We start from the raw sequence: 72,089 nt of genomic DNA, 5'->3' as shown, positions 1-72,089 counted from the left end.
TTAGTAGCCATCTGCTTCATTCAGATGAATACAGACAACATTTTCTTTCTTGTATTTCCTTTTAGACATTACAACTACCTCTTCAGAATCTTCCAAAGCCTTATAAATATTTAGTATATTTGGATAATGGCATGCAATTTGTGGATAGAAAATATATTGCAAAAAGTTAATATATGCCAGTAAATATATCTGCTAATTTCCAATGTGCTTATTTTGAATATCACAGGACTTTGAGCATTTCCAAAAAAATCACTTTTTAAAAGTCTTATTGTATTTTAGCAATCAAATCAAATCGGCTTTTCCTATATGATTAAATTTGAACCTTATAGATTTCTGCTGGAGAAAGCAGCTAGGGAGCATACATTTTTTTAACCAACGAAATGGTTTTCACAGAAGGAAGGTCTTCAGTTTCCATTTTCTAGCTAAAAAAAAGATATTTCTAGTGTAAAATAGTACCTCCAACATAAAAATTTGCAAGTAATCCTGGAAATGATTAAATGTCATTTTTATTCTCATTCCAGTCAAAATACATAATATGGAGATTTTAAACAGGTGAAAGGTTTCATTAAAGTGAATCTGTTACTTATATCCATGCAACCTCCTAAGAGATTCTTCATATAAAATAGAAGGTGGATTGATTGACAGGAAATTAAGCTGGCCTTAGTGTGGTCATTTTATTTTGAACTAGTAAATTCAGATCCATCAATTCTGACTGGGTATCCTAATCATATCAGATATTCTTCAGTTTGAATTTATTGATCTCCAGGAATAAATACTGCTCCACTCTCCAAACCTCCTCTCTGTCACCCAGGTTCGGTGGGAGGGTGTCTGGATCAGTCCCATGTTGGCCCCTCAGTCATCAGTCTTGATCAGTTTTTCTAATTGTAGATTCTGAGCTACAGTAATAACTAACATATGAATGTAGGTCATAAACAACAGGGTAAAATATAAAGCACATGGTAAAATATACTTGTAAAAAATAAAGCAGGGGCTAAAAGATGGTTAAGTAGTTATGAGCTCATAACCATTAATAACCCTGAGTTCAGGAGATCTAAGACTTATGTGAATTCAGGCAAATATTCATATTCATAAAATAAAAAGAATCTTTTTTTTTGTTCTTTTGAGACAGGGTTTCTCTGTGCAGTTTTGTAGGCCAAGCTGGCTTCGAACTCACAGAGATCTGTCTTCCTCTGCTTCCCAAGTGCTGGGCCTTAAAGCCACCACATGGCACAAATCTATCTTTTAAAATAGTTTTAAAAAAAGAAAAGGAGACACTGGAGAGATAACTCCATGGTTAAGAGAGATAGCTTCTCTTGCCAAGGACCTGGGTTCTGTTATTAGCACCTACAGGGTAGCTTACAACCACCTGTAACTTTAGTTTCTTCTGACTTCTTTGGGCTACTGAATGCACTTGGTACATATGCACAGACCTAGGCATGCACATACACATGCAACTATTTTTTTTAACCAAGAGAAAATTAAAGTAGGTTAAAGGGAGGAAGAGAGCACAGAAGGTGTTATGTGTTCCACGTTACGGAGATAGGTTCATAGAGATTCTGAGGAGGGTATAGGGAGATGGCAACAGCATAGACTTGAAAGGAATCAAGTAGATCAAAGTAAAAATATGATCTAAGCAGTGGTTATTGGGCAAAGCGAACACCGAGAGTGAAACCCTGAGTATGTGGTCCTATATCCATTTCTATGGAACAAGAGATTGGGAAAGAAGAATGGGTAGGTAACCATGACAGTCACACAACTGATAAATAATGTTGATAAACAAACTGTATTTAATCCATGGTTTGAAGTGAGGTACAGGAAGATAGGACTACTTACCTATATTTATGAATCTTTCTAGAAAATCCAGAAACAGGTCTACAGGAAATGAATAGGAGGTGGCAAAGCCCAAGAAGCAAGATGGAGCTTGGGAGGGTATAGGTTGTATAGAGCCATTAAAGCTGTTTGAAAGTCTTTATCGTTTAATATAAGAGTGGGCTTTGGGCAGAAGGCTGTATTATTTAATTATATTTTTCAAAGACACTCTGACTCCTCTACAGAGACTATACTATAAAGGCAGCAAGGACACAATCAGGAGAACTATTTACATGGCGCTGCAATTTTACAGACCAGAGAAGGAAGTTATTGTGGCCTGTTTTAAGGTGGTATTGGAGGAATATTTGACTCACTTCGGACAAGTACCTATATATGGTAGGTGTAATAAGAGACCGTGCGAAAATATAGCAGCTTCCTCTGGTATTATCTGTCAGATCAGGAGCTGGGAGAAAGAAGGCCAAGTACCAGTGGGAAACATTATGGTTTGGTTAGTGTCAAAAAAAGGATTTTCCAAAACTCGTGTTTAGAAACCTTAGTCCCTGATACAGCAGTGTACAGGTGTGAGATTTTTGGGGAGAGATTAGGTCATGAAGACTATTGATCATTTCATTAATGATTAATCCACTATTGAGTTAATAATTTGATTGGTTGTTGATAAGAGTGGGAATTCAATTAAAGAAAGTAGTTCCATGGAAGTAGTAGACCCTACTGACTCTATCTTGTCCTAGTTCTCTCCCTTTCCAATCTCCTATGAGGTAGGCAGATTTTGCCTCTCACCATGATTTCCTGTCTCATTTTCTGCATAGTAACATGGGGTATGGGACCATGGAATGGACTATCTGAAACCATGACACACAAAAAAATCTTTCCCGTCCAATCTAATTTTTTTTGTCAGAGATGTAAGGATGACAGCAGAGGAGAAGCAGACTAATTTTACAGAAGAAAGTAAAAGAAATGTTGGACAACCAGAGCTATATATAACCACTATCATTATCTTTGTGTGTATGAGACTCTTGGAATCCAATGTTTGTGAATCAAGTGACATTTAGGATGTTGGGGTGCATGCTTCAAAAATCTTGTTCCAGGCTTCATCCTGCTTTCTTTTTAAGACTATGTCCTCTCATCTAATTTCCCTTCTTTTCTTAAATTTATTTTTAGAATATCATATGTAAGTACTGTATTTACATAATTTCCCCCTCCCTCTCCTCTCTCAAATTCCTCTGGTGCCCCTCCTGGTCCTCAAATTGTTAACTTCTTATTCTTTTACTCTAACTGTTACATATATGTATATAAACATATTACATATACACATATAAGCACATGCATAATGTGTACATATACATATGTATACATATGTAACAACAATTAATAAGAAATTCCATAAATTTGCAAGTGAGAAATGAAGAGTATATGAGAAAGTTAAGAGGGAGGAAAGGGATGGGAGAAATGATATAATTATAGCCTCAAAAGTAAAAAGATAATTATGTAAAATCTACATTAGAATCAGGTTATAGATTCACGTGACAACATTTCTTTTACTTATATAGAGCACTGTCGGGTTCTAGGAACTGAAGTTAAAGGCAGTTATTGGAGGTATATTAATTAAGCTGAAAAAACTTGTGAATTGCCAATTAAAGATTAATAAATTGTATTTGAAGAATGAGATGGGAAAGTTTGCTGTACATGAACATAGCCTCATATAGTCTAGGACCTGGAGATAAATTTGGAATGGACACTGGTATGCTAATTTAAAGCTGCCTTTAAAGTCCTGAAACATACAGGAGCTCTGGGAGCATGTGTAGAGAAAAGTGCAACCTGTGGATTAGAGGGGGCTACTGAGGTCCCACACTCAGCTGCAGAACTATTGGCAGTGGAAGGCTACTTGGGGACAGAGACAACACATTTGAGGATGGTAGTAACAGACAGGCTGCCAAAGTCCAGTGGATCATCGCACACAGTTGTCCAAATGGGCACCACTAATTGACATCTATGTGTTAAAATTAAGTAAATGAAATTTCAGAAGATGACCTGAATTTGGGAGAGACATTGCCATATTCCAGGTACGAATTTTCAAGATGCATTGCATACTTATATGAAAATTTCAAACCATAAACAAAAATATAAAATAATACATTAAAAACGAAAGAAACTATAATTAAAATGAGAAATTGTGCCTGGTGTAGAGAAGTTCTTTGAAGTTCCTAAGTTGTCAATGAAGTAAGGAATTCATTGGTTAGGATCAATCAAGTTAGGCAGAAGATGATGTTAAGAAATACAGAGTCTAAGAGGTTCAGTGTGGCTGGATTTATGTTTTTAGACATGGATTGGGGGAGTGACAGCCTACAATTCCACTACCAGAGATTCTGGGAAACAGAACTTTCAATCGATGACTGATGGAAGCAGAGGCAGACACCCACAGCTTAACACTGAGCTGAACTCAAGGAACCCAGTGTCAGAGAGGACAGATGAGCATAAGGGTCAGACTTGTTTAACCCACAGAAACAGCTGACCTGAACAAGAGGGAGCTCTTGAACCCCAGACTGATGGCTGGGAATCCAGCATGGGGCTGATCCAGATCACTTGAATGTGGGTGTCAGTGAGGAAGCCTAGGCAACATATGGGGCCTTGGGTAGTAGATTAGTATTTATCCCTGACATACAAATGGACTTTGGGTGCCCTTCCCAAAATGGAAGATGCTATCTTAGCCTGAACTCTTGGGGAGGGCCTAGGCCCTGTCCTGGATGAAATGACAGACTATGGATACTCCCCATGGAGGGTCTCACCCTCCCTGGGGAAAGGAGTGTGGATTGGGGGAGGGGGATGGGTGTTTGGTGGGAGGATGTAGAAGGGGAGGAGGGAGAGGGAGCTGGGATTGACAGTGAAGCAACCTTGTTTATAATTTATATTTAAAAATAAAAAGACTTAAAAAAGAAATGCAGAGTTAATGGTGCATAAAGTTTCAGGGAAATATGGAACAGTATGAGGGCTAAAAACAATTTATTCTATTTGGTATCAGGTCTTTAACAAGATGGTGTCATTGGCATGCTAAAGATGAGACAGGTTCAATAAAATCAGGAACAAATTTGTCCAGAAGTAAAGTTGGGATACAGATAACTCTTTCTAGAAATTTGAGGAAGACCAATTTGTGGTAAAGAGGCAAAGGCAAGTTATTAATATAAGATGTGGGTATTGTATATCAGTCCCAGAGCGTCAAAGGCATGGAAAGGCAGTGACAGAAGCTAAGTATTCAGCAAAGCCTTTGCTGAAGTCCAGGAACATGGGAGACAAGGTAGGCTTCATAGGAGAAAGCATCTTCCTTTGAGGCAGAAACAATGAAAACATGTATGTGTAGAATGGACAGGAGAGAGAAGATGCCTGTGCTCAGAACTAACGATTTCATGGTTTTGTTGATATTATGTGCACTACACTTCCATGATGGTAATAAAAGTACATTATCTTGTCCCATAACCCTTCCGAGTTACCATGCATATCTCTCTTGGTGTCCTCTCTGCTTCCCAGACTCCCTGGCGGTGGGATTATAGGCTGGAAATCCCCTGCTCTATGTCTAAAATCTATATATGAATGAGTACATACCATGTTTGTTTTTTTGTGACTAGGTTACCTCACTAGGATAGTTTCTTCTAATGCCATCCATTTGCCTGCAAATTTCAAGATTCCATTTTTTTCCCGCTGAGTAGTACCTCATTGTGTAGATGTATCACATTTTCTCTATCCACTCTTCAGTTGAGGGGCATCTAGGTTGCTTCCAGGTTCTGGCTATTTCAAATAATAGCTGCTATGAACATAGTTGAGTAGATGTCCTTATTGCATGAGTGACCATCTTTTGGGTACATGTCTAAGAGTGGAACTGCTGGATCTTGTGGTAGGCTGATTTCCATTTTCCTGAGGAATCTCCACACCGATCTCCACAGTGGCTGCACATGTTGGCATTCCTACTAACAGTGGAAGAGTATTCCCCTTTCTCCACATCCTCTTCAGAATAAACTGTCATTGGTGTTTTTGATTTTAGCCATTTTGACAGGTGTGAAATGGTTTCTCAGAGTGGTTTTGGTTTGCATTTCCCTGATTGCTAGGGATGTTGAGCACTTTCTTCAGTGTCTCTCAGCCATTATAGTCTTCTCTATTGAGAGTTCTCTATTTAGTTCTGTTGCCCACTTTTTAATTGGAACCTTTGACGTTTTGGAGACTTGCTTTTTGAGTTCTTTGAAAATTTAAGAGATCAGCCCTCTGTCAGATGTAGGGTTAGTGAATATCTTTTCCCATTCTGTGGGCTACCTTTTTGTCTTCTTGACTGTGTCCTTTGCCTTCCAGAAGCTTCTCAGTTTCAGGAGGTCCCATTTATTAATTGTTGATCTCAGTTTCTGTGCTACTGGTGTTATGTTCAGGAAGCAGTCTCCTGTACCAATTCGTTCAAGGGTACCTCCCACTTTCTGTTCTAACAGGTTCAGTGGGGCTGAATTTATGTTGAGGTCTTTAATCCATTTGGACTTAAGTTTTGTGCATAGCAATAGACATGGATCTATCTGTAGTCTTCTATATGCCAGTGTCCAGTTATGCCAGCACCATTTATTGAAGATGCCTTCTTTTTTCCATTGTATAATTTTAACTTCTTTGTTGAAAATCAGGTGTTTGTAGGTGTGTGGGTTAATATCAGGGTATCCAACTGGATTCTGTTGGTCTACATGTGTATTTTTGTGCCAAAACCAAGCTGTTTTCAGGAATGTAGCTCTGTAATAGAGCTTGTAGTCAGGGATGCTGATGCCTTCAGTCATTGCTTTGCTGAACAGGTCTGTTTTGGCTATTCCTATGTCTTTTGTTTTTCCATATAAAGTTGAGAACTGTTCTTTCAAGACCTGTGAAGAATTGTTCTGGAATTTTGATAGGGTTTGCAATGAGTCTGTATATTGCATTTGGCAAGATTGCCATTTTTACTACATTGATACTACCTATCCAAGAGTATGGGAGATCTCCTAATTGAATTGGGAGTAGGGGTGGCGGGGTGGGGGGAGGGCAGAATGAGATGGTAGAAAGATAGAGGAAAAATGGGAGGGGAGGGGAGAGGCAGATATGGAGGAGCAGGAAGGTTGAGCCAGGGTAAGAATAGGGGAGAGAAGGATGAGAGATGCCATAATAGAGGGAGCCATTATAAGTTGGAGGAGAGATCTGGCACTAGTGAGATCTTTACAGATCTACAAGAATAACACCAACTGGCATTATTGCTACCTTAAATGTCCTCCCATGATAATGAGATTATTGTTTACCTTATATGCCCTCCTAGAACCCTCATGCAATGGCTGACAGAAACAGAGGCAGACACCCACAGCTAAAACCCCGAATTGAACTCCTGGAGCCCAGTTGCAAAGAGGAGTGATGAGCAAAGGAATCAAGATCAGGCTGACGAAACCCACAGAGGCATCTGACCTAAGCAAGGGGGACCCCAGATTGATGAATGAGAGGCCAGCATGGGGCTGATCCAGACACCCACCTCTGCAACCTGGGTGTCAGAGAAGAAGCCTTGGCAATCTATGGGACTTTGGAGAGTAGAACAGTATTTATTCCTGGCTTGCATATAGACTCTGGGAGCCCATTCTACATGGAGGGATGCTCTCTCAGCCTGGACACATGGGGGAAGACCTAGGTCCTGCTTGGGATGATATGACAGACTCTGAAAATCCCTCATGTAAGCCCTTACCCTCCCTGGGGAGCAGAAGGCATGTGGAGTGGGGTGGGTGGATGGGAGGATTAGGGGGCCTGGGAAGAGGGGAGGCAGATAGGGAACTGAGAGTAACATGTGTAAGAAGATAAATTTAAAAAAAGGAGGAAAAAAGCATATTATCTCAAAAAATTAATTGAATTTTCTGCTCTTTATCTCAACCACCCCAAGATAACTACGGATCATTTCGGAAAGTTTACCCAGGTGACTTTAGCTTCGTGGTGTTAACAGGTGAAGACAGTCAGAAAGTTGGTATAATGAACAGAAGAATAGAAACATGGTTATTCTGCACTGGTGCAGAAGGATAGGTTGTAAACAAGTATAGCCAGAATATCTTTATTTCACTTTGAAACATTACATTGAGAAGAAAATTTTATTTTTGAGCAAGGGCACTAGTATTGAATTCACTAGGAAATTGCATTTTAGTAAAGTAGGTCACAGTAATTTCCTGTTTTACTGAGAAACACATGAAACATTCGCAAGACTGCTATCTGTTTCCAGAAACTTCTAGCTGATCACAGGCCAGAAGTCAAACCAAACTTACTTCTTTCCCTATTTGAAGCATCCAGACATATAAGAGCAATGGGCATTCTTATTGTCGTAGTAGGCAGTGTGTATCTTCTTCATTGAGCAGAATTTTAGCAGCTGTTTTACTAAGTGATAACGCACTGCTATTTTGCTATTGATTTATTGTGCCCATGAAAACTCACTTCAGAATGCCTGGTGAAAGGCAGAAACCGTATTGTCCAAACTTGACTATGCCTTCCTGTTTCTTTTTTAGTAAAAGGAAGTACACAGCTAAGTTGCATAGTGAAAAAAAATAAGAGAAAGGGATGAACTGTATGTAGGCCAAATAGGATTATCCTCTTAACAATGCTAATGTGAATTACTTTTAATAGGATTAAATCCCCTGGGTTTAGAGTAATAGAGAGAATCATCTCAGTTATTTCAACAGAATGTGCCTAAGTGCTGTAGAAAGGTTCTAAATAATATTAGCAATCTATAGGTAAAGTGGTCCCTGGACATAATTAATACTCATCATTCAAAACTGGAAATAATGTTCATATTTAATATTTAATTTAATTATTTTTGTCAAACCATTTTTTTGAGAAAGAAGAGCAAACTGGCTGACATATTTATACGCAGCACTATCCTTTGCACATTCAGTGTGATATTCCAAAAAAAAAGTTGTTCATGAATTATTTTTCTAGTAGGGCCCCTAAAAATGGGTTAAATCCCTTTGGCCATTAGTAAAATAAAAATTTGTGACACAATAAAAGTTGAGGTATAAAACATCAGAGAAAAATAAAGAATTTGATAAATGGTGTTAGAAAAATTGATTGTTTATAGAAATCTTATTACCCTATCTTAGCTATACCTTGAATTTACCAACAAATCAAATTTTGTAATGCAAATACTAGAAAAATGCAGGTCAGTATTGATAGAATCTTGGGGAGAAGAATGTTTTAATTATATTTCTTCTGCCTTTCAAGTCAGAAACCATAAAGAAAAGATGAAACATTTTGTGAATATGAACTAAACATTTCTGCTGCCGCATGTCATAAAGAATGTGAATGAAATATTTCAGACTAAGAACACTGGCATGTTTTACAAGAACTTTTATCTTGTTCTATAAATAGCTCTCAAAAAATAGCTAGACCAACATTCCCCTTGGCAAATCGCTGTAATAAGAAAATAGGTCAATATCATGAGTAGGCAATTTATTTAAAATTGCAAATTGCTAAGAAAGAAGACACATTATTCACTTTTTAAACCGCAAAAGTGCAACAACTCATGTCAAGAGGAGATGTCAAAATGAGGGAAGCCAGACATACTCGTAAGTACTGGTGACACCAGTGTGGAGGACACGGTGCTATGTAGTCTACGACCTTCTTTAATGGACATTTAGTGATCCAAGTTCAGAGGCTGTCCCACCTACAGAGATTCAGAGGTAAATTCAGTAGCAAGAAAGCCTTTACTGTGTGGCCCACAACCAGTGATTGGCTAGTGTGGGGATAAAAGTATCCAGTCTAGCACAACAATCTTTCCAGCCTCTGAGCCCCTGGGAGTAAGCTAACCATCACTGCTGGGTCATATTAGAGATTCATTGCTGCTTCTGCCCAATTCTCCCTTCCTTACTAACTGGTCCCAAGAGCAGTCCTTGGGCATTCAGTATATTAACCCTGAATTCTGAGTTTTCTGCTTAGGGGCAATCAGTCTGCTGGTCTTAATTTCTAGACTTTTAAAGAGAAAATTGCTTATGGGCATCAATAGACTTAAATATAACTTGCCGTTTCATTGGATATTTCATTTCTATAAAGATAGCCATGAACAGCAGAAAAATGCATCTCTATAAATGTTCATTAGCAGAATTCCTGATAATGCGATAACTATTATAAATAATGCATTTAGAATCTGTTATGTATTGGCAAATTGTTTCAACTAGGTAGTTATCATAAGGCCACACAAATAGAATTTTGAAAATGATACTGTGACAAGGTATTTATAAAAATTTAAAATATTCATAATATGACATATAAAAATGGCAGATATCTAGGAAATTTGCTCAGCACAATGTTTTGTTTTAATACATACATCATTGAAAACAAGAAGGGGAATATTAATTACTTATTATTGTTTTTATCTGGAAATTGAACTTAAAAATCAATGTTCATAGCAATATTATTTATAATAGCCAGATCTTGGAAACAAATTATATGCCCCTCAACTTAAGAATTGATAAAGAAAATGTGGTATGTTTACACAATGTAGTACTACTCAACAGTAAGAAACAATGACATCATAAAATTCACAGGCAAATGAGCATAATTAGAAAAAAATAATCTGAATAAGGTAACCAAAAACCAGAAAGACAAATACTTTATCTACTCACTCATAACTGGATATCAGATATAAAGCAAAAGATACCCAGTCTACAATACACAACCCCAGAGAAGCTAGAACCCTCTTCCAGAAACGGAAGCAGATGCAGAAATCCATAACTAACCAAAGGGTTGAGCTCCTGGAGTACAACCAAAGTGAGGGAGGCATGATAATATGAACAAAGGAGTCAAGACCATGATGAGAAAACCCACAGAAATAGTTGACCCAAGCTAGTAAGAGATCACTGACTCAGGTCTGACAAATGGGGAACCTGCATAAGACCAAACTAGATTCCCTTAATATAGGTGACAATGGTGTGACTAGGACAACACATGAGGTTACTGGCAGTCAGTCTAAGATCTAACACTAATACACAAACTTACCTAGTGAAGCCCATTCTATATGGAAATATACCTTGCTTAGCCTAGACACAGGCGTATGGGGCAGGTGGAGAGGTTCATTGGTCCTGCCTCAATAAGATGGGACAGATTTAGTAAACTTCCTAGGGGAGGCCTTACCCTCTCCAAGGAGCAGATGGGAGATGGGAAGCGGGAGGAGAGGAGGGAGGGGGAACTGGGATTGGAATGTAAAAATAAATTAATAAAAAAAATTTAAAAGAATGAAATAAAAATCACTTTCAATTTTTCTTTGTGTTCTCTGAATTTTCAAAAAAGTAACATAATTAAAAATATGATATGATATTAGAAAAAAGGTTAATTTTTATTTTTTGAAACCCGAGTGTAACCTCTAACAAGGACACTGCTTTGATCTATTTTGTCCCTTTAAGGGGACTTCCCAGAAACACACTTACTTATCGTTAGTAACCAATTTATAACAACTTCTAAGCAGTGAATACCTTACTTCCTCATTCCTTATCAAGCCTTAGAGCTTATACTTGTAAACTACGGTCTTTTGCCAAGGATCGTAAGATTAAACAGACCACTTCATTTTTAGAATTTGCCTAAGGATACTTGTCTTCTTTGTGAGATAAAGACATAAGATAATTTAACCAAAATTTCTAGGCCAGAGATTATGGAGGTCTACTCTCCCCCCACCACCCTGTTGCTGAGGAGAGGCAGGGTTGGTGGAGTGCAACAAGGAGATGCTGGGGGTGTTGATGGTTTCTGCAACCACCCTGGCCAGCAGGGAGGCAAGAAGGAAGTTAATTTCAACACAACTAAGTAGAAGGCATTGCTTCAAACTTGGGAAGCCTGACCCAAAGTAGTTTGTTTTAGGCACATTTCAGCACCATACAATTTGATGAAAAATTTCCTGGTGATAAATAACTCAATCCTGTGTGCACAATGAAGCTTGAGATATAACTACATCAAAAAAATTTTAAAGCACCTGTGGCACCTTCCATATAAATTGATTCTATAGACTGACTACACTTGACAACTTCCAAAATGGTAGGTTCTGTACATGGGCAAGCTCATAATAAGGGTCTAGGAAGGAACCCACTGTGGTCTCACTCACACAGATAGTACAATGCTCACCAGGCTACCAACCATGTCCCCTCCCAGTCTCTGGGGTTGAAAACAGGTTACACAACCTTTCCTTTGAAGGGACAACCTTTTGTATTTAACTTTCCTGGTCCCCTAGTGTTTACGTATGAGCAAATGACCTCTGTATTTTCCACAAGACATTACTGGGATGTAGAATCTCGGACATGGGCAGGTCCTTCTTTGTTCAGAGTGACTGTGTTGCAGTATTTTCCAATTTTAGTTCTGAATGCATTTGAACATTTTCCTTTGGTCGAAAACAGTTTAAATGCTTGTTTCCCATGTTTTTTTAGTTATAGATCTTGGAGTAACTTAGATCACTCCAAAATATTTGAACTGCTTTGGCTTATCTGCTCTTAGAAGTGCGTTAAGTGAATTGCACTTCAGTATTTAGTTTAGATGAAGTAGAAACTGAAAAAAAATCAGTGAAAACCATGTTTGTAACTGTCAAAATAACTTTGGATAAGACCATTTTGTTATTCTTGGTAATCCTCTTTTATAAGAAAGCATGAGAAATGTCTGCTAAAAGCTGTATGTAAGAAAGAAGATTCTCCCTAACATAAGTGGAATGAGATTTTTAACAAGGAGTGTTAAATAATAAATTATGTTCCTATTTTTACATTGTTCATGGACTTGTATTCTGTTTTAAGCACTTATTTTAATTTTAATCTAAATTTTGAAAATATGTTTTATTTTCATGGTTGATGATCTCTCTTTTCATACTTAATGACCTGTGAGATTTTAATCTATTTTTATTACAAGCTATCTAATGTCATTTGACAATTAGAAAAAATATACATATATGTAATGAATTATGTTTTCATCATATTCTATAAATACTTTATCAACCCGACTGATTTACAATTTTAACAAGCATGTGTTCAATGTACAAATGTATTGATGTGGATTGCTAGAACTTTTTAGTTTTATATATTAGATTATGCCCCCTGCATATGTGCTCTCCCCCACGTGAATGCACAGACATTAATTTTCTTGGACTACAGAACTCTTGTCTCCATTGAATGTAGACTGCTCATTCTAGAAAAATTGTTTTCCTTAAGCACTTAGTTTCCTTCTCAAGGACAAACCACTGGGAAAAATAGTTCTGTATTTATCTACGTGTATGTGAGATTACGAAGATACAATTAAAACAAAAACCCAAAATGTGATTTTCAATTTCCAAATTTTATTGCATAAGAAAAAAGTTTGAGTGTGTGTGTGTGTGTGTGCATGTGTATGTGTGTGTAAGAGAGAGAGAGAGAGAGGGTTGGATGCATGCTAAAAATCAATTTTATATCTGTGTACTTGTAGAATATTAGTCCTTTGAGATTCACTGTGAATTCAATCTGAAGTGTAGGATGGTTCCTCAGTAAATGAAGGGATCATTTCAGTTATAGAAAATGGCATTTCATTTTAGTCAAAACCCATCCATACATGAATGGTATGAATCTATTCAGAGATTTTCTAGTTTATACTTACTTCTAAAATCGTGTAGCAAAAGCTTGTTTTCCATTAGTTCAGCTCTTGGTAAATGTTGTGTTCTTTCTAGATTTAGTGGGTGACCTGTCTAAAATCTATCAGGGACCAGGATCGAGATATTTGCTTTTTTTTCTCTATTCCTGGGAGATCACAATGTTTTGGAGGTTAAGTGTGGAATATCTTTCATGGCTATTTGCATGCAATTCTTGGCTCAGATTGAGGGATGGTGAGATGACAAGTAACCTCTGTATGCCTTAAGGAATGTAAGGCCTGGGAGTGATGGGAAATGGGCAAATGTAGGTCATTAGAAAAATATAACGTATTTGCTATTATCTTTCCTGGGTTATCAATATTAGGCAAACAATTTAGAATACACTTTTTTCTAAAGTTTAGAGTACACATTTTCCTATAGTTTTCATTCATGCATTCTACACAATCTGGCTTACCCATTTGAGCAAAGGATAAAGTGGTAAATGTAAAACGTTTTCTTGCTTGGGAGATGTTTGGAACTCAGGGTGAAAGAGCAGGAATTAAAGAACTTTCACAAACATGCATGTAAGTCAAAATGTCAACACTTGGAAAAGTAAAAGAAAATTTCCTTTCATTGAAGGCAAAGGTGTTTGTGGAAGTCAGTTCAGACATGAAAGTGAGTCTGTGCTAGCTAGCCAGGTGAACAGGGCAAAGCAGACTATTTTAGACTCCCTCTATTATAGGCATCTTTTGAATTATTGGAGAGATAACAAAAGAGTAGTCATCTACAAAATGAAAATAAAATTCAAAGTAATATTCCATGTTTCACATTCTGGCAACAATAGCTTCAAAAGCCATGGCATTTTGTATGATTTTCACTTTAGTGCCCTTATTTTTGGAATGCTATGGAGCAACTCTCCTTATCATTAAATTTTTAAGCATTGCTTTGGGAAATTCCTCAACAAATCAAAAGTGTAAAGGTGAGTATTTTCCTAACAAAGTTGGCATTCTCAATGTTGCCAGTTTTTCTAAGCCATTATTCAACTATGATTGCTCTAGGACCGAATTCTGGTCTCCTGGTATTGCTCTGTCTTGGAGCAACATCTTCAATGAGGAAGCATTTATTAATGATGACTTTTGGATCCTGACATGTCTTAATAGTGTTTCATCAGCCTGGTATTGATTGTTCTTTCGGGATGATTTCTCTTTCTGTGTTGCATAGGGAAGTATCACAAGAATTTAGAATAGAGATGGATGGTGATGGTGCATGCCTTTAATCCCAGCACTCGGGAGGTGGTAACAGGAGGATATCTGTGAGTTTGAGGCCAGCGTGGTCTACAAAGCTACATAGGGAAACCCTGTATCAAAAAATAAATTAAAAAAGAATTTAGAATAGAGTGGCAATGTTAGTTGTGAAGATTATTGTTTCTGCAAGCTTGCCACCCTTGGCATGATTCCTGCTTCTGCACTCTGAGTGTGAATGGTGAGCATACAGTTGGCTTACCAGATAGTTATATTCCCAGACAAAATGGACAAACTACAGTCAGTTACCCAAAAGGTTTGATAGAATGAGAGTGTACATACAGATGCTCACCTTCTTCTGCTTTCTGCCTGAAACTGAGATCAAACTTACTGACTAGGAACACTGCCCCACTTGACCCCATGTTTTGTTGAACTAACTGTTATGACCTACATTTTCTCCTGACCCTTCCTCAATGTATGTGTTGAAGTCTTAGCCCCAGAAGTTCAAAATTCAGCCTTAGTTGAAGAAACAGTAACTGTGGATGTCGTCAAAATGAGATCATGACCGAGTATAGTGGGTTGCCTAATGTAACTGGTATTCTTACAAAATCAATACCTTTAGAAACAGGCACACACACACACACACACACACACACACACACACACACAGAGAGAGAGAGAGAGAGAGAGAGAGAGAGAGAGAGAGAGAGAGAGAGAGAGAGAGAGAATCACACCCACATCCACTTCTCCAGAAAACACCCTGTGAAGACCAAGGCAAAGAGGGAGTGATGTTTTCACAGACCAAAAAACTCCAAGAATGCCCATAAGTCCTCAGAAACAAGGTAAAGCATAGGAGCAGTTCTCCACAGTCTCCAGTAGGAATTAACCCACAGGTACTATGACTCTAGAACTGAAAGACCATAAATTTCTACCGCTTAGTACACTCAGTTTGTGATCCTCTATCAGGGGGCACATTTCAGTGGCTCAGTTGGCCCACCGGGATTTGTCAAGTCTATACTTATTGAGAAAAGCTTTCTAACTTCACAACTCCCTGCTTGGAACAATGTTCCTCCTGTCTGTGACACGGAGTATCTCTTCCCTCTTCTCATAGAACTTAGCTTCATTCATCTCTCTCCACAACTACTGTATCCTGTTGCTTCACCTCCTTACCCTGTCTCCATCTGCTTCACTGTGACTTGGAAACAATTTCCTATGTCCTTGAAATATTTGTTATTTTTCATTTTAAACAAGGATTTGTGTTTTTGGTCCTGTTGATGCAAGCATACTTCCTATTTGGTTCTTCCTGCATTTGATTTCTCCTCATTTGAGCCTGCTGTTCCTCTCTTTATTTCTTTATTTCATTGATTCCACATTTGTTCTGTGAGTTTGCTTACGGTCTTAGACAAGACAGGCTAAGGTCTGAAACTAGCCACGGCAAGTGGTATGGACAAAGCCTTCAAAAAATGTGAGAATCCCAGTTACTGACAATAAATTTGCAATCAAGTTAGACATTCACAATCAAAATAAAAATCTACCTTGTACAAAAGTTGGGATCTATATATGAAATTGTAGGTTCTCAGTTCTCACCCCATATTTGGATTTTTTTAAATAAAAAGAGTCTCATAGCATTTGTTGTCACCTGATAATAACATAAGGGCCACTAAAACAATATGAATAAATGTTTCAGACTCTGCTGCCAGCAGAAGGCACCTTTAAAAGCTTCTGAACCTCCTTTAAGGAAAAAGATATATAGGAAGAGGTGAATGATTGGGTGCTACATCCATCCCTGCGCAGGTCTAAGGGTACAGAGGTCGTCAAAGGTTTGAATCTGGCCTTGGGCCCTGGGGCACACCCTATGCCCCCTCCCACACATTGCAGATGCACTATGCTTCCTTTTAAACTTCTTGAGTGCTTGACAGTTGGAAATAATTTGGAGCAGAGTAATATTATCTCCTCTCAGATTGATCTGACCCAGTTGTTTCCTTGGCTTTGTTTTAGAGTGAATCTCCTCTGCATCATCTAATACAAGCTTCATGCAGTCATCAAAGCCCTCTGTCTGCATATTCACACCTGAATCTGAGACCTATTTTGCAAGTATCTGAAGATAAGGTTGATGGCATCCACTATCATTTCCTGCACATTCTGGTCCTGCCCAAAATATGACGTGGTGGGAGTCACAAAGACCACATGAGTAGGAAGATCACTTCAGAAAGTGATTTCCAGAAGTCCATATTTGTATTTTTAAAGCATCATTTTAATTGTGTGTGTGTGTGGTGTGTGTGTGTGTGTGTGTGTGTGTGTGTGTGTGTGTGGTGTGTGTGTGGTGTGTGTGGTGTGTGTGTGTGTGTGTGTGTTTTGTTTTGCAGTGCCTGCGGACACCAGGACAGGAAGGCAGATTCCATGAAACAAGTTACAGGTTATTGTAAGCCCTCTGATATGAACACTGGGAAGTGAAGTTAGGTCCTCTAGAAAGAGCACCGAGTACACCTAAGGAATGAGCCATCTTTCCAGATGCCTCCTTCCTTTTGCGCTTAGTCAGGCAGTCAGAGTTGAGAAAGACTGTACTACTATCAGCACACCTGAGGTAGGTTCAGAAGCAGAGGGAAGCTAAGGCTATGGGTGATGACCCAGGAAGAAAAGAGATGTGCATGAAGAGGTGCATGATGGGGTGCCAGATTCATTCCTGCCAAGGTCTAAGGGTAAGAGGTCTTCAAAGGTGTGAACTTTCTACAGGTGAAATGATGCTGAGGCCACAATCCATAGCTCAAGATTAACCTCCTGAGACCCCCTGAGCACGTGTCTCCTCTCCAGTTTTCTACCACCTTCCTAGAGTTACTGATTGTTCATACTTGCCTCTCATTAAGACCATGATTCAACTGCCCAACGTGCTTCAAGGATTTATACATAACAAAATGAACTCTTGGACCAACAAAGTGATGAGATAATAATAATACCTTGTGCAGGGGTGCCTTTGACCTTTGTTTAAATAATTAAGAAGGATCAATATAAAATTTGCCATTAAAATGTCATGTTCTTGTGCTGGAAATATGATTCAGCTTTATGATATTTGCATAACTAATAATCCTGAAATGAAACCATGAACCAGAAATGCAAACAGGAAAGGGTAGGAAAGTATCCTGCTCAGCTGACTGTTTAGTTTTTACCTTCATAGGTTGTTATGATACATCAAGAGAGTTAGGGAGTTTTCTCTTTTTATCTGTTAGTATTCACAAAAATATTAAAGGAAAGAATCAAAATGGAAATTTGATAATGTTTTATCAAACATTACCAAAAATGAGCAGAGATTTTCATTTCATTACAATAGTTCTAGAAAAATGTCACCAGCTCATTAGGCTGATTGTATATGTTCATTTCAATTATTTGTATTTGAATGAATATATAGTGTTTCTGTTTCCTGATTGTCTCTAATTAGGAAGGTTTTCAAGGATATGTACTTAGTCCCATTCAGTTTTTATAGTTTTTGAGAGGGTAATTGACTATTATCTTATATATTTGATATTGCATAACTTATTTTTATGCATCCAGTTGAATACTAAATTCTTGTTTTGTTTTTGAAGCTTTATTTTCCAATAACCATTTAACATTATATTGTGTTTCAAGTTATTGGTTACTCAAAAATAAACTTTGAATACCCTTAGTATTATTTTATCTTGGTCCAAAAATTTGAAATTTTTTTTATAATTTGTTTTAAAGCATATTCCAAAAAATTCTCTGTACAAAATTTGAAGTTTGCTTACTGGAATTAACTGTCGCTAGTTACGGCAAAATTTGCTGATTTCATTCATGCTGAGCTTCTGATCAGTGAGTATGAAATTTGTTTTAGATAAGAGTCAGTGAATTTAGAAGCCGTGAATGATGCCAGGTTGGCAACCTTTGAGTGGTGCCAGATGGACATGGGAGATGTTGGTTTTTATTTTAATGAACAGAATAGAGAAGCAGGTGCTACACGAGGCGTGTCAGGTGTTGCAGGGATTTTTGACTTGCATTTGCAATCTAGCATTTAGTCACTGTTTTGAAATAGAAAAAGACTAGGGATGGAAGGAACGGTGAGAGAAGCTTTTCCTCATTGAGAATTCCTGAGATAAGAATTACTACCATAACTGAGGCTCAGCAAAACAAAAAATGAAGATTTCAATATTCAGATGCTGTGTGTATTAGACCTGTTAGGCTCAATTCACTTAGCATTACATCTCAGAACTGAAGAGATGCCAGTTATCTTAATACCCTACTTTCACAGGTTGGGAGAGTTACTACTAATCACATGGCTACTTAGTGCTATAACCTCAATTCATACATGTAGCTATTCTATTCTATTTATTTATTTACTTGTTTATTTATTGTTGTGACAGGGTCTTATGTGACCCTGGCTAGCCCCCAACTCACAATATAACTGAGAATGGCCTTGAAATTCTTCTGGTCTTCTTGCCTCCATCTTTTGAGCACCGTGATTCCAGGCCTGCACAGCCAATTGGTTTATGGTTCTAGGGACTGAGTCCTGGGTTTCATGCATACTTGCCAAGCACTACACCAACTAGACTATAGCCCAACCTTACTCTTTATTCTTGACCTTGACTATGTCACTGTTACTGACATCATCACATTGATTGTTAAAATCTTTTAAAAATAATTTATTTATTTTATGTGTGCTCTTGAGCATATTTATGTGCACCACATATATACAGTGTCTATGGAGTTCAGAAAAGGGTGTTGGAGCTTCTAGAACTGGAGATGACTGATGTTAAAATCTTAAAACAACATCATTCCCTAGACAGAGATTTGGAGACTGTCTAATAGTATAAAATGAACTGTATACTATATATGCCTGCATTTATTCTCTTTTTTCTTTACTGTATGTAGGATATGACTAGCTGATCTGAGTTCCTGTTGCTTTGCCTACCTTGTCCCAAAAATGAACTGTATAGCCTAAAATTATGGGCTGAATTAAAATCTTTCTCTCCTAAAACAAACAAATCCAAGCATCTTGTTGGCTTATTTTCTCCACAGTAAATACTTGTGAAGCAAGCAAAGCAATTCACTGTCTGCTGGCACATTTTTTCCAAAGGGAATTTTAACATTTGAAAATTTTATTTTTATTTTATTATTATTGCTGTTGTTGTTGTTTTTAATGTTGGCATCATTGTGTGTGTGTGTGCGTGCATGCATGTGTATGTGTGTATGTAAATGTGTGCAGGATCATATTTCAAACATGTGTAGACATCAGAGGACAATTTTCTGGAGTTAGTTCTTTTCTTTGAGCATGGTTTCTGGGGATGCAACTCAAGTAATCAAATACCTATCTCATGGAGTCATCTCATTGTCTAGTTGTTGGTACTTTTGAACTGAGGCTGAACATTAGGATGTCCTCTACTTGTATTTCCAGGTACATTTATTTTTCCCTTTGGCAGTTAGGATGCCAAAAATGAAACATATTTTCGATCTAAATTAGGTCTTCTAATTAACAGTCATTATTTTTTTAATATAATCTGATTGCATTACAAACATTGTTGGAAACAATTAAAGCATGCTGAGAAAGAATTTGTCACAATCACAACATACTTATCTTTTCTAGATTATTTCATGTTTTCCTGTGGTCTAGTTGTGTGGCCCATGGCTGTGTCCATATATATGTAAAGAAAGTCTGTTAAATATTACAGCAGTGAAAATCCTGCCTTATCACAACATAGCAGAAAGACCAAGTCACAGGTTGCAATGTAAGATGAACAGAAAAGAAAACACATGCTGGTGTGGAACTGTATCTAGGTTTATAGCTAGAGGTTTTGTTAAACAAACAAAGTCATATTTTTGTTTTTGTCTTACATGTTTCTCAGTGGCTCCTGAGTTTAAGGGTTCTTCCCCAATGTAGCAATGTTCATTGGTGGAGCATTGAAGAAATTACTAGACCATGAAGTATCTCTTCATCAACAGATTAGTGCACTAATGAGTTCCTAACATGATTGGTTATTGGGAGTGATAGAAATTGAGTAGAAAAATTAGACTTGGGAAGAAAAAAATGTTTTGCTTGATATCAAACAGGAAATAAGAACTGGAGTTCAATTTTGAACATAGGTCTTCCTGTCTCCAGGAAGTGGGTCTAGAGGTTCTTCCTTTTGGAAATGTAGTCTGTCACGTACCTATTTCTTTTCTCTTTGCTTCCAGGCTGCCATAGGGTACACAGATTTGTTCTGCCAGGTACTCCCTGACAAGATGTTCTGCCTCATACAGGTCCAGAAAACTCAGAACGAAGACATCATGAATGCCTGTCTCTGAAGTTGTAAGTCAAAATATGTATTTCCTTTTTCAAGTTGTTTAGTGTGGTAATATATTATTATGACTTAATAAAGTTTGCTTGAGAATTCAGGAAGCAAAGCCAGCTACATGCTATGGAGGTCAGGTAAAGGTGAGACACACCTTTAATTCCAGCAGCCACACCGGTTAGCCATAGAAGCTGGGCAGTGGTAATACACACCTTTAATCCCAAGACTCAGGAAACAGGTAGATGGATCTCTCTGTGAGTCCAAGGCCACGCAGATCTATACAAGACTGAATCAGTCTAAAAGGGAATTAGAGCTCACTCTTTTAATTCCAGCCCTAGAAGGGTATTAAAAGACAGGAGCCCAATGTCTCAGGCTGCATTTTGAGATTTAGTCTTCAGCTACATTGAGGAGAGGCAGCAGTCTGAGGCTTGGTGGAGAGCTTGTGGAGACAGGATCACCCTTTCAGTCTCAGGTAGAGGTAGGAGCTAGTGGCTGGCTTCTTTACTTTTCTGACTCTCAACTTGAATCCCAATATCAGTCCCTGGGTTTTATTATTCATGTTGCAGTTTAGCTCAGGGATTTTATTTTTCACCTTGGGGGAAAGTTGATAGGCATGAGTATTTACAATGATTTTATATTGCTTTCTTTACTTTTCCTCTTTCTCAATACTTCTATCAGGATCCCCTCATTCTCAGCTTGCTATTTAACTTGCTTTGTTCTCAATTATGCCTCACTGGAACCATGTGGATCTTGGGACAGGTAAAACTCAGTTTGCCTACACCTGAATTTCTTCTCCATCTTTGTAGCCCTCATCCTAGAACAATGAAGCTTTTCTATCCATCATGGATGGAGGATGGGCACACACACACACACACACACACACACACACACACACACAAAGACTTTAGCACTTCTTATTCAGTATACAGGGGACTGTGTTAATTAACAACTTTTGGTTATGTGGCTCTGTTCCTAAATCTCTCTTCTGATGATGATAAGTTTTACAAAGCAGGGTAAGCAACAGAGGGTAAGAAAATTTGGAAACAGGAAGATCTAGGTTTAAAATTCAACTTAAATTTGTATTTCCTATTCGACACTATTCAAAATTCTTCTTCTTTTTAAGGATTCTATTTCTGAGAGTCCTGGGGAGGCCTAGGTAGATAATTTATGCAATGGATCTGTCAGAGAGCAAGCTCTACTACATGATGTAGATTATTTGGGAGACTAGGGAATATAAGAGCAAGAGCTTGGGCTTGGGAGGCAAGAAGACAAATATTTGGATGCTGGTAGGAGTCATCACTACCAAGTCATTTTTCTTCAGAGATTTACTTTTCCCAACTGTAATAGTACCTATTTTACAGAGGACTTAGCAAAATAATCGATCGGCTGTAACTCTAGGTCTTAATCCAGGAAAAGAGTTGACAAACCCAAGCTACATTATATTGCCTCCTTTGCTTCTTCAGTGCTATGTTTGCTTTTCCTTCAGGAAACTGCTATGGTGTCTCATGAACCTCCTGGAAACTGTGTGTGTTATCCAGGGAACTGGAAAAAATCTACACTCATTCATCTACCCACTTATTTATTCATGCATGCCACAAATATCTATTAATAGCTATGCCTGTCCTTTCTTTGACCTCTGTGTGTTGGACTTCCTCTCAGAACCAAAATCCAGGCCTGCCTCTGAAGCATCCTGCCTAACAACACTCACTCTTCCTTGTTCTGCTGTGGACACTGAGCTCCTGCCTCATGCAACTGAATCCTTAGGCTTGTCTTCCTCAATTCCCCATAATTCACTCTAATTTCAACCTAGAACATTTTGCTTTTACTCTATCATTCTCTAAAATTATGTTTTCCTTGTTTCAGATCCAGATTCTTGTGCTATTCAACATAAAAAATGAACTACTACTTCCCTTCTGTTCTCATCTCCCCTTCCCTCTCCCTTACAACACTCCTGATCCCAGTGTGTGCCATGGATATCATTAAATTCCCCTTCCCAGGATGATCCATGTGTCCCTCTAAGGGTCCTCTTTGTTACCTAGCTTCTCTGGGGCTATTGATTCCAATCCGGTTATTCTTTGCTTTACATCTAGTATCCACTTATGAGTGGCTGCATACCGTGTTTGTCTTTCTGAGTATGGGTTACCTCACTCAGGTTTTTTTTCTAGTTCTGCCCATTTGCCTGAAAAATTCATGAGGTCATTTTTTACTGATGAGTAGTACTCCATTATACAAATGTACCATATTTTCCTTATCCATTCTTCGGTTGAGGCTGTTTTGAATAATGCTGTTACAAACATTGTTGACCAAATGTCCTTGTGGAATGAGATGGCCTAGGCAGGAAGGGATATAGTAGAAGAGCAATGAAGGAGATACCTTAAGCCACTATGGGCTTAGGGATAAACCTGATGTTAGGGTAACTCCAAAGAATGCACAAGGAGGACCCCAGCTGAGATCCCTAGCATTAGTAATAAAGATGCCTGAACTGGTCTACCCTGTAATTAGATGGATGAATACCCTAACTATTACCATAGAACCCTCATCCAATAATTGATGGAACCAAATGTAGAGATCCAGAACCAAGAACCAGGTCAAGCTCCAAGAATCCAGTAAAAGAGAGGGACAGGGAATATATGAGCAAGGGAGATCAAAATTGTGATGAAGCAATCTACAGAGACAGTGGAATCAAGCTCGGAAAACATATGAACTCTAGACTTACAACTGTGGAGACTCCAGGAGACTGAACTAGTCCCTCTGTATGTGGCAGACAGTTGTCCTACTGCCAGAAGGGACTCTGGCAGTAGGATTATGACACAAACCTGTTACATGAACTAGCTTGTTGGAACCCATTCTTTAGGGTGAGATGCCATGATCAGAGGCAATAGGATCACGATATAATCCCAGGCATGATGTAGCTTGTTGGAGCTCATTTCCTATGGTGGGTTGCCATGCTTAGTCTTAATGCATAGGAGAGGGGCCGGCCCTTCCCCAACCTATTGTGCCAGACTATGTTGACTCCTCATGGGAGCCCTTACTTATGAGGAGTAGTGGACTGGAGGTGGGCTAGGGGGTAGGTGAAGGGGCATGGGAGGAGTTGAGCAGGTTGGGAGGAGAGGGAGGAAGAACTGTGGTTGGAATGTAAAATGAAATAAAAAATTTTTTTAAAAAGGGAAAAATGAACTACTTTGGTAAACTATTGTGAAAAGACATGAAGAAGTTAGAGCACATTGTTCATACTACCTATATATTCCAAGGAATTGCTAGGTGTTTGGCACTGTATGAGACTTAGTGGATGTCATAATGAATCATCTGCATAAATATTAAAGTATAGAAGTAAAGTAAATTGACAATCAAAATGCCAGGTGGTGATAGTTTCTGTGGCAGAGGAATAATGCAGGCTGTGCCCCTGATGCACACCTGACCTATTCAGACATGGCTTCCTGGAAGAAACAGTTATCTTATCCAAGAGAAAGATACAGATGAAAAACCAGTATTCCAGTCCAAAGAGACTGCAGATACTCTGGTGAGAGACGGCATAACTTATTCATTGTAACAGGCAACGCTGTAGGTAGTTGAAGAGTAAGCAGCAGTGAAAACAGATGAAGTGTTGGACTGCATAGGGCCCAGACTACAAATGGCTTTTTGAGTTATAGGGAAATTTCTTTATTCAAAGACTATTAGGGAGCCATCCAGGGTTTGTAAGTGGGACACAGACATTGTCAAGTTTGGTTTTATGAGGCCGATTTTGGCACACACACATACAGTGATGAGGAAGGAGGGCGACACTGGACACAGTCCGTCCCGTTGGGAGGACTCTGCAATGATTTGGGCAAACAATGAAATGGCTTGAGCCAGAACATGGAGGAAATTAGTAATGACTTTCATGGATCCATTTATGAATTTGTGCAATAAATACATGTTGATGCTGTGCTAGGCATAGTGTTATGTGCCATGGCTTAAATGATCACCAGACGAAGCTGGTTCTAGTTCCTGGTAGGAGATCCCAACTCTTTGAGGGTAATGTTCAGAATACGCAAGGCTATTGCAGGGTAGGACATGGAGAGGTCATCTCAAAGTCAAACGAAATACATAAAAGGCAACCTCAGAAGAGAACCCCTTATTCATCATTTACTGGGTGCCCCAAACTCCTCACAGTATGGAAGAAGGAGGATCCAAAAAAGAAAAGTCCTCAAGTTGCAGTTCTTACATTTAGTGGAACGTATCTTTTCTCATCTTGACTCATGACTGTCAGCAGGAGGCTATGGTCAGAGACAATGATACAGATGTGAAATGTACCAGTGTCTAGACAACTAGGGAAGACAAGAAAGCTTGGGCAGAAGTGATGAACTCGGTTGTATAAAGACTGAGAGTGTTATCCCCAAAGATGTCAATCAAGAAAGCTTCAATGACTAGTACTGCATTGTGGCATACTACTGTACTCTGAACAGAGATTGCCTAGGTCCAAAGACTGACTCCTACACATATGAACTCCATTACTTTAGAAAAATTATTTTCTTAACAGGAGATTCTCTTTATAGTATTTATTTTTCTTAAGGGGTTTTATGGAGCCCAGGCTGGCCTTGAACATCTGTTTCGTTGCCCTGATGTCTTGAGTGCTGGGTTTACAAGTATGCACTGTCATGATGAAGTGCTGGACATCAGTCAGAGGACTTGGTGCATGCTAGGCAATCACTATATGAACTGAGCTATATCCTTGGCCTGGGCAAATTATTTAACCTTAATGTACCCCAGTTTTGGCACCTGTGTAAAGGTGATGATACCACCTATATTTGTAGGTTTGTTATGAGGATGAGGTAAGTTAATATACACATTAAGTGCTTAGAAACAAAGTCCTAAGAAAGTCTAACTATCATTGCGTCTGGAACTAGGGTGTGTATTTGGGAATTTTATATTTGTTGTGTAAGTGGGCTATACACAAAAAAGTTTCACATCTCTGACAAAATTAACATTATAGATGTTGTAGACACGTGCGTATTTATTACACAATTACCTGGAAGAAGTTAAGGAATATCTTCAGTAGTTCTTACTAAGGTAAAAGCAAAGGAAGTGAAGGATGGAGGAAACAGAGTCACTGTGTATGGAGGGGGGAAAAGAAGATGTTTAATTGTGAAGAGGTGAAGTGGCAGGAAGCTGGACAGAAATGAAGACTTGAACATTTTTTCACATTATTTGAAGCAAGAAAACCATGAGTAACTTCAACTGTTGATTATAATAAAAAATAGTAAAAGATATCAATTTCCTGGAGTAGGATGAGGAAAATGAATAAAAATGTCTTTCTGAAGTCTGGGAGAAGGTTGGACAGGACATAGGATTTCAGAATTAAATTGCAACACGGGAAGCTCGCAATTTGACTGCTTCTTCTGACAGTGGTCCTTCTAGCATCAATTTCAGTCCCATTAAGATGAAATAAAATATATGTGGGAAGAATCTGATGGGCCTTCAAACATTTACTTGTAAGTGGTCATCTGTTCTTTGTAAATTGAACTTAGCTAACCTTTGTCTATCATAAGCAGGCTCATTCACTGCAATAGCGCTGTCTCACGAGCTGGACTACACTGAGAACACGATGCTTTAATACAGACATAGATTGTGAGCAGTAAGTCTTTTGTATAGTTTTCTTGATATTTCACTGTATATTGTTGGTTTCCACCATTGTGTGGTTCTTATAATCATAAGTAAAATAGTATGTGGCTTCCATTCCCACATTACCACAGGAACTGAATCCAGATACATCTGTTTTTCTTTTTTTATTTCTAATGTTCTATTTCAATCACTCTCTACTATCTTGTTAAAAGTGGAAAAATGATATGATTCACAATCTTTCTTCAAACATCAAAAATGTGCTTTCCTGTCATTTCACACCATGTGCGACTTTAGGACATACATATATGTGTCTGTGTGTGATTAAAACGTTCTTTTCAAATTACTGAGGAAGGTAGATTCCTTATGTCCATTTAGAATCTCCATTATCTCTTTCAGCCATTTGGGTACCATTTATGAAGAAGAAAGTATTTTAATCATGAGTCCATTTTTCTTTAGTATAGTTAAATGAAACAGTTGTAGGGGGAGTGGATCTAGGGGGGAGCGGGGAGATGCAGGAGGTAGAAACAGTTATAGATAGAAGTGACAATTTCACCTTGATAATCTTAGATTAAAAATTGAAACTATGTGGTGTCACATACCTGTAAATGCAAGCACTTAGACAACTGAGACAGGAGGATTGAGCGATCAGACTCAGTCTGAACTGTAGCAAGATCCTGAACAAGAGAAAGAAACGAAGGAAGGAAGAAGAGAAAGACAGAATGAAGGAAGAAAGGTTTAAGGGAATGTCTATCAGTCTTTTAAGGGTTTTTAGGGAGTCTTTCATTTAATCTTAAAACTGAGGCAGAGAAAAACTAGGTGACATTTGTTAGGTCACTTAAGGTTAGCAGCATCACAATTAAAATACCGTGATATGTAGAAAGCTTTTTTAAAAGTGTGCCATTCTATTCCATTTAAAAGTGAAAACATATGCAATACACACATATGCTGGATAATACAGTGTCTATTACTAGAATAAGTTCTTCCTGATGTTTCCTCTAAGCAAACTGAAGTTACTTATATGAATTGTTAACGTCTGAGAATTGGTGACACAAATACTTCTCGAGAAGTCTTTCAGGGTGGCCAAAAATCTTTCTTGCGCCTCTGAAATTTCATTCTAACCAGTGACTTTGCAGTTCTTTTATTTTCCTGAAACAATGTGATGTGCTATAATAGGAATTCAATCTGTTCTGATATTATTGCATAGGAATATTCATCAGCCTCATAAGTTTAGACACGATTGGGTCTATTCTCTTTGGAGCCTTTCACACTGCTCTTTCCTATGAACTCATCCCTGGGTAGCTTTGTCCCCTAGAAATGCCTTTTAAGTTTTGCAGAGGCAAAACAGCTGCTTACTTTATTCATCCATTCATTTTGTTAACAGGAATTACGTTCTCTGCTTTATTTTTTCTTCCACTACTTTGGTTGTTATTGAGCTCCTGGGATAGTGTGAGCAGATCACTTTCGTTTTGTGGCCATGATTTACTCCTCTGTAGGCACCTGTAATATTTAGATATACCTAAATTCCTTACAGTAAAATAGCATAGCCAATTGGGGTGAGACATGCCTATAAACCAGCAATCAGGATGTTGAAGCAGGAGCGCTACCTCAAATTCAAGACCAGTCTGAACTGTGAAGTGATTATTGGGATGGCCAGGGCTGCATAGCAAGATTCTAGTCTTGAAAATATTATTTTAGGGTGTGTTTCTTACAAGTAAGAGGTACCTAGCGAATTCTTGTCTCTTTGATGAGGTGGAAAGGGGAAGAGGACACTGTGCTTTCAGATTGGGTCTGAATTCTAAACCTGGCCCATAAAAATTCAAAGGCAATAGCAAAAATGCAAAGTGTAAGCAATAAAAATTTTGGCAAAATAGGAGCATTTTGAAAACAAAGGTAGTGTAAAAATTCTGGTATTTGAAATTGTCGTTCAAAGCATCATTGTATCTCTTGATCTAAGAGAAAGTTTTAGTATTGCTTATATGTTTAGCATTGGCCAGATGGGGCCAGACTAAATAGCCTTTAGACATTATATGAAAAGACAGAGAGTAAACTGCAAAATGGAGAGCTAAGTCTAAGTACAGAAAATGAACAGGTGTCTTCGCAAATTTTCTGCATTATTTTACTACCCTGCCAATCTTGGTTAGTTAACGTTTCAAAAGTTAAAACTAATTTGGAAAGTGACTAGGAGTGACACCATGAGATCTCTTCTAGTCTTTCAGAAGCATAATGTGATACCATAAAACAGGGTTCAGGGACTTGCCCAGAAATCCACTCCAGTTACACATTTGTCACTCTCTCATGCTCGCCCAGCACAGCCTGTCTCCATTGGAAAGGGGTCTTCAGGGTATATATTTCTAAGTTACAAAAGACACTCATGCCTTACTTCAATTTTAGGCACCTTACATTGTCATTTAAAAACCATTGTCACCAAAGTCTATAACAGTTTGATTGCTTCCTACCAAAGAGAGACTATGCTATGTCATGCAGTCCTAACATGAAACATGTTTTTCCTACTTTGCTTTCATGAATGTGCTTGAGGAGGTGCCCAGGATAGCATCTTCACTGAATCATTACTGAAAACTCCACATACAACTCCAGAAACTACTGTAAGCTTATGAGTGCTCCCACCCTCCTACAAATGCCTGCTATGGACCCACAGGAAAGTGACTGCTGAAGTCAGTCTTACAGGGTTCCTGCTTCATGAAAGAGTCTAAGAGACTTTCTACAGGACAAAGAAAAATGACTGACAGACTGCCAGCGCAGATGGACAGTTTGAAATTTCCTGCTTTGCTGAGAAGTGTTCCAGACACATTGTGGCCTATGGGTTGAAGATGGATGCCCCAACATTACAGATGAACTTCGGGTGACTGTCCAGGCAGTAAGATACCTCTGTCAATCCTAGTGTTTATATATTATCCTTCTGTGGTCTTTGATGGAGTTGAAGAGAGAGAGATATAATTATAGTTTTCCTTAGTTATGATAAAAGATAAGCTACATATAGAACTTTGGACTCACAAGAATGGGATGGATGATATTTTCTTTAAATCTTGCTAAAATATTGTAACTATGTTCTTATTTGATAACTGTTCTGTTATACACAATTTGACTGTGTTAAAGTTAAGACCTTTCTTTTTGTTTAAACAGAAAAGAGGAGATGTTGGGGGAAGTCCTGTGCATTTGTCAATAAAGTACTGTTGAGCCAATAGGAAACCTAGTTAGGAGGGACTAGGAGTCCAGGAGGACTCTGGGAAGGAGAAACACAGGAGTCGACATGTAACTGCCATGGGGTAGGAAGCCTGGAACTATTCTCTGGTAAGAGACATACTTAGATTAACAATTATGGGGTAATTACTTAAAGCAGAGCTAGCCAGTAAGAGACAAGCAAGGCCAACAGCTTCATAATTAAAAAAAATGCCTGCTATTTTGCAGGAATGCAGTTTCATGACCTACCTGATCTACTGAAGTTAAGATACCAAAATTCACTTTTTTTGTAGGTCAGCTCATTTGGTTTCTTGATTTAGAAAGCAACTCTTCCATGTATGTGTGTATGGAATGATTTCCTCATAAATTTTTAATGACTAAAATCTAAAAGTGGGTGAGAAACTTAATAATAGCGATGCTTTTTAAATGATAAAATTCCTCTTTGGGGTTGAGATATTCAACTGTTCAGATTGAAAAACTACATAAAAAACCTTTATATGAATCAGATATTGCATTTCATTTACTATCATTTGTCCTGAACATAGCAAAACATTACTATGAATATATATGTAGGTTTTACTAAAATTTTACATGAATGCATGCATAAAAAGAGATTTACATTAGACAGTCTCCTTGGGGCTGGAAAAATGGCTCAAGAGATTGTATTCATAAAGAGGACCGGCATTTAACCCATAGACCACTTTTTAGATTGCTTACAACCATTTGTAATGCTAGCTCCAGAGGAACCAATGCTCTCTTCTGGCCTCTGCTGATGTTTACATATATGTGTACACACCCACACACAGAGAGACAGGTAAACACACCCCACACACACAAACACAGAGATACACACACAGACACACAGACACAGACACAATCACATACACAGACATACAGACACACAGATATACAGACACACAGATATACAGACACACATACACAGACATAGACACACACACAAACTTACAAATAGATTTTTAAAAAATTGTGATCTTTCTTTCAAAACAAACCACAGCATTGTTTAGCTAGTTGAATAATGAATGACAATATTTCCAATAATAATATATTGATAAAATAAAAATTCAGCCGGGCAGTGGTGGCACACACCTTTAATCCCAGCACTCGGGAGGCAGAGGCAGGTGGATCTCTGTGAGTTCGAGGCTGGGCTGGACCGATAGCCTCCAAAACAATACAGAGAAACCCTGTCTCGAAAAACCAAAAAAAATTCAATAACTGTCCTTAATACTTAAAATTATTTAAGTCTCAAGAAATCCCTTGACTAGTTTGTGTGTGAAAATAAATTTCAACTCTAAAATTAGGCTTATATCTCCACAATTTTAAATTTCGGTGTTAAAAAATAATTATAAGATTAAGAAATGCAACCATCCAGTTTTACTTACCACCAATAAAATCTGTTCATTTTTCTATAAAACTGAGTTTATAAGTCTTTTTCTCATGTCTATTCAACTGACACTTTAATTGTCTCCATTAGTTAAATTTATAATAACTATGTCCATGAACAATGACAGCATAATAATGCCTTCACATATGAATAGCATTATTTAGAGTCTATTTAAGTAAATATATTGATCAGAAGATATTATTTGTATGCTGTTACTAAGTTTAACTCATATTTTGGTCTTATTCTCCAAAATCGAATAGATGACATTGTGAATTTTCAGAAACTATTGACTATAATTTAACTCACTTCTAATTTTTGACCACATGATGAGTAACTGATTAAAATATAATACAGGCCCTTACTGAAGAATAGATAAAAGAGCTATCCTTGATTAATATAATATGCCCAGATATGAATGTTGTAAACTGTTAGTTTAATATATTAAAACAAACTGCTGAAATGCTGTCTACATAATTATGAGAATTATAGTTATTATAAATTCTCACACAGCCTTTATGACCACCCGCATCATTTGTCCCAAACCACAAAGGTGAAAATAAGGTGTGAACAGTTCAAACTTCATCACCCTTAAACTCTCAACTGAAGCCTGGGGAAGATGACTCAGTGGGTGGAGAACTTGCAGGGAAAGCATGAGGACTTGAGCTGGACCCTGGGAACCCACGATAAAAGCTTGTCACGATAGCACGCATCTTTAACCCAGTGCTGTAGGAGAGGTGTAGAGAGGAGGATCCTGAGGGCTCACGGGCCAACCAGTGTAGTCTCAAATGGCGAGCTTCGGTTCAGTGATAGACCCTGTCTCAGAAGTATGCTGGAGAGAGACAGAGACTGACACCTTCATGTGAGTTCTTCCAGATGGGCACACCTGGACAATATGTCTACACATATTCATAGCACACACACACGCACACGGACACGCACACGCACGCACGCACACACGCACGCGCACGCATGCACGGACACACGCGCACGCACACGCGTACCCGGCCTACATGTTTGGCAGATGATATTTGAGTTATTATCTCAATTTTTCAAGACCAAGGTGAGTACTCATTTTTCAGAACACAATAGGGGACGCTGAAGAGTTGGTTCAGCTGTTGGAGTATACGCTGCCTTTCCAGAGTTCAGTTTCCATCACCTGTGTTAAGCACAAATGCCTGTAACTCCAGCTCTGTGTGGACTTGTGCTAATTTCTAACCTTGGTGGCCACCTGTACTCATCTGCACAAGTCTGGCATGGATGCACACATGCATAATTATGATACACAAAAAATTAAAAATAAAATACATCTTTAAGACAATAAAAGTACTGGGTGTTGGTGGCACTCGCCCTTAATCCCAGGAATCGGGAAGCAGAGGCAGGTGGATCTCTGTGAATTTGAGGCTAGCCTGATCTACAAAGCGAGTTCCAGGACAGGCTCCAAAGAAATACAGAGAAAACCTGTCTCGAAAAACCAAAAACCAAACCAAACAAACAAAAAACCCAATAGGTAGACACAATTTCTAATATATATATGTATCTGTACACACATATATGCATATATACATATATTTGCTTTTCTGCCCTAATACATTAACAATACTTCTGTTTATTAAACATTTATTGCCTAACACTAAAATAAATATTCTCTGTGTGTGGGATATTATTTAAGTGCAAGATAAGCCAAGTGAACTTAAATTTTTTTCTAAATTTTCATCAATCTAAACGAATATAAATTTCACTTCTATGGAAATCCGAATGAGTTAAAGAACACCATCAGGTTATATAACACAAATGACATACAGCATAAATGTTTAGGAAACTGTGAAACCCATGTGGGTCAAATCAATGACAGCTAAAATCAGAGTGGATCTCTGGACTGGAGCTGAAGAGCTCAGTGGGAAAAAATATGGCTGTATGTTGCAGGAAGGGAGGGGAGTGATATAGAATGGGAAAATGACAAATGAACCAAGAATCTGGGTGGGTGAGAAGGCACCTATCTCACGAAAGCTTTTAGCAAATGTACTTTGGATTTGATTCCAGGTACAGATGAAACACAAGGAAGTCCTTTTAAACAGTGAAGTTAAATTCCAAACCACTTATGAAACTGTTTCTAACTTCCCTGATGGTGAATATTGTTATTTCACCATGGTATCACAAGGTCTTATAACCAGAATAGCCCTGACACTCTTTCTCAATGCTTTTCTGTATCTTTTCTTGGTGACTACTAATACACTACATCTTGTGATAAGTGATAATAATGGTACATGTTTCCTATTTTTTTTGCCATGGATACATATCTAAGACACAAATTTGGATGTCTAACTTGCCTAATGATAAGCACACTACTATGCTTGGTCATTGTTGTCGATCAGAATATAATTTTTGTTGGTTAAATATTTGAGAAAGTATTTTGTAATGAAAATATAATTTAGCTGATTTTTAAGGGGTTTTGTTGTTCTTATGATGGTGGTGCATGTGTGTGTGTGTGTGTGTGTGTGTGTGTGTGTGGTATATGTGTATGTGTGTAATGCATATGCAGATGACACAGGAGGATGCCAGTGGCCTGATCTGTCAATCTCTACTATACCCTTTGAGACAGTTTCTCTTACAGAGCTTGGAGTAAGACTAGCATTTTGCAAACCCCAGTGATCTTCCTGTGTTTTCCCCAAACAGTGCTAGGATTATAAGTCCCTTTTCAACTATGCCCAACTGCTTATTTAGTTGCTGGGATCTGAAATCATATCCTCATGCTTGCGTAGCCAGCAGCCTTATTCACTGAGCCACTTTTTTTCAGTTACTGAACTGATAACACATTTTCCTTAGCAAGACTCAATACAATGGGAAATGCCTTATATTTTGTTTTGTAGTCTCTGAAAATGACAGATTTTCATGCTCACAATGGAAACGCAATGCACTTGAACTCACCCACTGCAGAAAATGCTCAAGACCTTCCAGGCATAACAAATAATAGCACCAAAGAGAAGAACACAGCTTCTTTCTGCATCAAGGAACTGAGTTGCATCATGTTTAGAGTCATTGGTGCAGTAATTATGCAGAATTTCCAATGCACTGCAGTGTATGAGGACCAGATAAAAATAGAAACATTTATTCTCTTGAATTATGAATTCTTGTGTGCATAAACATTCTCTCATTCAATATACCACATCAGTGCCTAAAATAAATTGCCAAGTTACAACTAAGAACCTTTTCTAATTCATTCTCTTAAAAGTCAAAGATTCACAATATTCACCAACATAAAATGGTTTTATAACAAGTAAATCACTTTGTTGCTCCAAGTAAAACTCATAATTATTTCTAGACATTTGACCTAGTGCTTGAAACAGCATTTGGGAAGCAGAGGCAGGCAGATCTATGTGATTTCCAGACCAGTCTGGTCTACAGAGTGAGTCTCAGGACAGTCTCCAAAGCTGCACAGAGGAAACCTGTCTCAAAAAACAAACAAACAAACAAAAAACAACAAACAAAACAGAAGAAAAACACCATTTCCCTGGGTTGCATTTGAAAGACAAGGTCTTCGTGCAAGTTTGACACAGCAAACACATACAAAAGACAAATAGATCTATGCTTATTTTACAAATCTGAAGACTAAAACCCAAACCAACAGCAGATTTAATGAAAGAATTTATTAAGTACTTTGTACAACTTTCAGTACACGCTAGGTGCTAATGAAGTATTCGTTCAAAGGTGGGCGGTTCTAAAATCACAAACTGTGAAAGTATTAAAATATCTCTCTAGATTTTATTCTTCATATATTGGAATAGAAATTGAAGCAGGTTTGGCTCCCTGTAAAAGAAATTCATGAATTATTTATAATTGAAGACAGACCATAAGAAGGAATAACAGGGCACAAATATCCATAATTTGGTCATTTGCAGTGGAAGCAGAGTATCAGATCTGTCTGATTAAAATTAAAAGTGCTGTTATGAAGTTAGCACACGAATAAAGTAAAGGCCTAGTGAGTGCTAATGTGCTATATATAGATATTAGCCAGTGTTGATATCAATAAGCTGGGATCAGCTTGGGTCTTTAGCTGCTGAGGTAGGGACCCAGTTAGTTCACATATTGTACACAGGAAGTGACTCTCAGTGGACCACTGCCAGTTGTGGGAAGTTCTGTTGGATAGAGAATAACCATGACATTAATATCCTGGGAACATCCAAGACCCATACAGATAAACTATAGATTTTTCCAAGTCAGAAGAATTTCATTATGCAGTGAGAGAACCAAGAGGTCAAGAAAATTGATCATAGTTGTAGCTGACCAGGAGACCAGCTCCTAATACTCACTCTGACCCTTCTTTACTGACACACGGGATGATGAAATTATAGCAATATTTCCTGAAACCACAGAGGCCAGTGTGTGGAAACAGGGAGAAGACAGCACCTATCATTTTAGAAGATGGACTCACCTTGACAATTACTGCTGAAGAGAGCAAATAGAAAGAATGAAGTACAGTGGTTATGGAAACAGAAAATCACCAAATCAACATATCAAAAAGAGGCAGCAAAGGATGGCTAGATGTGCAAGCAATTGTCCATATGTCAGTAGATAAAAATGTATGGGAATTCTCTGGCTTCATGACTATCATAGAAACAATATGACAAGGTAACTCTACACTACTCTCTATGAATTATCCCCTTACTAAATAGAGATCTGAACACTGGCATGAAAGCTGTTGAAAGATCTGAGGATAGGAAAATAAATATCATTAGTTGGCACAGGGGCTAGGAATGGTGTTTCTAGAAGGTAGGCCATTAAGGCAGACTGAATAAACTGAATGAAAAGATTTTATCCAGCCTACAACAGTCCACTATGTTAAATATTTCCTTTTGAGAATGTGACAAAACTTGTATAGTACAGAAAAATAGCCAGATCTAGGCAAAACTGTCCACCTGGTGTGAGCTGTGTAACCCACTTTTCAAATCTGAGCAGTGTCCTTCTGAAAAGTCATCTGAAAAAAATTGTGATGGGTTCTCCTTTCTGCGGTAGCAGGATCCTACATGAAAGCAGAGATGGGTTTAGTAACCAATCCTCTGTTTCTTTCAGAGTCTCTGTGGGAAAGGAAGGCAGGCAAGCAATGTGGAGCTAAGTTCCAAAGGCCCAGAGCTCTGCCGCTGCTGTGCTCCTCCTGTTCCTCTAGTTTCTAACCTTCAACAACGATGTTCTTACCACCACCAGCAGCAGCAGTAGAAGCTGCAACCACAGCTAACATTTATGAGCATACAGTGAGGGTGGATATTGCATGAATGAATGTTTAGTTGGGCTAGATACTGCATGAGTGAATGTTTAGCTGGGCTGGGTATTGCATGAATGAATATCTAGTTTAGCTGAATATTGAATGATGTGCCTGACAGCCACCCTTGTCTTTACTAACATTTGCAGGTTGCTTAATTCTCTGTTGCAGCTTCTAAATTTACAAATTATAAATATTAATAGCATCTACTTTTGATTGTCAAATGAGTGAATACCAGATTTTAGAACATTCCTGGGCATGTTATAATAAATTCTTGTTATTTCATATAATATTCAATGCAAACTTTTAAAACCAGTAATTTACTCACCAATTTACAGATAAGCATACTGAATCTAAAAAGAAACCTGACCAACATGTTTAAGACTGCAGAGCTAGTAAGAGACAGAATAAGGGCCTACGCCTTCTAATGTTTTGCTTTTTAGCTATCCCACCATGCTGACTCCCCCTCCGCTCCAGCTATATCACATAAGCCTCTTTGATGAGTTTTCTGTGACCCCTCCGGGGTTTTAACATACCTTTTCCTTTTGCCCATATTGTTACGCCTCTATCTGAATAGCTTTACTAACTTTGTCAAGCCAGTGAAATTGACATGATCCAGCAAGGCCTGTTCAGTTGCCACTTTTTCCTGTCTCACCTCCCTTCTCCCACCTTCACAGAGTTAATTGCTTGCCCGTGTTGTTTTCACACTTATCTCACCTATCTCCCTTACAGCACTTAGCACATTGTCTCATCCTCTGCTGATGTCTTCAGAGTGCGATGGTGAACTTCTTTGCAGCACCGTGTAAAGTTTATTTAAAATGGCAGACTCTCTGCCAGGACCTTGCAGGGATGCAAACTCATTCAACGAAGAATATCTAAAATGGGGGCATAATGAAGTGTTTTCACATTAAAGTTACGTTTCAATAATCAAAGTAATTTTCATGGGAGAAAATTAACATGAAATTCAACATTTTTTTGTTGGAAGACAAAGGGACAAACTCTGCTTCATCCATTTAATTGTTTTTTTAATTCTTTTCTTAAGTCTATAAAAAGAAACAACTGATTAGCTGTGGCTAGTCCAAGCCCAATTCTTAATCCATCTTTAACATTTTTGGGAGTACATCCCCCCACCCCTTGCTTGTGGTACAGCGAGTACCTTACTTCCTCATCCCGTGATCTCGAGTACCCACATAAGCTAAATGATTCAGTGTTGTACTATCTACCCAAACATCTCATAAAACGTGGCCTAAATTACAGTATCAGCTTTCCTATTTGTGACAAGAATCTAATACTTTCCACACTCACAGAACGATGTGTCCTTAGGCATCAAAAAGAACTGGGAGCTGGCTGGGAGGGCCAGGTGTGAACCCCTCCAACTTCCAATTGACCTGTAGCTTCCTGGAGGCTTATTTGCACAGCCACTTTTAGGGAAACACATTCTCCTGGGTTTCCTCTGGAGCATTAGATGATCTGCTGCTTGGTCAATTTCCTGACTTGGGGAGAGGAAACTGGCTTTAAAAGCCTTTTAACCCAAAGGGTTTGAACAACTAATGGACAGCATCCTTTTTGGCAAACGGAGACAATGCAAAAGCTTCTTCCCTTGTTTGAAAACAAGGCTTTACTTATGTAACATTTTTATGAAGTTAAAGGCTTTTGGCTTTACTGTTTATTTTTAGGATCTGTCCCATTGAATTATAAGGCAAGCAGTATTTGTCAGACTGATTCACCCCAAATCTCTACTACGTTGCTCCTTTTTTGTTTGCTTGCTTGTTTGATTACTACACTCTTAACTTACTTACCATTTTCAAATGGAATCTTCATTTTAAGCACTGTGTAGGCTATGGATTCACAACTCAATATTGAGCAATTCTATCATTTTAATGTGAGGTAAATAAAGTTCTTGCAGGTTTACAAAAGTCACAAAATCAATGGCATATCTATAATTGAGAAGGGCATTAAATTTCATTAATGAACAGATAATAGGACCTATAATTTCCCTTCAAAATATTTGTAAACTCTATCACCAACAACAAATGTGATTTTTTTCATGGAAAAGCAAACTCACAAGACTTGGGAATAGTAAATAACTCCCAGACAAACAGATTTTATCTTGATTTAGTATTATTAGTCATTGTATAAAATATGTCATTATTTAGAGCCCTTTTATTTTCTTTCTAGTATGGATTTGATATAAGGTGGACTTTGGTGTGTAAAAAAGCTATATTCTATGCTACTCAGGGCATAAGCTAGAATAAAAACCCATATTTGTTTAATGGTGAATATGGGAGAAGTGAGGAGTTTGGGTTCCATTTACAACTTCCCAGCAGTAATCCCAGGATCAGCACAGCTCAGCAGTTAAATGATATCTGCATAATTATGAATTTATTTCACTGTACTTGTAATAGAAATCACTGTTGGCGGCCAAACCAACTTTTCAGCTGTAGGGTACTCAGAAGTGTTTCCCACCCCATAAGAAGCAGTAGGAATCTTAAAAGTGTGAATACTTTAATAATAGTACATCTCATTTTATATATTATTTCTATTTTTGGTTGGCACCAAGAAAGAGCTCCTGATAGTTATCAGTAAATGCACAGGGACAAGTCTATCATTTGACTACCCTTTACCTAGACATTTGCATGATAATCTGAGAGAAGTGTGACTCTACCAGGAAAGAGTCATCTCCAAGTCTTTTGAAGGGATTGAATTATTAATGATGAATCTTTCTCAATGGGAAGTTGGACTCCCCAATGAGGATATATTTTTATAGATTGAAAATTAGTAAAAAATTCAAGTGGAATTAATTACCAACTGTTTTTTTTTCTGACTATTGGAATGGTTGCCACAATAGATAACATGTTTTGGTCATAAAAACACTGGAGAAGATTTTTAGTTTTTAAGATTACTATTATTATGAGTTGACTTACAAAACTGATTGATAACCGGGGCTGTGTCTGACTCACCGACTCAGTGCTTCATTCAGCCTTCACCTGCAAGTGCCGAGTAGGCCAAGAGTGACAGTCACTTGACAGTCACTAGAGTTAGCTTTATTCACTAACCCCCAGGGACTAGCCATTTATACAAACTGAGTTGTTAGTCTGAGTAACCAGGTAGAGTCAGCCAAACTCATTTACCTTTCTCTTACTTCCTATGCCCTGCCCCCACTTAATCCACATCTATTTACTTATCTAAATATTAGAAGTACAGATGATTGAAACCTACATTCCCTGGCCTCAAGACCATTGCTGAAATTTCTGATCGATATTTGAAACTTTAAGCAAAGTTTTCCATGAAAATAATCAATGTCATGTCTTGCCTGTAAATGCTGAGATGGAAACATGTTAGCAGAACATGTTCAGGTAACATTGTCTTTATTGTGTTTTAGATAATGGTTTTAGTACCAACAAGGAGCTTTTATTGCTAGATCCACCTCACTACTATGCTTTAAACTTTGTTTCAGATCAAATAAGCTTTGGTGTAGAAATGAGATTAGAATGCTCACTAATCATGGCTTGAGAGAAACTGCTGCATAGACCACTGAAAATTTCAGTTTTCTGTTCTTTCTATTTATGTTAAAAATTCTGTTTGTAGAAGTATTGTATTAATAAGAAATCCTGTTTCAGTGTGTTGTTAACCTTATTTTTCAAATACAAGTATAAAGCAAAACAAACAAAATCCCTCCAGAAAGAAACAAAATAATGGAAAGCCAACAGAATTAATAATAGCTTTCTCTGGCTTTGTTATACTCTTTCTGTAAACCATCTGACAAGTAATAAATTTAGAACTCAAATTCCACTGCACACTAAAATGTAATAATTATATTAAAATTCCAAATCAAAATCTTAGGCATGTATTTGTTTGTAAATACTACTACCATATAAGAATAAAGGGATGGATTTGAAATTTACCCAAAAGTGCTTTAGAAATATTAAGTCAGCTTTATGCTGTCAGTTATATATTTCCAGTTTCAGAATATGGAACTACAAAATTAAAAAATCATAATAAGACTTATTTTTCTAGCTTGTGCTTGTTTGTTAGATTAAAGAAAACTATATGCCAAAAATGTAAAATTTATTCCCCCAAAATTAACAGGCTACACAGATAAATTTTGGCAAATGCAACTTTATATTGAAGTTCACACATCTGTATCTTAAAGAATGAGACTCACAGAATCTAATGTATTTCTAAAATACCAGAAATCATATTGTAAGCTTTCACAAGTTAAAACTGAAATAATTTAAACGACCAATACACTGAATGTGCAGAAAGTATAAACAAGACTGTGCCTTCCATAGAATAAATGCTTCACAAATTGTGCCAGGTGTCTTCCTAAGGCTGTGGGCTCCCCTTGACAGCTGACTTACAATATAAACATATATCAGCTGACTGTTTCTTAGAACACACTAAAATGGGTAGCACACCTCAGAAGAAAATCTCATTACCCCAGTGATGTGCACCTTAGTTTCCAAACCATGTGAGGAAAAATGGAAAAGTATTCAATGCTTTTCCATGCACTTCCTGATGAACAGCCAGGGCCAGTCACTGATTCAATGCCTCGTGACTATTTTCTCCACTGCTAAAGAATATGAAGGATACTAGATAACCCTTTAAGGCAACACGTGTTTATTCCGCATCATTAGAACGGCTCATCTGTGGTCAGCTGATACCATTCATGTTGCCTCCCAGACAGATATCTAGCATTTGTAAAATGGAAATGAATTGGAAACTTTTTATAACTGAATGAACAGAAAACATATAATACAGTTCAATTCTAGCAATTTCACTGGTAGGGAAGGAAAGTGGCATTTAGAAATAGCAATATATTAATACAAAAAAGGTAAACTCTAATTGGAACCAATATACTGCTTTGGAATACTCCCCCAAACTTACAAGGCATGTTTAAAGTGTTGTACCCCAATAATTCATGGCACATCTTTAGAAGATTACAGTACTGTTTAGTCCCCCAGTAGTGAAGTCTTTGCAAAACAAAAATAGTATGAAATGTTTTAAAGTCTTCAGACTTCTAAAATTAGCTTTTATCAACACATTTACCTCATGTCAACTTAATTTATTAAAATGTCCAATGCTAATTGTTTTTAAGTTTTTTCATATGTAATGATATACACAGCATTTAGCACTGATACTTAGCACCTGCTACTTTCATTATCTAGTGTTCAACCACAGAAAGAAACTTAGGGCAGTGGTTCTGTCCTTTCTTAATTACAAACCTTCGACGGCAGTCAGCAGGATCACTCTGAGATTTAGAATAGGATTATAGGTGAACTATTGCAAAGACTGCAGAATGTTGCCCAAATCCTTATAACTGCTGATCCCATCCTTGGTTTTCGTCTCAAGACATGGCTACAGGCCACAGTTGCTTAGCAGAGAGGGTGAGTGTTCCACAAGGCTAAAGATTTACAGATGCTCCCTCATATAACACAGTAAGGTTCCCTTGGTAACCTGGATTTTCTGCAGTAAAGAAGGGTTGTGCTGAAACAGCGCCTCAGCTCCCTGTTGGAGAAAATGCAGACAAAGGGATTGATTCCTGCTTGGGCAAAACTCATCCAGACAGCGGCCGTTAGAAATCCCCCTGGTACTACAGGCCCTCTTGCAAAAACTCTCCAATAGCAGGCCACCAGGTAGGGGCCCCACAAGGTTAGGAAGAGAAAAGTCATTATATAGAACATTCTGCTGATTCGCTTCTCCATTTTGAACTCATCTAAGACCAACAGCCGTCTTCTGCCTGTGGTATTTGCATTTTGCCTGATGCCCAGCAAGGTGGGTGGTGTGGGACCCCTTCCAAATCCCGCTAGCCAATTGGCAGCCGCCTGGCCACTAGCTCCAGGGCCATGGAAGGTCCAGTTCTGGCTTACTGCTGCCACAAACTGGACTGGCTTCATTTTCCTTCGATCGTGGACAAAAAATATCAGCTTGAGGTAGACAAGCTGTGTGGCTAGGAGGATGAGAGCGAGGAGCAGCATAAATCCTAGGGAATCGTTAGCCCTGAAGGAGCGGTGTTGGAAGGTGCACTGATCCTCCTCCCTAATGAACGAGTAGGTGCCCACGTCTAAAACCGGGGGGAACGCCATGGCCACAGACAGAGTCCACACCATGCAGATCACAGCCAAACACGTCCAAAAGGTCAGCCTCTTTGTATAGAAGCGGTGATGGGCGATAGCTAAGTACCTGGTGACGCTGATGCAGAAAAGCATGAAAGCGGTGTGGAAACAGGACAAAACCCCCAGGAAGGCAATCACTTTGCAAGTCAGAGTCCCGTAAGTCCAGCTAGAGCCATTTTTCACAGAGTTGAACACAAATGGAAAACAAATTGCAGATCTGAGGATGTCTGAACAGCACAGATCCAGCAGGAAGTAGTACGGAGCTCTGTGCAAGGTCTTATCTTTCACTAGCAAAATGGAGATCAGAAGGTTGCCCACCACGCTGACTCCTATTATGAAACCCAAGGAAGTCAGTTTCAGAAAGGCTGTTAGAGGCGAGAGATTTTGCAAAATGTTGTCAGCTGCATGGCTATAGTTCGCCATAGATGGATGGAGGATAAGGAAACAGCCTCAGTCAAGTCTCATGATCTAGATATACGAACAAGGAAAAGATAGATCCATACATTTTACTGAAAATGTAATCCACAAAGAGATCCGATCCGATCTGTGGTCATGCTTCCTCTTTCCTTCCGTTTGATTTGCCATCAGAATATCTGAAGAAATAAAAGAGAGCTATCAGTTCGTAAGTTAACAAGCCATGATGTCAGGGCTAGCATAAAGCTGCTCCTCTCTGAGGAAGCAAACAAAGTTTCCATTTTAAACACTAGTGTTTGCTTCAGCAGCTATTTATTGGAGATGTCAGGGTACTGGCTGTTTTCGTGCTCTAAGCTAGGGTAACTTAACAATGCCCTTATTCTACACACTGTATAGTTCGATTTGGGCACCTTCAGGAGGGAAGGGAATAAATTGTCCCACAGTTGTAAAATATGCCAGCCCAGGAATTAATCACTAGCTTTGCAATGGAATCTGCAAGATTGCTGATAGGAGGCAGAAAGGAGGCTACCCATGATTATTTGAGCTCTTTTAGTACCATCAGTATTTTAAAGGAAGCATCTCTGCTCCTATGCACCCCGAGACCCTCTGCAAAATACATCTTTTAAGCCAAGTGCCACTGTTCATGCTGCATAAGAGTATTTGTTGATTCATCTTGAGGCATAATTTCAACACCAGACTTCAAAATGAATAGAAACCTATTCCAAGACTTGAAGTGGTTTAATCTTTTGTCTTTCTCTCCCTACCCCACCCCCCTTTTTGGCAAATCTTGTCTCTTTTAAGCCTACATGATTATTAAAAATGGTTAATGTAAATATTGGTCAGGGAAACACACCCAGAGGAATAATTCACTTCCATTTGTCAACCTTGGCTGCCTGGATTCAAATGAATATAACATGAACTGGTATTTCTTAGGCAATTAAGCCTTTCTCATTTACACTGATAACCTTTGTTGCAAATCACAAGTGGCTTTATTTTCAAACAAAATGCACATTGTCTCCTAGGTGCCTGGGAGCCACACCAGGGAAATCAGGTTCCTCTGTTATTCCCACGAAGCGAGTTTCCTTCGCCACTTCTCACTTGCCTGGAATATGCTGATGGAAGCCCAAGCAGGACTGCATCCGATGATGTTAATTTCCCAACCGGTGCATCCCCGGGTAAATACCCATCACATCATGCAACATTACGAAACCTGAAATCCACCACCCCTGGATTTATAACAGGGGTGGGGGAGGGGGTGGGAGAGAGGAGAGGAGAGAGAGAGAGAGAGAGAGAGAGAGAGAGAGAGAGAGAGAGAGAGAGAGAGAGAGAGAGAGAGAGAGAGAGAGAGAGAGAGAGATGCATTACATACTCGAAGATGGGGAGAGATTGCTTCTGTGCTGCAAGGGAAGGGTTCCCGGTGATTCGCAGTCTGATATCTCTCAGTTTCGCAAAGCTTTCCAGAAACCGAACTCCCAATAAGCCTTACAGAAGATGCATTGTCTGAATGTACTTCCATTATGCAGTTTATTGTCAAAAAAAAAAAAAACCCTCTGGGAGGGGTATATCCCGGTGAACCTGCAGTTTCACCAACACGGTGCAATCCCCCTCCCCCAAACTTAACGGAGAGTATATCCTCCTACCTGTTGGTGTTGGATATCCCGACAGACTATAGCTTCTTCTTTCTATAAATTGCTGATTTTTTTTTTTTCCTGAGTGCCTTGACTGAGCATCCAGGCAGGGCTCGGCGGCGCCTGCGCGTTGGAGCCTCCTTCAGCTCCAGCCGCGTCCTCCCCTGTCGCAGCGGCACGGTCTCCCCCAGTAACGCAGGGGCAGCGGCGGCGGCGCGGTGGCGAGGGCGGCGGCAAGGATTGCTCCGGCCTCCGGCGAGCCAGCCGGAGCCCCTGCGTGTTCCCGGAGCAGGTTGGCTTGCTTTAATGTCCTGTCCAGTTCAGTCGGCCCCGAATCAGGCTTTTGTTCCCTCGAGGCTGCTTCGCAACTTTTCCCTCCCCGCATTGGAAGTGGGGGGCTCTGCAAGGCTCTTCCCGGACCTCAGGCCCATCCTCTTCCCCTAGGGCAGCGCACGAAGCCACCGTGCCGCGGACCACCACCTCCGCCCCAGCTGCCACGAACCCTCGCCTTCCCCAAACATCGTCTTCCTTTCTCTGTCAGGGTGGTCCTGCTAAGCATTGGATGCGCCTTGGAGAATTCTTCTCACAAGATTTTTCCCTGCTGATCTTTGATTTGGCACGTTAGCTGGGGAAAGAAAAAAGAAAGAATGAAAAAAAATTAAGCACAATCAAAAATCTTTTCAATGGGGGAAGAAGGGAAGCGGGTTAGGGCAGCCCTGTCTTTGTTAGTCGTCATCTGTTCTCGAAGGCACGCAGATCTGCGTTTAAGGAAGGCGAAGCTAAGTTCAGACGACAAGTGCAAAAACCATCTACACTCATTCTACCTTCTAGAATGTGACTAACGCATCAGGAGTACAGAGGTTTTACATGGCTGTTCCTCACATCCCACCCCACCAAGCAACAAGCCTCTCCTTTCTCCTCCAAGCTGGGCTGACCAATAGGTTGCTGATGTCAAAGCGGTGGTGTGTATGAGTCCCCCCTTTCCTCTTCTTTGTTATTAGACATAACAAAATACCAGGAATATGATGAATATCGGAAACTTACACCAGTCCACAAACACCACATAGTCTGACACCTGGTGATTAGGAACGCCTCTAGAATCATCCTCGTTCCGATTCTCCCAATTCCAAAGAGTTTCTGTGAGGGTGGGGTAAGATTTTTAAACAACTGCCCTCTCTCCACCCCTTGAAAGCTAGCAGGCACGCTTTCGTTAATTCCCAAGGTAGAACGTCTGCTTCTCTTGCTGCAAGCTTATTGCTTTATAATAATCTGTTAATGAAACAGAAAAAAATCTCTCTACTGTAATAATTTGATCTCCGAGACAGCAGTAAAATACCTCATCGCTGGGTGGTGAGATTGTGACATTCAGGGGAACTCAAGCCAATCAGCATACAGATAATATAGGTTAATTTACATATTGTATTTCTATTGGACACATAGAGGTAAAATGTTTAAGGCTTAAAAATGAATATTTCACTGTCATGATGTCACTGTGGGTACACAAAGACCAATGTTAGTAATGCTGAAATAATGTAAATTGCCCTGATTTGATTGGAGATTTTCTTAGCCAATTAAAAAAGTAATGATTAGCTGAGTGTGTGTGTGTGTGTGTGTGTGTGTGTGTGTGTGTGTGTGTGTGTGTGTGTTCTTTGGATATCCATTAGGCACTCCTTTTAGGCACTTCTTTTACTTAGGAGAGTCAACCCAGCAGCAACACTGGAAGTCACTTGAAGATATTTCCACCCAAGTATGACATCCCGGCTTTATGGATCACGATTCTGAAGGACTCAGAACTATATGATGGGAAAAACTTTCAAGTGAAATTTCAAACTTGTTTTTATGAAACTGCAGCTTCATTTTCTACTTCTTAAATTACATCTCAGTGCATTTTACAAAGAATGGTGATCTCTTGAACTTTTGAGATTAAAAAAGAATACTTAATAGAATAAGTGCTTCCAGTAAGTTAGCTGAACACCCACCATTGACCAGATGTTAGGTTGTCCATATTAAAGAGTTTAAAAGTAAATGAAAGAGGAAAGTACAGTGGCAGCTCACAAAGCAATAATGTACTCTGGTAAAAAGTACAGAGCTAGGATCCAAGGGTTTAACTAGACAATGGAAGAGGATATGTATATAAAAGTCTTTGGTATCAACTTCCAGGTGTATTAGAACTATTGTTCTTTTGCAACTGAACACAATTGCACTCACTTCAGTTTTTCCCCCTCTGTTAGATGAGAATACCATTTTCTTGCCTTGCAAGGGGGCTCAAAAACTGATGGAATAATTTTCAATGTAGTTCATTAACACTACAAGAAAAAAAACACTGGATTTTGCACATTTCAACAACAGGGATTTTAAGGATATGTTTAATAGCCAAACAAAGTTTTATATTATCAACAGGTTCTTAAACATATAGTTGCTGTGGCAGATTTATGTTCCAATTGTAGGGTGACTTGATCTCAGCTAGCTTCCTTTTTGATTCCTTGTATCACCAAACCTAGAAAATTTGATTTTCAGGTTAAGAATAAAGGAACAGAACAAATACAGCAAGGTGGTTTTTTTTTTTTACCCTAATCCTTGGATTTAAGGATTTTAAAGGTTTCCAGCATTTGTCAAATTACACTTAGTGTATTGATTTGTGTTTATGAAGATTGAGAAAATTTGCTCAATTTGGTCTTTATACTCAATATAGATATTTTTATTTGAAAAACAAACTACCTTCTTTTTGGATTTAGCCTAGTTTAGATTTTTGTCCTGTGTTGATCAGTTTCATTATGGGGGCAATGGTTTCATTTTATACATTGCTTATGTGCAAATCCATTAGAATTTGAATTTACAGAATAGGATGCAATAAAACATTCTAAAATTGATATCTGTAGCATGAATAATGAAAACCCAGAGACAGATATTGGGGTCCAAACTGAAGATCCGGAAAGCAAAGTCAACCATTAGCAAGTTCTTGCCTCTACCAAGGTTGGGACGATCCTGTCCTCAGCATTACTGCAGACTGAATACACTGCACTCCTGTCTCCACCTGACTTATATTCCTCTCTAGTGCTGGGATTAAAGGTGTGCACCACCACCAGCCAGCTTCTATGGCTAACTAACGTGGCTGCTGGGACTGAAGGTGTGTGCCACTATTGTCTGGCCTGAATGGCTGACTACTGTGACTAGCTTTGCACTCTGATCTTCAGGCAAGTTTTATTTGTTAGCTCATAAACAAAATATCACCACAGATATATAGTTTTTCATTTAAAATGCCCCCTTTCTGCTTATAGATTGTCATTAAAGCTTTAGAAAACATGTAAATTTGGAGTTCTAAACAAACAATTTCTGAAATCTTTATTGACAAGAGAATTTCCCACTGAGCCCTTTTGCATAGAAACATTTTTGATAGATTATTGAGAAATAAGGGCTAACCTGACATATGTAATTGTTAGATAAAATATACATTTAAATTTTAATAATGATTTTCAAAGAAGCGAACTTTTTTCGCATTGACGTAAGTAGCTAAAAGTTTTTAAGTTATTGCACTTATGTGCTTGAAAACTAGAACGGTGGACTCTAGACCTGAAAAGTGATCATCAGATTTCAAAATTGTGTCTCAGGAATTTGGAATAACCATAGTAGTGAACATCTTAAATAAGGAATGAGATTTCTTCAGAATTTCTATGTTTTTAAAAGATTAAATATCTGCCTTATTTCTTTCCACATTGCTAAGAGATTCATTTGTCAGATTTTTCTTTCTGTTCTGCCGCAAAACAGGGTCCAAAGCACTACTATAATTCACTTTTAATTTTACAGCTAGCATCTTCTTACTCAGTTTAAGACACAGGCTTTTGAAAGCTCAGCAGTTTACTTTCTGTGACCTTTATGCAGAAAAATTTCTTCTCTGAAAAACTTTAAGATATTTCCCCTTATTTAACTCATCTAATAAGTCTTTTGTGGGGCTGATTCTCTGATGCAGGGATGGATCCTAAATACAATGACCGATCAGTTCGTGGGGCTATTTTAGAGGCAGCTGCACCATTCTAAAGAAAACCAGAAGGTGGTGTGATTAGAAGCAAAGGGTAGCTTAGTCTGATCTGTGGGACCATATTACTTGTCAAATGATTAGAAGGAAGCAAAAGGAGTTTGAAGAGTAAGAGTTAATTCTCATATTGAATAACTGTGACACCAAAGAATTATTAACTGAGGGTGGCAAAATGGAAAGAAAGAGCGCATCCAATAATCAAAATCATGAGTTATTTTAGACATACATATGGAAAATGAAATGTTGGTGGGTATTTCAAATGTTAATGTCTTTTGTTCAGTTGGAAGTGAAGACCTAATTCAGGAAGTACCAAGGGTAGTGACAGCAGAGTAGTATAAACTGATAGATGGCATAGCCAGTTAGAAACTGTCAAGACAGCCTCTTATTCCTACTGAAGTTAGTTCAAAAATGGGTAAGGGGATGGTTATACGTACATGGGTAAATGGAAAGATGAGCAATATTAATGTCAGGGGATAAAGACTTTCAATGAGGAATGGTCATCAGCCATGCAAATTGTGGCTTAGAATTTTAGACTAATGGTGAATGAGAAGATATTATTGGGTTTATAGTAGGGTTAGCAACTTATGAGAGATAAGTTTGTATGCAGTAACAAGCAAGGGCACAGTCTTAAAAGTTTCTATGGTTAGAGTATTTAACTATTGTACTGTTAGCCACAACACTGCCTCTGTGACATAGTTTTAATGAATTCTGTTGATACTGTTGAATTTGTTTATGAACAAGGTGGTAGTTATTTAAATGAATACAACATGCCTTCCTCAAGAAGTCTTGAAAACTTTTAAATTGTACATCAAATTATGTCCTGTGGATGACAACAGAAACACAAACTTGAAGTTCCTTACTAATGACTGCTACAACTTCAGAGCTTACCGAAAATTCTATTGTTCTTTTATTATACTCAAAACTGTCCCATTAATTCGCATTTTCCAACCCCATCTCCTCTTTCAATGCAATTAATCTTCTCTAGTAAAACTAAAATGGAATTGCAGGAGGACAAGGTATGTATCTAGAGGACAGGCCGGAAGAGGAACCAACATGTTGGTAAACTAAGGAATGAGAAGCTAAGTTAATAGTCAAGTTAATAGAGAGTCATGCATATCTTACATAGATTATAAATTCTCAGGAAATAAAAATGCAATGTTAAGGTAAAATCTCTAGAAGTATAATGACTTTTTTGTTTCATTTTTCAGAGGTTATCTCAATCTTGCAGTACTTTAAGGACATTATTATGGGCACTAACCAGTTCAGTGGTAATGTAATGATTACTTGAGTTTCTATGGTGTTTAGCTTTGTGACAAATGGGCATAGTTAAAACATGCTGAAGGTAAAGAATAGTACCTTCAGGTCTAGGAACTTGCCTGCCCAGACCTGTGCTCTGATTTCCTGATTAGCCTTTCTTTTACATTTCTCTTAAAAATTTCAACTTTATATTTCCTCTTTACAGAAGTGTTACTTCACAACACAAAGACAATTCTGTCTTTGCAATGAAAATGTATGAGAGCCGTTTATAAATATTGGTTGTATTTTAATTTCATTAACATTCCTTAAAGGGGAAATATGCTATTATCTGATTAATTTTGCAACAAAAAATGACTGTTTTAAAACTAAGGCTCAGGGGCAGCCAATTTTAGTCATTCAACAAACAGTCAAGGCTTCACTAGAATTATAAACTCTGATGTTTTGGCATTTTTCTTCCCTGGTGCCCAAAAAGAACCTGGCCAGGGAAGACAAGTAATACACATATGTTGAATGGATGCTTATGAACCTCGTGCACAAAAGGTGCTTTCAGGTCATGTGGGTAGTTTGACTATTAACTTATCTTCTCATTCCTTAATCATTCTACCAACATGTTGGTTCCTCTTCCGGTCTGTCCTTAGATACATACCTTCCTCCAAGAAGGCTCCATGTTTTTCTTAATTGGACAGAATTGGGCTACTTATTTGGATTTGGGTTAGGCAGTTGTCTTGGCCAAGGTTTTACTCAGGATTTGGAGTTCAGTTTGCTTTTTAACATTGTTATATGAGCATCTACATGATCTCTTATTCAAACTAGAATTTAGTAATTTCACACCATCCTCTAATGTCTCATGTTGATTATAAGACAAGAGTAGATACTTTGTTCCTTAATCACTAAACTGGTGCTCAAATATAGAAGTATTCATAGTCTTATAATATATATTAACATATAGCAAACATAATATAATCATAGTATTTATAAATATACATATTTATGGTCTCATTGTGCCTTTGTATATATGGTCATGAATTTTTCTTTTTTTTAAAATTAGAAACAAGCTTACTTCACATGTCAATACCAGCTCCTACTCCCTCCCCTCCTCTCCTAACCTTCCCCCACCAGGCTCCCCAGTCCCCCACCCAATCCCCACCACATTCCCCAGGGAGGGTGAGGCCCTCCATGGGAGATCTTCATGGGGGATCTTCAGAGTCTATCATTTCCTTCAGGGCAGGGCCTAGGCCCTCCCCCAAGAGTCTAGGCTGGGAGAGCATCCCTCACTGTGGTATGGGCACCAAAAGTCCATTTGTATGCCAGAGATAAATACTGATCTACTACCCAAGGCCCCATAGATTGCCTAGGCCTTCTCACTGACACTCACTCAGGGGTCTGGGTCAGGTCCATGCAGGCCTCTTAGACATCAGTCTAGTGTCCAAGAGCTCCTCCTTGTTCAGTTCAGCTGTTTCTGTGGGTTCCATCACTCTGGTATTGACCCCTTTGCTCCTTCTCTGCAACTGGATTTCAGAGTTCAGCTCAGTGTTTAGCTTTGGATGTCTGCCTCTGCTTCCATCAGTCACCGGATGAAGGTTCTAGGATGGCATATAAGGTAGTCATCAATCTCATTATCAGGGAAGGGCATTTAAGTTAGTCTCTCCAGTATTGCTTAGTTTGCCAGTTGGAGTCATCCTTGTAGATCTCTGGAAATCTCACTAGTGCCAGATCTCTCCTAAAACCTATAATGACTCCCTCTATTATTGTATCTCTCATCTTGCTCTCCTTTATTCTTCCCCCAACTCAACCTTCCTGCTCCCCCATGCCCTCTTCTCCCTTCCTCTTCTTCCCCTTTTTACCCCCAACTGTGTCTTCCCACTTCCCCATGCTCCCAATCTCCTCAGGAGATTCTGTCCTATTCCCCTTCTCTGGGGTACCATGCATATATCTCTTTGGGTCCTTCCTGTTTCCCAGACTCTCTGGCAGTGGGATTGTAGGCTGGCACTCCCCTGAATCATGCCTAAAATCCATATATGACTGAGTACATACCATGTTTGTCTTTTTGTGACTGGGTTACTGTTGCTATAACTATAAAAGGCACACTTGTTGAGGGTATAGGTAACTTTTTATTGTAGAAATTACTTACAAGAGAAAACGGACAACCAAGATGAGTCAAGTAGCTTTCTGCCACTGAACCGGAAGCCAAAAAGAGAGAGTCTTTTATAAGAATCTTCATATATGCCTCTAGCCATGCCCAATAGCGGCATTATAAACTGCCCTTTCATTACTACATCCATAAGCGCCTGTATCACGCCACGTGGCTAATGGTGCAGTCCTAAGTCTCCTCCTACAGGTTACCTCACTCAGGATGATTTTTTCTAGTGCCGTCCATTTTCCTGCAAATTTCAAGATTCTGTTGCTTTTTTTCCCACTCCATTGTGTAAATGTACCCCATTTTCTCTATCCACTAAATGACAGTGAATGAAAAAAGCAGGCAGACAAATGAAGACACATTTAAAAAATCCAATCTAATAAATCAGTACAGAAGTGAAAAGCTCGATAAAGCATTTAAATGATCACCACTGTTCAACTAAATGTGACCTGATGCTATCTTTGTGTTACAATGAACTGCAACCTGACTTAATATGTAAACAAACCTATGCCTATATTATTATAACTAGATGCCCAGTCTTCCCCAATGTCTGAAGCTGAGCTTCAGCCAATCACAGGCCGCCAACTGCTCAGACTGCATTCAAACAGCTTATGCCTCACTACACCATGTAAAAACCAGATCCCCAGCCAGTCAAATCATGTGCTCGCCGAACTTATTTTTTTTTCTGTCTATATAAATACAGCATACCTAGTTAGTTTCACTGAAACTCCTCTTGTTCAGAGCACCGGTCAGTTCATGATTTGTTGTTTTCTCTGTGTAGACGAATTTTGCTAACTTTAACTTTCCAATGGCTTCCTTTGAATAATAACTTCTTTTCTGATTTTGTTTGCGAATTTCTCATAGTTATCCACAGGACAAGAAGGAAAAGAATTTAAACAGAGAAATTGCTTACTTTGCTACTTAGATAAAGGTTTTATAAGTGTGATATGACTCTCAGGTAAATGGCAGGGTAATATTTTCTTGTGCTTTGTTTTCCTTGTGGAAAGTACTCTCCTTTCTTTACCAGGTGTACATTGAGCCAAACATAAAGCTCTTATACAAAATAGTGCTGATTCATTTCATTAATTAAATATAGTATCAAAAAGCTGTCCACCAAATCACTCTTTAAGTCATCTTAGTTTGAACAAGGGCCAGAGCCATTTATAGTTTATATTTGCAACAAGGGAGCACAGAGCAGTGTTTCCACCTGAAAACAGGGCAGCAGGTCACATTGAAAAGACCCCAAAAGCTAAAGGTGTGGTGCATAAATTTCACTGTGTAATAATTTTTTGGCATTGCTTTTTTTTTAATCTGATCTAGAACCACAACATCCTGTTTTGGCAGCTGGCATGTGATTCACAAAAACTGTTTTCTGGCATGGCTATAGCTAAAGGGTTGTTGATCATTCCTATGGGTTTTAAGGAATCTTGTTACATGCGTGAAAATTATGAAAAAATGTCACTGGTGTGTAGAGATTTGAAATGTAAAATGTGTTATGTTCACGAACTCTAGAATCTGTACTTCTATAGGCTAGTCATTGTCTCTTTGATGTCTGTGCCATAGAAGGTGGGTCACTGGACCAGGCTTAGAAGAGGAAGGTGGGCAGGGCATCTGCATATATTTTATCGCTTTCAGTTTAGTATTTAAAATGAAAATCCCAAGTGTGTAGACATGTGTGTCTCTCATTCTAGTGCCTTTTCTTGGGCTCTTTTTCTTCTGTTGGTTTTCCTTGTCCAGCTTCAATGTAATGGCTTTTGTTTTATTTTATTATTTTGTTGTTTTATTTTATCCCTTAGAAACATGTTCTTTCAAATGAAAGACAGGAAGGGAGTGGATGCAGATGGAAGGGGAGTTAGGGAGGAATTAGGAGGAGTAGCGGGAGGGGAAACATTATGTGATAAAATAATCTATTTCAATAAAAGTTGGAAAATAAAGAAGATGGGGATCATCTTATGCCAAAAAATCAAATTTTTTTTTGGTTTTACGAGATAGGGTTTCTCTGTATTGTTTTGGAGGCTGTCAGTCTAGCCCGGCCTCGAACTCACAGAGATCCGCCTGCCTCTGCCTCCTGAGTGCTAGGATTAAAGGCATGCGCCACCACCGCCTGGCTCAAATATTTTTTTTTTACTCCAGTATCAATTGAGACGGCAGAACAGAGTTCTGCTTGTCTCAGTTTTAGAATTAGTTTGAATTTTGATGTCTGAACAATTATCTAGGACAACTGGAGGACTAGATCAATGTAAGGCATCCAAGTAAACAGTTTGTACTCCTGTGAGAATTCTGAATGTGGACATTCTGGCTGTTCTAGTTAGTGTGGTATTTTTTCCAGTAACTGTGGGATTGTGTAGTACAGGTGCAGGACCACTGTCATTTTGTTTCACTGGTATACTGAGAAGTCTTTGTAATGGCCAGTTTGCTCCAATAATCATGTTACTTTTGAAGGAACATTGCTCTCTTGCAATTTATTTATAGTAGGTAAAAGACCATTGAACTAAAAACAACCCCAGCATATAAAATTCCTCTCAACTAGGCATTCACTGATCCAAGTATACACAACAATAATGTAGGTGTATGCATTGCTTAGCATTATAGAAAGCCCTTTTACACACACTGACTTCTTTTGCACACAAAATATTAACTAGTGCTTGGTTTTGGGACTTAACTTATTCATATATTGACTTAGCCCAGGAAGCATCTGTCTGTTAAGATTTTACAGTGCTTAGTTGTCCTTAAATCAATTTATCAAACTGCCTAATCTGCTCCATGCTTGCAATTTAAAAAATACTAAAATTTTATTTTATAGCATTCTTATGATAAATATCTGTAAAATTCATACAAAAGTCTTGTAGCTCAAGACTTTACTTTCCAGTTAAGGATGTGTTTTTTTTTCCCATCCATGCACTGTTAATTCCTGTAAATTCTAATGAGAATTAAGAACATAAATCCTTGGCACTTGGTTGAGAGACCAGGAATCCTGCAGAGACAGCAGTTTTGTATGTAGCTTGCTTATAATCTGCTCTATAAATGGTTTGGTTTTCCTGCCATCTGGCACCACATAGGTGAGAGGTGCTTGCTGGGGTTTCACAATGGGTCTCATTACTGTACTGAAGAAGAACACGCATAAACTGGCATTTGATGGGTAGATGGACTGAGTGTTTTAATCACAAAGATACATTCAAAATGCTGTTTTATAAAATAGCAACCTGTATGTATACAAATGCTGGGCATTTAAATTGCTTCGTGAAAAAAATTGATGCCGTATTGTTATCCAAGAGTAAGATCTCTGTGTTGATCTTGGTGCCTAGAATAGTGCCTGCCATTTGGTAGGTAGGCACTTGAGAAATGATTAGTATCACGAATGAATCAATGTTTCCATTTTATAAATTCATCAAAACTAAGAATTAAATTACTTAGATGGGGTCATCCTTGTGAATGTTTCTCTGCATGAGGTTTCTCCCTAAGCCTAAAATGACCCCTCCATCAAGATCTCTTTTCCATTACTCCCTGCTCCTGTCTCCAGATGGTCTAACCTGTTCCCTCATGTTCAATTTACCCAGAAGATCTCTTTTATTTCCCCTTCCCAGGGAAATCCATGTGTTCCTGTTTGGACCCTCCTTGTTATCTAGCCTCTCTGGGGTTGTGCATTGTAGCCTGATTATCCTTTAATATTCATTTATGAGTGAGTACATACCATGTTTGTCTTTCTGGGTCTGGGTTACCTTACTCAGGATGTTTTTATTTTTTTCATGTTCTATTCATTTACCTGCAAATTTCATGATGCCACTGTTTTAACAGCTGACTAATAATCCATTGGGTAAATGTACCATATTTTCTTTATTCATTCTTTGATTGAGGGACATCTAAAAAATTTCCAGGTCTTGGCTATAAGCTGTATGAACATGGTTGAGCAAGTGTCCCTGTGGTGTGACTAAGCATCCTTTGTGTATGTGCCAAGATTGGTATTCTGGATCTTGAAGTAGATTGATTCCCACTTTTCTGAGAAACCACCATACTGATTTTCAAAGTGGCTATACAAGTTTGTACTCTCACCAGCAGTGGGGGAGTGTTCATCTTATTACACATCCTCTCCAGCATAAGCTATCATTAGTGTTTTGCAATAGTGGAAATGGTGTCTGAACTGGCCATTTCCCGTCACCAGATAGTCATTATCCTAATTATCATCAGAGAGCTTGAGTGACTGATGGAAGCAGATGCAGAGATTCACACCTAACCACTGGAACAGGCTTAAAGAGAGGAAGGAGGGATCTAGGGAACTCAAGGTCATGACAGGGTAACCCACACGGATAGCTGACCTGGGCTCATAGGAGCTCACAGACTCTGCACCAACATCTAGGGAGCATACATGGGACTGACCTAGACCCTCTGCATATGTGTGACAGTTGTGTAGCTTCTGTTTGTGGGGCTTCTGGCAGTGGGATTAAGGCCTGTTCCTGACACTCGAATTAACTCTTGGGAACTTACTCCCAATGCTGTGTTGCCTCACCTAGCCAACCTTGATGTAGGGGGAGGAACTTGGTCCTGCCTCAACTTGATGTGCCATGCTCTGTTGACACCCATGGAAGGCCTGCCCCCTTCTGAATGGAAACAGAGGATGAGTAGATGAAGATGCAGATGGGAGGTGGGGGCAGTTTGGCAGGAGGGGAGGGAGGGGAAACTTTGGTTGGGAATTTAAAGAAATGAAAAAATTCATTAATTAAAAAAGAATTTAATTACTTTCATTTCCATCCATTTCTCATACTCTTCGGTCATTTTACAATAAAACCAACTTTAAAATAAAAATAACGGGCTATTTGTACTCAGTACTTGTACCAGATATTATGGCTAAAATCTTTACAGTATGTCCAGATTAAGTCTTTAAAATTTAACATGGCTGTTACAATATGTATGATTCATCTTAATTCCTACTGCAATGACTAAGGTAACGGTGTCCTATTTGTACTCCACTTTGTGTTGCTTAGACAATTTTCCTCCCTTCTCCCTTTTTCCCCCAATGGTCATATCAGCTTTGGCAATACATTTGAGATTTCCATGACTTCAAATATGATTGAGATGTATTAACCAAAATTATTAAAGTAAACTAAAATAACTAGAAAAGATATAAGTAAAACCTGACTGTCATGCTATGTGTAACATGATTACTATAAACTGCCAGGGAAAGAACATCTCAATGTTACTCTGACCTCGTCTAACTGATATAAATCATGGCCTTTGTGATTTTTGTCTTTAGAAACTTCATACGTCTGACCTTGGCTACCAAGAGACTTCAGAGGCATGAGCCCACTCTTTGTCTGGCCATCAATTAGAAAGCCAAGTTAAAAACTTTTGATTGGCTTCATCAGCATAGTTGTTGGTAACCATCTAAGGTGGATAATTTCAATAGTTCCAATATTCAATACAGCTCTACATCATTAAGTGCATATATGGGAATAATGAGGCTTCTAGAAGCAAGTTTCTATTATCTTAGAGTTAATAAGGTACATCAAAGTCAAGCAGGTGAGTAGAGTTAAAAAAAATCAGTTGCCAAGACCTGAGCCATGGGTGAGGTTTCAGCTAGCCTGCTGGCTCTGAGACCTTCTTCCTATGTCTCTCCTCAGCAGCTGATCATCTCCAGAACCTGGGGACCATGACTCATCTTGATGTACAGGCCCAGGTAATCACAGCTCATCCTGATGTCCTGATCCTGGTAACCACAACTCATTCTGATGTAGCACTCCTTCTTCACCAAGAAGCCCTGCTGGCTGCTTTTGCATGTCAGGGAAATCACCACCATATACTTACTTAGTTTTGAGAAGTTGGATAAAACATGAAAGAAAAATCAAATCACATCTCATGGAATACAGGAGCCTAGAAACCCCCTTTACTCACAGATTCTCCTTTTAAATATATGTGGGCTGTGGAAATCTCATTAACTAAATGGCTTCTGTTTGGAAAAAAGTTGAGGTCCTATAACTTCAGGAAGTGCCGTTTTAGAGACAAGTTCTGACTTCCTTACTGATGCTCTGGACTCTTACAACTTCTACTACCTTCTGGGAAACCTGAACTGGCTTTTACATAGTTATGTCAAATTCATTCTAAACCTTCAGGTTTCCAGAGCCAGGATCTACCAGAGATGCATATAAGTAGAAGCCTAAACTAGCAATTCTCTCCAGTACCCTTTTCATAATTTTATTTCCTTAGTTCACAAGGCTTTAATTTTAGAAACAAGAAGGACCTGACAGGCTTCATTGTCACAGTTTTGAATTATTTTATGTGACTGCACTTTTTTATTTACATTTATTATACTTAAAAATCTAATGTAAAAGAAGCAGGAATAGAGGAGTTGTGAGTGAAGTGGGACTGGGGGTTGACACCACTCTCTTGTGCATCTTCTCTTTGATCTGGCAGCTTGCAAGGCAGACTATTGTGCCTGGGTGTAGATCAACACAGTAATGCTCCACAGAGTTAGTGCTCACCTTTTTTCCCCCTTGCTAGATCAAAGCCAGAGACTTTTATAACTTTAAAATGTTTGAGCTTATGAACAGATGTCCGGGAATCAGCAATACTACATCGAGAACAAACAATGGGAAGAACTATACAAAGAAGGAACCCATGTAGGTCAAATCCTATCCTGGATATGGGATTAGAATAAGTTCGAGGTTGGTTAGCTAGGAGATTGATGATCACACACACCCACATGAGGAAATCAGAAAAAAAAATTCAGTGTTGACAGATGAGCTTAATTTTAGCAATTGAGCATGAATTAACAATCATCTGGTCACATGGGAACATCTATAAATAGCCCCAAGTATAAAACTTGAACTTGGAGACTCTGTCTGCTCATAGTGAAACCTTAGGATCATGCTATCAGAGACGTGATAATGAGAATTCTACAAGGGAGACCATGTAAGAAGAGGAGATTAAGGTGCTTGTGTGTATCCATCCTTCAATTTACCACACAACTCAGATCTTTACTTCCTTTAGATGTCTGCTTATGTACTGACTCATTAGACAGTCTCCCTGACCACCCCCCTTGAAACACAAGCACTATTCACCAATCCCTTTCTGGTCAGTTAGGGTGTTTTGTTAACATCACTATCACCAACTAATATGTGTTTATTCATTTATCTATTTATTTAACATCAGTCTTGCTCAAGTGTGTGCTTATCTGGGACTGCTCAATTTCTTAGCACATACTCATTATATAAATGAATAAGAGAACATTGTTCTAAAAAAGACAGAAAGAACATAATGTTCCAATAGGGTAATCAACAGAGTAAACTACATGAGACAGCCCACAAAGAAATTAATTAGAGAAAGGCCATAGCAAGGAATTTTAGGTTACTTGTTCCCTGTCATAAAGAAATAAACAGATTTTTATTCACTTTTTTTATAACCACTTGCTTATCAGTACTTCAAATATGTTCATGTACTTTTTGTGCCATATATCATGCTTTGTAGAAGCTATGGCTGTCACTGCTAACGTCCAGGAGGTAAGTACCTGGGAAGTTTAGTTTTTGACATGTTTCAAATCATGGTATTTGTTCATCAACACAGCTAAATCAATGAAGAGCAGAAGGCATGAATACTAGGAAAGAGGACTAAGCAGGACGTGCATTAACTGTGGGTCTAGACAAGATAAAGGAAAAAAGACAGAATATGGTTCAACTGGATGGTGGGAACACGGCAGATTTCCTTCCCCATCTCTAGACTGAATCCTGTAAGAAAGATTCATGAGGTGTGAAAACAGTCTGGCTTTGACTCTTTCTCTACTGTGTACTGGGATACTGTGATACTGGGAAAGTTAGATCTTCTTTTTGAGGGTCTATGTGGGTGCATACATGTGTTGAAGTAGGCCAGTCAGGACAGCTGTATGGGTCAAACTTCTAAATGCCATAAGACATGGATGTATTATTCAGTTTGGTCTGCTATAACAGATTATAGCCTGTGCAGCGTGTGTGTGTGTGTGATATGTGTTGGAGCAGGCCAGTCAGAACAGCTGGATGGGTCAAACTTCTAAATGCCATAACACATGGATGTATTACTCAGTTTGGCCTGCTATAACAGATTATAGCCTGTGCAGCGTGTGTGTGTGTGTGTGTGTGTGTGTGTGTGTGTGTGTGTGTGTACTCAACAATAATAGTCAAAGGAAAAGAGAGGGTAATGAACGGATTAGAGAAAGAGACTAGCTGAGAAATCCTGAAGGGGAAAAAGGGAGCGGGAAAGTGATGTAATTCTATTTCAATAAAAACATTAAAATAAAATAAAAATATTAAGTGGAATTTAAAATATTTGATTAACTAAGTAGCTAATTTCTTATATCAAGTAATCTATAAGAATTTCCAACATGGGCTGCAAAGAGAATAAAGTTTTCCTAATTTTTTCTTCCTGCAAAATGTAGAGAGCGCTCTGCCTTCTAAGCCGTTGCTCACCTGAGGTGGAGGTAGAGCCTCAGCGTTCAAGGCTAGGCTCATAAGAAGGCAGAGGTCAGACTGGTTTTCATGAGACTGTACACAAATCGACAACTAGAGAGCCCTGCTTATTGCTACGAACAGACACAATCAACTTAGCGGACGAAAACACAAAAAGCTAACATCTTTTAAAGCCAGCCAACTTCAGTCGCGTAACACAATTGTGTGCTTTCAGTGCCATAATCACACAAGGCTCCTGTGTCTCCATTGTTATGCTTCTTCCTCTTCCTCTGCCGTCCAGACTTCAGGAACATAATCCCAGTTGGATGTCTCACTTGAAGGTATTGTTTTCAGTTTAAGGTAAAGGCCCAGAAGGCGTAAGGCATACTAGCACTAATAAGGGAGGAGCCAGGACACATTGAGGTGTGGAAGCCCCAGAAGGAGCATAATTAATGGTGGAACTGTGGGATCCTTGGCAGCACTAATAGGTATACAGCATGCAGATAACTGACATGGGTGGTTCCTGTTAGTTTTCTTTAAATTGTATCATCTCCTAAGTCATTATATTTACCGGATTTCTTTTCCTGTTCCTTTCTAAGTGAGCTTATTTTGTTTGTTTGTTTGTTTGCTTTGTTTTTGTTTGTTTGTTTGTTTCCAAGACAGGGTTTCTCTGTAGTTTTGGAGCCTGTCCTGGAACTCACTCTGTAGACCAGGCTAGCCTTGAACTCACAGAGGTTTGCCTGCCTCTGCCTCCTGAGTGCTGGGGATTAATGGCATGTGCCACCACTGCCCGACTTTCCACTTGGACTTATAAAGAGTGATCATTTATGTTCTGGGCCTGACAGAAGACTATGTTTTGGCTAGAGTATTTCTATTTATTTATAGTTGTCTTTAATGACATGAGGGCCATGGCAACTTGGAGGTTTCCCATTGGCTTGCAGGCTATATGTAGTGTAGCCAGAACTAGGATGAATAAATACCAACACAAACACATGGGCACATACGTAGTAATGCTTTTGTAAAAACTTGACTCATTGACTCTTTCGTGCTCTTTTCATTTCAGGATGTAGCCTACCTTAACCATAAACTTCCTTCCCTTAGCAACAGTACCTGGTAAAGAAACTCCTCGCTGTGTAGCATGGGGCATATTTTTGTAACAATGATCACATTAATAGTATTTCTGGACAGCTATCATTACTGTTGACCTCTCACAATAAAAAATTAGGCATCATTTGGCAACTAATGCTTATTTCAATTATGGAAACAATAAGAACAATCTCAAATGTGACAGTTCAAGAGCATGCGGTGATTCTTACTTCACTTCTGTGTTAAGTGTTCTTCGACCCCTCTTACAAACTGCCTATTATAAAAGCACACAGTGATTCATTTTGGCCCTTCTTTCTAATACGAGATTTCTTATCTTCTCTCTGGATAAAAACCTCTCTTTCTACACCTGGAATTCATACCACTATTTCTAAATGCAAACTGGTAGTATTTCTCATTCAGTGGTGTGTAGTCCCCTCAATTATCTTCCACTTTGGGAGAAATCAGTTGGGCAGACTGTTTAGACATATACTGTGCACACATTTGCAGCTATTGAATTATAACTTAAAAGCAATATTTAAAAGACAATTTCTAGGCTGAAGCCAAAGGCTCAACCCATATGTCCGTCTTTTTTTTTTTTAACACTTAGTGAGAAGTCTGTTTTTCTTATTGTAGTGTTGTCAATAATGGCAACATGGTGGACATCACTGACATTGTTAAAGAAATGGCTTTTAAAGAAGCAATAGGAAATAGGAAATAGTGCTCGAGTTAAACTATCCATGACACACTTGAAAATAAAATGGATAGAAAACAGCTGGGCATTGGTGGTGCATGCCTTTAATACTAGCACTTGGGAGGCAGAGGCAGGCGGATCTCTGTGTGTTTGAGGCCAGCCTGATCTACAGAGCGAGTTACAGTACGGCCTCCAAAACAATACAGAAAAACCCTGTCTGGAAAAAAAAAACTAAAAAAAAATATAGAAAACCTAAAGTAAATGTTTTAATGTGGTTTAACTAAGTTTATACATATGCAACGCAGTGTGCAAAATGGTTGTTTCTTGGGGATGCAGATAAGATATACTTTTTAAAAAATGTTTTTTAAAGACAGGTCACCCCTTTAGCCCATCATGTCCTGTAATTTACTGATCCTCCTGTCTTGGTCTTCTGAGTTCTGAAATAGTAGGTGTGCATCTCTATAGCTTGCTCATTTCCTCATACCATTTCCTTATTTAATGAAATCAATATTGTTGGCATAATTTTCTTAGTTGTAAAAGAATGCATTGCAGAATATGGTGTTATGACTAGTCCTCATAGTTGACTAGAGATGGAATCTAGGAGATACACCAATAGGCATGTCTGTGTGGGTGTTTCCAGAGGAAGGAAGACACACTCTAATTGTGCGGGCTGTCATCCAAGGGCTGGCATCATGGGCTGAATGAAAAGGAGGGGAAAGGGAGAACGCAAGCTTTGTACTAGCATCCATCTTTCTGCCTCTTGACTACAGACTAATAGTGAAGACCTTCCTCATACTCCCACCACATGTCTTCCCAGTCATAACGACTGTATCCTCAACCGTGAACCAAGAAACATAACAAATATGTGTATTACACAGCTAGCATTGTTTATAAATTAGAGAAGATGCTGATTGCATTACTGACATTATCATTCATTCTGTCACTATATGTAAGCGTACTGCCCTAAGTAACTTAACATATCCAAGTCTAAGTATCATCATGTGTAGATAAGGAATGAGCTCTGTGCTCTTGTTCAATTGGCAAATAACTCACCAAGGGGTGTTGCTTGTTTCTGTTCCCCTGCCTCACAAGACTCAGGAATGGTTTATTTTTGGCTCTTTCTAAAAGCTAGATGCCTAAAGAAATCTTTTCTTCATTGGAGGTTACTTGAAAAAGCATGCCATAGCTTACACATAAATACTAAACATTGTTTGAGTGCTGGCCCCATCAATAAAATTCTTACTTCCATAAGAGGACTGGTATACAGTGGCCTAAGTATGTACATGAGCAAGATATTTTAAAGATGAATTTTGGTGTTTTTTTTTGTATATTAACTATGCCTTGCCATTGGCTCAGAAAGTCATAATACCTGGGTGAGAGTCCAGCACAACAGCAGGGTAGATCAAGAAAGACCTCTTTAGAAATCCACCCACTGTGACTGAAGGTGAGCAGTGAAAGCTATTGAAGGCCTTTAGTTTGAGAGACCTATGGGAATATAGGATTTTGGCTCTTGGTAGCTTCTCTTCTGTTTGACACAGTCTTCTCACCTGCATGAAATGTGAAATTTGGCCTTCCCTGTGGTAGTGTCATCTAAAAACTACCATGTGTTGTCAACTGTCCTATGAATACATAATAGAGAAAAAGAAAATACTAATACACAACTGTTACCAAGAAAAGAGAGGTCACACATTTTACTGAAGGACATTAGTATCAGTTTTGATCTTCTACTCTACCATCATAAAGGCTTATTTAGCCAAGGTTTCTGTATTTCAAGGTTTTTGAGGAACTAAATTAAATATGAAAGTAAATACATACTGAGATTTCTTACAGGGCAGATTAGGTTTGTTTGTGCTTGCAATGATAAAAAGAGTCTCCATTTCAATAAGTTTAGAGTATAAGTAATAGATTTATTGGCAGATCACAAAGGATGTGAGCAGCAGCAGTTTTGAAAAAAATCGACAAATAACTGTAAAAATAAGGCTTAATGTAATATATATTACATATATACATTTCTGTATAATATAGGTATTATACAGAAAAATGCATTATGAATTCTGAAGGATGTCTATCACTAACCTCTTTTAGGGAAAACTTCAGGGAGGGAAACAGAATGTGTAAAGTCTACTAAAGTGAGTCTGGTGACCCAGGGAAGGATCTGTGGCAACTTGTCTTTGCTGGTGAATGGTATCAATAGGTGAACAGGAGCAGTGTAGAAGAGCTTGCCCAGTGGCTTACCAGTTAAAACGTGTTCTTTCCCCAAATGCGTGGTACATAGAGCATTAAATAATTCAGAAAATGCAATGAAATTTTAATAAGTAACAGTCAAATCCTGTAGACTGTCTATTAAAAATTGTTAAAATCGTGTTCTCCAACCACAAATGCTGAAGAATGTGGTGTAAAATAAGGGAATCTTCGACTCCCTTATGCAAGATTCCAATGGTTAGCAAACTGAGACAGTGGTGTAAAATAAGGGAATCTTCGACTCCCCAATGGTTAGCAAGCCACACTGAGACAGTGACAGTGCAGCTCAGCAAGAGGACACGGTGATCTACCATGTACGCCTGCGCTCTATTCTCTTCGATTCAGTAAGGATGCACTGGCTTTTATGCTGTTAAATCCTGATTGTGTATATGTTAGACAGAGTTCTTTCTCTCACAGAGTTTATCATTCTGAAATGGGGGTTAGGGGATTGGAAGTGACGATAAGTAGACATCAAAAAGCCTTGTGAGCAAAAAGAGAAATGGGGGTAAATGTCCTAAAGATGAGCTGTTTAAGCTTGAATGATGGGAATGAGGCAGGCATTCTGGAATAAACTACCCTAGGAAGAGCAAGAAGAAAGTGAGCGTGCGAATGCAAGTATGAGATAGAGGAGAAAGAGGAGAGACTGACTATACATGGTGTTCCTAGGAAGTGAGGTCAGGGATTTTGAGTGTAAGTGAGACAGTAAAAATAAAGTGTGATAGGAAAGGGCATTCTCCTAAGATTTAGGACTCTAAGGGATTCACAGAAACAGGAAGTCTGACAAAGGATTTGACACTGGCATGTATAATAATAGGATCACATTTGTGGTTGTGGTTGTTCACTACCGCCAGGTGGAGTGTTCCTGTGGACACTACTCTCTATGGGCTAAGTAGAAGCAAGGCTTAAGACCAAGAGGTCAAGGCTAGCTGGCTACAGGTAAGATTCTGTTCTTCAAAAAAATTTTATATTAATTCTACATAATGGGCTTTCTTGGGACTATACCTTGATCGTTTTCACACGCCTTTGTAAGAATACAGTCCAAGAATGGAGTCATGCAAGGGGAATTCTGAGTACTTTCTAAAAAAACTCTAAGAAAACAAGAATCTTGTGACCTCAGTTATTTTCAAAAACAGAATTGTATTTGGAATGTGCTTTGTGTGCCACTCCTGGGTGTAGAGGACAGGAGTTTGCTTTAGATTTTTCATTCAACTTGCTATTGTTATTTGTTTCTATGTCCCACTGGAAAAACACGCTTTTGTCATGTGTGGCTTGCCTTTGTGATTATACACTTGACTTACGTGACACTTCTTCATCCTCGGAGTATGAATTGTCTGATGCTCTGAATAAAACTGACCACTTTTAAGACTTTCGTCTGCCTTAATTTTTAGACTCCATTTTCCCAGGTTCACAGTACAAACTAGAGCAGTAAACACACTCCCATTATTCTCTATTGCCTTCTTTTCACTCCCAATGATCTTCCTCTCTCCAAAACAGGAACTGCATTTCTTAAAAGTTCTTTACAGTTGGGCTTGGAAAACACTGCAGAGGAATAAGATGGGACATCAGAAGATAAGGTAAGAGGTATTGCTGATGTTGTTCTTAACTACATCAGCACAATGCTCAGAACTGAACTTGGTAGAACCATGGTGATAGAAATTGGTGGATACTGTGGAAAATTTGAATAGGATTTAGAGATGGATCCAGTTTGGATTGAGGTGTCTCACAGCCCATCAGCTGTCTTAGCCACTGGGAAGACTTAATTTTAATTAACATACCTTCCCAGTGGCAGTGTGTGAGATTACAACTGCATGATCCCTAATTCCTGAACACTGCTAGGCCTATCGTAGTTAGTCACCCTGTGGACTACTGGCTTTGAGTGGGAGTGGCCTGGCAATGCTTTCTTTTCATTCTTCTTTCTTGAGAAAATCCCTAGTCATTTTCATTCAGATCAGAAAATAAACTGCCCACACACCACTGAACTGGATTCAAAATGTACCAAAGGACTAAACTGCCATTATTAGTGAGGAGTTGAAAGACAGAATTAACTCCTCATTGCTTTTGATTAAAACTGTAACTGCAATACTGTCAACACATTAGTAATACTGTTTTGAGGAGTAAGGAAAATAACATCATGAAAGCAACAAAATCCTATCATAAGGAAGCCTTGAAGAGACTTCTGACATTATGTAGGCAAAAACCAAACAAAATCAAGCAAACAAACAAAAAGGTACTGCCTGCCAAAGTGCTTTCAGAAACATGTGGAAACAAGTGTGTAACATATAAGACTCACAAAATTGTTTTACATTGGTGTCAATGCTCTGAAATAAAATATGATAGGGTTTTCATTCTTGGTGAACATGCATTCTAAATTCTTTTAAGTGATTTATGAACATTTAATTAGAGCATAATTGTCTTGACTAATATTGTGAAATAGGGTATTTATAATCCCAGTGTTTAACAAAGTGCTTCATGATTAGCCCTTTGCAAATAGTTAACCTTCTTGTTCATAACATTTCATATTATTTCAGACTATGAAGACTCAACTAATATTTTCAATTCAATCATTCATAAATAATATCCAGCAGAAAAATAAGTATTGCAGCTGGTACTTGGCAGTGAGAAAACATGTTTTGCAGCACATTTTTATATCAATTATACTTTTTTTGCAGAAAGTATTTATTTATTAAAATTTGAAAACCTAAATATGCTATCCTGCAGATTTTTATAGGTTTGATTCTGTTATCATCTAAGTATGAAGATCATGTTTAGGGCTAGGTAATTAAACTAGGAGCTTCTTTTCTACTATCATGGGTATCATGGGAAACACAGTAACTTTTAGTTTCCTTATATATTTAAAAATTTTATTTTATATGTATAAGTATTTTGCATGCACATGTCTGTGCACCTCACAGTACCTTAGAAGCTGGAAGATGGCACTGGGTCCCCTAGAACTAGAGTTCTAGATGGCTGTGAGTCACGCTGTGGGTGACAGAATCGAACCTAGGTCCTCTGAAGAGCAGCAAGTGCTCTTAACCTCTGAGCCTTCTCTCCAGTCAAAGTTTGCTTATAACTTTATGGCTTCAGTGAATTGAGAAGCAAGTATTTTTCCTGGTGGACCATGGACCAGATTTGTTCTTTTTCTGAACGGGCAAAACAAAACTCCATGTGCCATCTTAAGGAGTCTAAGCGGTTACTGCTAAGCATTTGTCATGCTACCATTGAGCACGCTGAATGCTTATCACTCAAATGACAAAAGTGTTAGCATTGTATAACATGGACACTGGTGCAGTCACTAGGAAGATGCTTCAACGAGCACTCAAAGACAAGCTTGAAATGAATGAAAAAGTAGAACCTTTTAGCAGTGGAATAAAAGATACAAAGAAAAAGCAATGAAAATTTTGAACTGAAAAAATACAATTGCAGGATTACTGAATCTGAGACTACATCACTAGAAATTATACAATCTGAATAACAGGCAAAAAGCTAATAAATTGCTAGTTCTACAACAAACCATCTACCACTGGGTCAATGGAGTCCTAAAGTAAAAGGAGAAATGGTCAGGCTGAAGAAATAATGGAGGAAATTTTCTTAAATCTGGGAAAAAAAAAACAAACAAACTTGAAACTTTCAAACTTAAGAGCCCAGAAAGCCCCATCTAGAATAAACTGAAGATCCCCAGTATCCTACACTCTGAAAAATAAGAAAATTGCGAAAGCAGTGAGAGAGAAACAAAAATATATTGTCAAGGACTTTAACTTCTTTATTTATTGCTTCTGCTTTTTAACTGAATTCAGCCCATCTAAACTAGCAGACCATTTATTCGACATAAAACATTGTGCCAAGCACCCGAGGGACATCGGTCAATCCTACTCTCCTGACTGTGGCCTAACAGCTATGCTCTCTCCAAGCAATGTGATGACTTGTACAACTGGAAAGAATCTGAATTTGAGAACAAACAAACCAGAAAATTGTAATTGTCCATTCCTAGATGGGCTTTATCTCTGAAAAATTTGTGAAACTAATCTGAAAATGTTAGTGTGTATAGAAACGACTTAGGAAAGAAACATCAAAAGCATTCATCAGACTCTCGAAGGAGCTGATGTGTAAGACCCATCACAGGGCTTTCTTAGTTACTTCCTGTGTGGTATGCATATGTGTACAAACAGGGGGCAGAGCACTGGGTTTCCTTCACTTCCTCTTTTTGGAGTCTGGACCTCTCACTGAACCTAGAACTCAATGAATTGGCTAAAGAGGCTGGCTACCCAGCAGGCCCCAGGGATGCACCCATCTCTACACCTGGGGTGGGGATTTTCGGCAGTAAGGCTGCACCAGGTTCTTATGCGGGTGTTAAGTCTTCATGCTTGGACAGCAATCACCGTTCGCAACGTAGCCGTCTTCCCAGCCCTGGTTTCTGTCTTTAGACAATGAAGTCGTTTTTATTTTAATTATTATATTAAACAATAATTATTTAGTGATATATCGGAAGTTGGGAGTGGGCCCATGTATCATGGAGACAATGTTGTCACTTGTGGGAGTTGGTTCTCTCCTTCCACTATGTGGATACTGAGCACCCAGCTAGGGTCATCAGTAAATGCTAGCACCTTTACCTACTGAGTCATCTCCTTGGCCCAGAGAAGCTATTTTTAGCCACCCTTCCCCTGCCCCCAGCACACACACACACACACACACACACACACACACACACACACACACACACACACACACAACACGCCTCGGCTTTTAAGGATAAAACAGGAAAAGGTAGTCAGGTTTTGCAAACATTCGTTGGAGTACTTTTGGAAACACACTGTCAGTAATGACAGTTTTCCTGTAGTCTTACTTTTTGAAAATGCTAAAAATAGTACCCGGAGGTAACTAAACGACGGAGACTTAAAATCTGCTTTACATTAGCCTTTTCCCATCCAGTGGAAAAGCTGAGACCTGCAGGGAAGAGAGCAGGCTCTCTAAATCAGCTCCAACAAGCCAGTGAACAAAGATGACCATTGCCCTGGCCCTGGTAGCATTCCTTTCTCCTGAATGCGCTCAAACATGTTTTTAGTAACTGCCAGTCTTCCCTGGCGAAAAATAAAACGCATTACAAAACAGTACACCTCTCTGGCTTCCGCATCTCTGTCATGTAAGCACTCCTCACTGCCTTTTACTGGTAACTAAAACTCTTAGAAAAGCCACATCTGTTCACTTGCGGACAGGATTCTGTATTTGCTACAGCCTGTTTGCTGACAGAAGTCAAGGCTCTTAAGGTTATTTGGAGATTAGACAATGCATTTTGGGAACAACTTGATTATTTGTTTGCACTGACTAGTTTGTCTCCTGAGACTACTGCATCCCCACTGAATCTTACGAATCCAATAAAGGCCTGAATTGCTTATGCAACAGAGACAGACTTAGGAACTCACATTTTGTTGGAAACATAAGGAGCTCAAGTGATTCCTGAGTTCTAACAGGTTTGAGCAGGTTTTCTTGAACCTATAATAACATTCAAAATACATATTTTAGCCCAAATATTTGTTCAGGGTCCAACAATGTGTATTTAAATCCTCCGTAATTTGTTGGCTTTGGAGACTTTTAAAACTGCTAGGGCAAAGAAGGTATGTCCATTTGGCTGGTGTATAAACCAATGCAGGTCAATACATTTCCTTTTGTATTTGTAGATTTCCTGTAAGAGGCCTTTCTTATCTCAGACGCCCATTTCTCACCCACAGTGATCTGTTAAGGTAAGTTAACCAGGCTCTCTCTATCTTCTAAAATAACTAGTCCACACGTAAATACAAGCAGACCAACATAAACAGATTAGTTCATGGCATAATGGACATGTATTTGATACAGTACTTCTCACAAAGGAGATGATACTCCATTAATATAAAGTTGTTTTTTTAAACAAATATTTCCTCCATTTTAGTATTAGATATGTTGAGTACACATTAGTTAAACTTTTTTTCAGACACACAAGTTTCAGTTTTTGGCTATATCTAAGTACAATTATCAACTAGGGAGACAAAACAGAACACCAACAAAAAACATGGAAAAAAAGATTCCCCCAGAATTCAAGAGGCAGTGATTCATACAGCAACAATGTTGATTTACTGGATTCTTAGCAAATACTTCCTTCTTCCAATTCCACAAGCTTTAACAATTTAGAAAGTACGAAATAATACTTAGGCAAATGTAAGCCCTCTTTGACCCCCTTCCTAAGCAGCAATTACAAATTACAGGCCATGTTATTAATGCACTCTTTGTTGTAAAGAGCCCCCACTCTCACCCCACCCCCTCTACTCCCATCTTATGAGAAACCCCTAAGAGTGTGAAACCATCCTCTTCTTGCTGGGAACAGGAGAGATCAAACCTTGGGTCTGGCCTCAATAGCACAATGGTTTTCAGTGTGGTCAGGGTGAAGTCTAGTTCTGCAGTCCTTCAGAGTCAAATCTGTCCGTTTCGCTTTCTTGCGTATATCCCCAAGCAAGCACAAATGCCCGTGATGCTGAGAACCACACCTAATAAGAGCGCAATTGCATCTCCAGCTTCTACTGCTTCAACACCAGGCACCACCAGCAGAAGCATCGAGGTAAGGACTAAGATCAACTGTGTTGGAACTGAATTCATCATGTTGGGCTCTCGAGGCCTGCACTTCCCTAGAAATTAAACACGGAGACGAAAGAAAACTGTTAAAAGACCTTACTTTTTGGAACGACAATACACAAATATACAGCCATCTTTTCACATTGGAGTTTGTGAATCATTTCAGAGTTTGCCACTTTACACACATGACAACGACTAAAAAGGTGTATGCTCTTAAAGACAGTCATTTTAGGTTAATCTCACGACAACACCCTAGGTCCAGCAATCCCAACAGTGATTCGGGCAGGATCGACATCGGCCAACCTGAAACTGGACAGCTGTACATCATTAAGGAAAGAGAGAAAATGATGCACATGACACTTGTCAATTACACTGACAAGTGTGGAAAAAAAAAACACTTTTTTTAAGCATGTGTCCTATCTAGAAAACGTACACAAATCTGATAAAAATCAAACAGCACAACACGCAACTCTGTGGAGTTGCCAGGCATTAGTAAGACTTACCCGAACAAGGGTGGAGGTAAAACTCTATCCAGTGTGCAAACAGTCCCCCTTTGGAGCTCCGGTTCCCGAGGCTAAGAGGTTACCCGTGGTACCCCTAGCAGGGCGGGGAAAAGAATTTAAACATGATTTTAGAGAGGAAGCTACGGTCGCCGAGGAACGGATGCAAGGCCAGAGGGGCTTCACGAGCCCAGGAAACACTCCTACCAGTTCGCTCCAAGGGAGACTACAAAATTCAAAGTTAGTTCTCACACACGCAAACCTAAACGAAACCGGGCCGAGAAGCAAATTCGCCCCAACATTTGGCACACAGACCCGGAAGAGAATCGTCCATTTGTTCTGGGAGGGTTCAAATTTGCGAGCGTTTTACAACTACAAATCAAACAGGAAATCCCCGGGAGTGGAGTTCGCACCCTACCTGACCAGAAAGCAGCCATTACAGGAATGGCGAGCAGGGCGGCGTCGCCAGACTACATTTCCCACAATCCCCGTTGCCTGCTCCCGTCATGCACCGCTCTCTGACCACTGGCTCTGGAAGACCCGCCCCAGCTCCTGCGAGCTGTGCAGGGTTTTTTCCCACGTCGTCCTTGGGTTTTACTGTTAATGAGAGG

General features: G+C 38.8%; 2 protein-coding genes and 1 pseudogene across 5 annotated transcripts; all 3 read right to left on the bottom strand.

The window, feature by feature from the left end:
- Window positions 1-16,414: 16,414 nt before the first annotated feature.
- On the bottom strand, window positions 16,415-36,923 carry LOC101832563 (annotated as a pseudogene).
- A 3,550-nt stretch (window positions 36,924-40,473) lies between these two features.
- Window positions 40,474-45,867, bottom strand: Gpr85 (G protein-coupled receptor 85). 4 transcript variants are annotated; one of them, XM_013121147.3, is made up of 3 exons: window positions 45,573-45,860; window positions 44,541-45,153; window positions 40,474-43,079 (listed from the first exon to the last, which is right to left on the bottom strand). In XM_013121147.3, exon 3 carries the CDS (start codon window positions 42,907-42,909, stop codon window positions 41,797-41,799), a length of 1,113 nt encoding a protein of 370 aa, XP_012976601.1. In that variant the 5' UTR covers window positions 42,910-43,079; window positions 44,541-45,153; window positions 45,573-45,860; the 3' UTR covers window positions 40,474-41,796. The 4 variants fall into 4 exon arrangements, 3 of the variants coding, with proteins under 3 accessions (XP_012976601.1, XP_040584581.1, XP_040584582.1); XM_040728647.1 differs by lacking the exon at window positions 45,573-45,860 and adding an exon at window positions 45,353-45,447; XR_005869732.1 differs by lacking the exon at window positions 40,474-43,079 and adding an exon at window positions 44,003-44,126 and having other exon boundaries at window positions 45,573-45,867.
- A 24,329-nt stretch (window positions 45,868-70,196) lies between these two features.
- On the bottom strand, window positions 70,197-71,999 carry Smim30 (small integral membrane protein 30). The gene is made up of 3 exons (XM_040728614.1): window positions 71,897-71,999; window positions 71,482-71,575; window positions 70,197-71,031 (listed from the first exon to the last, which is right to left on the bottom strand). The coding sequence occupies exon 3, from the start codon at window positions 71,003-71,005 to the stop codon at window positions 70,820-70,822; it is 186 nt and encodes a 61-aa protein (XP_040584548.1). The 5' UTR covers window positions 71,006-71,031; window positions 71,482-71,575; window positions 71,897-71,999; the 3' UTR covers window positions 70,197-70,819.
- Between the last annotated feature and the right edge of the window lie 90 nt (window positions 72,000-72,089).

Source organism: Mesocricetus auratus, unplaced genomic scaffold, assembly GCF_017639785.1.
Source record: "Mesocricetus auratus isolate SY011 unplaced genomic scaffold, BCM_Maur_2.0 Super-Scaffold_100019, whole genome shotgun sequence".
NCBI classification, from domain to species: Eukaryota; Metazoa; Chordata; class Mammalia; order Rodentia; family Cricetidae; genus Mesocricetus; species Mesocricetus auratus.
This window is presented reverse-complemented; position numbering and strand designations above follow the sequence as displayed.

Coding starts and splice junctions, on each gene's coding strand:
- Gpr85 (XM_013121147.3), bottom strand. CDS start 42,909: ATGGCGAACTATAGCCATGCAGCTGACAACATTTTGCAAAATCTCTCG.
- Smim30 (XM_040728614.1), bottom strand. CDS start 71,005: ATGATGAATTCAGTTCCAACACAGTTGATCTTAGTCCTTACCTCGATG.